The 72,089-nt window shown below is 41.2% G+C and overlaps 1 protein-coding gene, 2 long non-coding RNA genes and 1 other non-coding gene across 10 annotated transcripts; all 4 read right to left on the bottom strand.

Annotated features, from left to right (window-relative positions):
* Nucleotides 1-18,509: 18,509 nt before the first annotated feature.
* Nucleotides 18,510-45,624, bottom strand: LOC122045734. Of its 7 annotated transcripts, none has more exons than XR_006130085.1 (7): nt 45,500-45,624; nt 45,258-45,391; nt 20,347-20,434; nt 19,490-20,101; nt 19,205-19,352; nt 18,942-19,041; nt 18,510-18,818 (listed from the first exon to the last, which is right to left on the bottom strand). It is a non-coding gene; the product is annotated as an uncharacterized LOC122045734 (long non-coding RNA). The 7 variants fall into 7 exon arrangements; XR_006130088.1 differs by having other exon boundaries at nt 19,502-20,101; XR_006130089.1 differs by having other exon boundaries at nt 19,205-19,442; nt 19,522-20,101.
* A 508-nt stretch (nt 45,625-46,132) lies between these two features.
* Nucleotides 46,133-47,070, bottom strand: LOC122048311 (zinc finger BED domain-containing protein RICESLEEPER 2-like). Its single transcript, XM_042609898.1, has 2 exons — nt 46,442-47,070; nt 46,133-46,370 (listed from the first exon to the last, which is right to left on the bottom strand). The coding sequence occupies exons 1-2, from the start codon at nt 47,068-47,070 to the stop codon at nt 46,133-46,135; spliced, it is 867 nt and encodes a 288-aa protein (XP_042465832.1).
* A 5,168-nt stretch (nt 47,071-52,238) lies between these two features.
* On the bottom strand, nt 52,239-54,258 carry LOC122049150. Its single transcript, XR_006130854.1, has 3 exons — nt 54,135-54,258; nt 52,934-53,841; nt 52,239-52,859 (listed from the first exon to the last, which is right to left on the bottom strand). It is a non-coding gene; the product is annotated as an uncharacterized LOC122049150 (long non-coding RNA).
* Nucleotides 54,259-54,490: 232 nt separating this feature from the next.
* On the bottom strand, nt 54,491-54,563 carry TRNAV-AAC. The gene has a single exon. It is a non-coding gene; the product is annotated as a tRNA-Val (tRNA).
* Between the last annotated feature and the right edge of the window lie 17,526 nt (nt 54,564-72,089).

The following is a 72,089-nucleotide window of genomic DNA, read 5'->3' as shown; positions in this document are numbered from 1 at the left end:
TAATATTTTCTTTTGCTATCATTCTTAGTAAAGTCACACTGTTAGTTTAAACAACATAAATAACACAAACAGAAGTAAGTAAGAGACAAACAGAATTTTACTTGGTTACAACCAAGATGGTTATTAATCCAAGGTAAATGAAGTTCACTAAGATTCTCCTGTCGTTGTAGGCGGAGTAGCCTCTTACAGTCGTTAAAAGCATAAAAACAACTAACAGAATTCGTAGATGAAATACAAGCGTGTTGTTCTTTAATGAAAAAGATCAGGGATCTATTTATAACTCACTGGTCGAAACTAGTTGTTTGCTGACATGACATCTCCGAGAGCCTGGACCCTCTCTGGGCACCCCCAGCGAGGCAATCTTTATCTCCAACCAACGACTTCTAGATCGAATTTTTTCATATCCGAGTGCCTGAACTAGGGGTGTAAACAAATCGAATCGAGCCGAATATGCAGAAAAATTTAAGTCTCGAATTCGGCTCGAAATAGATATATTCGAGTTCGAGCTCAATTCGAAGCTCGAAAAATTCAAAATATTTGGTTCGAGTTCGGTTCGAATTAGGGCTCGAGTTCGAGTTCGGCTCGAAATATTAGAACATGTTCACGAACTATTCGAATTATTGCTCGAAAATAAGTTCGAAAGACTCAAAATTTATTTATTTAATATATATTTAAATTATATTAATAAATATTAAATCTCGCGAGTGGCTCGCGAGCGGCTCGAACAATATAATTTGAGCTCGAATTCGGCTCGAAAAAAAGTTCGAATATGTTCGAGTTCGGCTCGAATTTGGTAAATTCGAATACAAATCGAATATTTTTCGAGCCGGCTCGAAAAGCTCGCGAGCCGGCTCGATTCGTTTGCAGCCCTAGCCTGGACCATGTCCGGGCGCTCAGACCGTTGTTGATGTGGATCTGAATGTGATCCACAACAACGACACTACAACAAGGTGCCTATTAAGCACCTTGGTGGTTTGAGCGCCCATCTAGTCCGAGCGCCTGGACAGTCCATGGGCTCGGATCAGTCAACCATGCACTGACCATCCGACGCCTTCTCCGATTGTTAGCTTCTTCTCTGGTCACTTGGGTGATCCTCCGACCTTTTAGAGTTGAGCTCACCCGAACCCAACTTCAGCCTTCTCCTTGATCAATCTTCCACTCCAGCTTCTCATCCCTCAGAAGCAACACGCGCGTCCTTCTCGCTCCACACAGTGTACTCTTCCACAACTCCTCGTCTCTCGGATGTACCAAATCCGTCAACTCAATTCTCATGCTATCTTTCTCGTCCGCTGCGTCTTTCGCTCAACTTCTTGTGTTCCTAAATTTTTGCACACTTAGATACAAGGATCAAAACACCACAGAGCCTAACTTAACCCTGTTAGTCACATCAAAACTTATCCGGAGTACTTACGATCTCTTTTTTTTTTTATGTGCATTAATCATAGTTAAAGTTAAAGTAAAATAGACATAAAATTTATTTTTTAAAAAAATTGACATGAATTGATATGAATAAAGTAATTAAATTTTGCTTAAGAATTTGTAAATAAGTCCTAACTTTACCTCACTAATTTCTCCCCCTTTGATCACATTAAAAAAAAATAGGAGTGAACATTGAAATAAATTTGGAAAAAATTCTAAGGGATACATAAATACTTACTAACACATAGAAAAATTCTAGGAATTATTTTTTGAAAATATGATTTTTTTTACGAATTAAAAACCAATTAAAAAATATTTTTTAAAATTGATTTTATTCTTTGAAAAATTTTGAAATTTTTTTTCACTATCAAACACAATAATATAAAATAGTGATAAAATTTTCACGAATAATCATGATTCAAATAAGTAATAATAAATTAATTTATTTAGAGAGGTAAAAGTTTCAAAAAAAAAGGTTTAAAAATCTATTCCGAGCTCAAAAAATATCATAACTTTTTCTAAATATCAGAGAGAATATCTATAGAAAAAATAAAATGTTGAATATTGATCTTTTGATAATTTTTAATATTAAAAATTATTATTTGACCAAAATTTGTAGACAATTAATAAACGGTCAGAAAATTTTGAAAAAAAAATATTTTGACAGAGAACACAATATTTTATCAAAGACAAATAACTTTTTGAAAAAATAAATCTGTAAAATAATTTTAATTTTTAAAAATATAATTTTTGTTAAAAAATTCATAAAAAACAATATAGCTGGAAAAAAAATTAATTTTTTTTTTCTGTTAGTAGATAATATTTCCATTTTTTATAGATAAAATTTTAAACAGAAAATATGGCCAGAAAATTGACAAAATAATTGATTTTACTAAACAAGAATAAAACAAACAAATTAATTTTCTAACATGCATATGAAATTAATTAAAAGTAATGATATGCAAAGGGAAAAAATCTTGTAGAAAAACTAAGGATAGACACATAAATTCATGACACATCATATTCACTTTTTGTGGGCCTATCACTTTATGCGTCTATTCATGAGTTTTTCTCTGAGAATTTTTTCTTTTGCATATCATTTTTCATTAATTTATTGAGCTAAACATGATTTTGGTATTCAAAATAAATTATTTCCTAATAGATTAATTAAATATTTTTTGGGAATTAATTTTCTATCTACTTTTGTAATTTGGCCTATGTGGTTTCGTAAATACTAGTTAAACCTTTGATGATATTTAAAATTTATTTTTGGAGAAATTTGAGCATTAATTATCCTTTTTTAGCATTTCTATTTTATCTTTTAATTTTATATTTTCAACTATTAATTTCTTAAATTCTTCTTTTAGGCATGCATATTATTTCTTTGACTTTACATACTTTATTCTCTTTTTATATAAGGATCTACTTAGCATTTGCACAACTTTATATAATTGCTCTGGAGAAAGCTTATTTACTTGATATACCATATCACATTTATCGGTAGACGATTCCCCTTCATTGCTGCTTTCTTCTACAGTGTCTCCCCGTTCATTGATGTTTATTTCCGAGGTACTTTCGTTGTCTTCAGGTAAGTACTCAACAATTAGTACTGTTATGGTAATCTCCTTGGTCTCGGACTCTTCCAAAGATGAATCGGTATCCATAATAGAATCAAATTCTCCTTCCGTTGTCTGTTCGTAGAGCTCTAAAAACTTTTCCCAATGTTTTTTTGCACAATGATAGTTGCTAATTTTATCAAGTTCCTGAGCAGGCAGAACGCTCAGATGGTGGAACTCAACCCTACCATTTGCCATGAATTTGTCGTGCTACTTCTTAGTCCAAAGATGCTCTTCGAGTTCTTTTACATCTTTACTTTTGAGGACTTCAAAACCAAATTTAATAGAAAGCATTATATCAAAGTTAGTTCAAAAAAATATCTCCATTCTTCGTTTCCAGAACGTGAACTCTCCCTCGAATGTTGGTGCATAGGTGCTAGCTCTGGCCATCTCGTTGCTTCAGTTGTCGATTAGTCCTTCTGAGGTAGTTAGACTCTAATACTAATTGTTGGTTCCATATGGCCGATAAGAGGGGGATGAATTACCCTGTAATGAAATTTAAAACTTTCTTTTACTATCATTCTTAGTAAAGTCACACTATTAGCTTAAATAAAATAAATAACATAAAAATAAATAAGTAAGAGACAAATATAATTTTACTTGGTTATAACCAGGATAGTTGTTAATCCAAGGCAGAAGAAGCTCACTAAGATTCTCCTTTCGTTGTAGGCGGAGTAGCCTCTTACAGTTATTGAAAGCACAAAAACAACTAATAGAATTCGTAGATGAAATACAAGTGTGTTATTCTTTAATGAAGAAGACTATGACTCTATTTATAGTTCATTGGTCGAAACTAATCGCTTGCTGACGTGGCATCTCCAGGAGTTTGGACCTTCTCCGAGCACTCCTAGTGAGGCAAACTTTATCTCCATGTAATGACTTTGAGATTAAATTTTTCCATGTTCGGGCGCCCGGACTGTTGTTGAGGTGAACCCAAAGGTGATCCACAGCAATGACACTGCGACGAGGCACCTATTAGGCGCCTTGGTGGTCCGAGCGCCTAGACCATCTAGTTTGGGCTCCTGGATAGTCTGGGCGCCTGGATCAGTCAGCCATGTGTTGACCATTCAATGCCTTCTCTAGTTGCTGGCTTCTTCTCCGATAGATTGGGTGATCCTCCGATCTTCCATAGTTAAGCTCACCCGAACCCAACTCTAGACTTCTCCTCGAGTTGTCTTCCCTCTGACTTCTTGTCCCTCAGAAGCACCGCGCGTGTCCTTCTTGCTCCACCGGTGTACTCTTCCGTAGTTTCTCGTCCCTCCAATGCATCGAGCCCATCGACTTGATTCTCGTGATATCCTTCTCGTTCGCTGTGTCTTTCGCTCGACTTCTTGTATTCCTAAGTTCCTGCACACTTAAACACAAGGATCAAAATATCATAGGATCTAACTTAACCAGGTTGATCACATCAAAACTTACCCGGGATACTTACACTTCTTTCCTCATGGGCCTAACTTGCCATAATTGTGTGAGGAATCATAAACATACGTGACACAAGCCTATGATTTTAATTTGATAAGGTCAGGGTGCCTTCCTGCCCAAAGTTTGTATGGGGTGCTGACTACAGACTTCGTTGGAACATGGTTGAGGACGTAGGTTACAGTCAATAATGCATCTCTCCAATGGAAGATGAGTAAATTGGCTTGTACTATCATAGACCTCATCATCTCCAATACAGTCTGATATGGATATAACTTAGGGACATAGGAGGAATTTGGGCGGCTTGTGATGTGGTTATAGCTTAGGGACCTAGGAGGAATTAGAAGAAAAGTGAGGGACATTTTGGTCATTCTTCTAAGGGGAGGAAGAGGCACTGTTGCAAAGGGGGATGGGTCTTTGTTGGTTTGTTTTTTCATCGCCACCATGAATTAGGAGGGGAGCTTCTTCTCCCTCTCTCACCGCCACCCTCGAGCGATTGCTGCTGGCGACGGCCACCTCCGAGTCGTCTCCTTCCTTCCCCACGACAATGATGCAGGATTCCCACCTCCACTGCCGCCGAGAACACACGGTCGTCTCCCTTTCTATGTGCCGACGCTTTCGCAGCCAGCCCCTTTCCTCTTCCTCTCCGTCCCGACGACACCGATGCTACCTCTGTCTATCTCCTGCGAGACACCACCGCCTCGCTCTTGAGAACGCCACCTCCAACGCCGTTCGTCGTTGAGGCCTGTTGTCTTCGTGACAGGACCTCCTCTCTCCTCTCCCTCTCTTTCCCCGGAGGCCATCGCCGCATCCAGCGGCTACCATCTCATCCGGCCACCAGGATGCACCTTGTCACTGTCTTCCCTCACACAAGCAGCAACCCTCTTCTCCCTTAGCGTCACTCCCCTCACTGTCTCCACGCTGACGCGCCTCTCCCTCTCCTGAGCGTTTCTCCCACAACACTGCCCTATGACAGCCGTCCCTTAGCGCCATAGCAAGCCATCCCAACTCGCTCCAGCGCCTAGGGGTGCTGCAGTTGCCCACCACAACCGTGGCCTTCACGTCGCAACCACTACCGCCTTCACGTTATGGATGGTGGTCGCTATCTTTGAGAATCCGACATTTATCCGGTGTAGATTCCTCGTCGTCGTATGCCTCCGACTTGTGTTCCATTGTTGTGTTCCTGCCTTCGAGCTGATTTGTGTTTTCGGCTTTGAGTCGAGATTATTTTCCAGTCTTCACGTCGTCTTGGCCTACGTGCCGTTATTATATCCCAACCTGTGTGTCGTTATCATATCTTAACATACGTGTCAATATCCTATCCCAGTCTGCGCAACAATGTCATATCCTGGCATGTGTGTTGAGGTCGCATCTTGTTTCGTGCCATCGCCTCTAGCTTCACATCGTCAGATCCATCTCTCTAGCCTGTTCAGAGTCATCTACTCTTCCAGGTCACGACAACTCAACCAGCATCCCGACCAGCTCACCGATCCACCCGAGGGCGCCCTCGAGCATCGGGGTACTAGAGACCGGGGCGACCCGGTCGTTGGTTGCAGGTAGCGTTGACCAGAGGACTTCTGATGACTTAGTCAACATAAAAGACATCTCAATATACCCCCCCCTTTGGGACATCGCGATTCGGTCAACATTCCATCCACCTCACCCGACGGTTCATCTGACTCAGATTCCGGATAGGATCATAGTCATATTCCTTCTCTCGGCGACTCCATTTTACTATAGAGTAGCAGGAATAGTCAACTATAATTCCTCTCTCAAAAAATAGTTCTTTGAACTGTTGAGATAGATACTCACGCCCTCGATTGGTTCTAAGAGTTTTTGTAGATCCACAAAGGCCAGGAAGAGGAGAGTTGGATTGCCCTGAAAAGTAGTTAGCTAAAATCTCTTGGTAGAAACTTGACAAGGATACAAGATTAATAGAAGAAGTTGATTAACATAAAAAATAACAACTTAATGAAAAAGTAAGAAGGCTAAGTTTGTTACTTAGTTACAACCTAGGTGACTGTTAATTCAAAGAAGTTAAAAAAGTTCCACTAGAATGACTCCTTCGTTGAAAACGGAGTAACCTCTTACACTCTTTAAAAGCTCATAAAAAGACTAGGAATGAATTACATAATTTATTGTTCAAGTTGCGTTTAATTTCTAGCATCAGGGGATTTTTTATAGCCTCCTAGGATGGACTAACCGTTGCTTTTCGTCGCTCAGAGGCACCTCCAAGGAGGTTCAAGGCGTCTCCAAGAAGATAAACTTTATCCTCTAGAGATAAAGCTTTATTTTCTTCCAACGACATCCTAACAGCTATTGAATGCACCTCCAAAAGGCTTGAGGGTGCCTTCCATGAAGGCTTGAGGGCGCCTCCAACAAGGTTGTAGGCGCCTTCCACAAGGCAGCTCGCCCAGTTAACCATCAAAATTGGCTAACTCTTCCTCGCTTGCTTGGGTGATGCTCTGGTCATCCGGAGTTGAGCTCGCCCAAACCCAATTCCGACTTCTTCCTCGAGCAGACTTCTTCCTTGGCTTCTTGTCCCTCAGATATGTCGCGCTTGTCCTTCTCGTCCGCCGGTATACTCTTATGCAGCTTCTCATCCCTCGGACTCACCGAACTCGTCGACTCTCTTCCTATGTCATCCTTCTTGTCCGCTGAGTCTTTCACCCATTTTTTGTACTCCTAACTTCCTGTATACTTGGACACAAGACAACAAATACAACAGGACCTAACTTGACTTGATTTGACAGCATCAAACCCAATCCAAGGTACTTACCATCTCTTCCTTTTTGATGTGTATATATCCAAGTTAGGGGAAAAAATAATATTAAAATTTGTAATTTATTACAAGTAACAAATTTGAAATAAGTGTAATCATGATTTTACAAAAATCATGGAATTACCTCCCCTTAACTTATTCTCTCTCCCCCTTTGATCATATAAAAAAAACAAGGGTAATTAGTGAAAAGTTTTTAAAAAATATTCTAAGGTTGAATGAATCAGTAAACAAGTTAGAATATTTTTTAAAGATTTATTTTTTAAATATTCAAATTTTGGAGATTAAAATGTCAGTTTTTTAAAAATAATTTGAAAATTAATTTTAAGTTTGGGAAAATACTGATTTTTTTATTGTGAATAGAAAAAAAAAATTAGATTAGAGATTTTTTAAAAAATATATATTTTTTTATTTTGATCAAAATAAATAATTTAATTTAATATAATAATTTTTTAATTTAAATGCTTTAAAAATATATTTTAAATTTTAAAAATATTGCGGATTTTTTTTTAATGTTCAAAACATAATGGTAATCTCTAGAAAATTCAAAAATTTTAAAATTAATCTCCAAAAGAATTTTAAATTTTAAATTGTTTATTTAAAAATTCATAAAAAATTGGATAATTATAAAAAAAATCTCAAAAAAATTTAATCTAACCCAAAATGAATTTCATTATTAAATAAAAATATTTAAATAGAAAAAAAATGAATAGTAGGTATATGAAATAATTAATTTTCCTAATAATAATAAAATTAAACTAAGTTTTATTTTAGCATGTATACAAATTAATTAAATTAAACTAAACAAGATTCGGGCACCCAATATAAGTTTCGACCTATGGGATTAACAGTCCTTTGAAATGTAGTAGGAGTCGACAATTGATGTCCACTCCGGTATTCTTGGAAAGGCGTTGAGCGCGTATCGGAGAGAGAGAGAGTCTTGATTCGTTATGGTTTCTCTGAGGTTTGTCAGACTGGTGATCAGCTCCTTGATTCTTGCGTGTAGATGTGCTATCATTTCTTCCTTTTCCTTCTATAGGTTTGTCAGTTGATTCCGAAGTAGATCTCATTTCGCTAGCTTCACCTTCGAGGTTCCTTCGTGCAACTCTAGGAACTTCTTTCAGAGTTCTTTGGCTGCCTCATAGGCTTCAACCAGATTGACTTCCTAGGTTAGAAGTACATTCAGCAGGTGGAATTCAGCTCATCTATTCGCTACGAAGTCAACTTGTTCCTTTTTGGTCCATAAGTATTCTTCCTTTTCAGCTTCATGCTAATCTTTAGGTGCTACAAAATCATATTTAATTATTAATAATAAATTGAAATATATTTTTAAAAATACCTCCATTTTCTTTTTCCATGTAGCGAACTCCCTCTCAAACTTTGGCGGGTTGATACTTGGTCTAGCCATTGTCTCGTTGCTTCAGTTGGCAGTTAATCCTTCTGAGGCGGTTGGGCTCTGATACCAATTATAGGCCCGCGTATGCCGGCAAGAGGGAGGTGAATTGCCCTGAAAAGAAGTTAGTCAAAATCTCTTTCCAGGAACTTGGCAAGGATACAACATTAATAGAAGCAAGTGATTAATAAAAAAAATAACAACTTAATGAAAAAGTAAAAAGACTAAGTTTTTTACTTGGTTATAACTTAGGTGGTTGTTAATTTAAGGCGGTTGAAAAAGCTCCACTAGAATGACTCATTCATTGAAGGCGGAGTAGTCTCTTACACTCTTTGAAAGCTCAAAAAAGACTAAGAATGAATTATAGAAGTTGTTCAAATTATGTTTAATTCCTAACATCAGGGGGTTTTTATAGCCTTTTGGGATGAACTAGCCATTGCTTTTCATCGCTCGGAGGCGCCTCTAAGGATATAAACTTTACCCCCTAGAGATAAATCTTTATTTTCTTCTAATGGCAGCCTAATGACTATTGAAGACGCCTCCAAAAGGCTTGAGGGTGCCTTTTATAAAGGCTCGAGGGTGCCTCCAACAAGATTGGAGGCGCCTTCCATAAAAATGCGTGAGGGTGCCTTCAACCTTGTTGGAGGCGCCTTCCACAAGGCAGCTTGCCCAGTTAATGAAAATCTGGTTAACTCTTCCTTGCTTGCTTGAGTGATGCTCCGACCATCCTGAGTTGAGCTCACTCAAATACAACTCTGACCTCCTCTTTGAGCAGACCTCCTCCCCGGCTTTTCATCCCTCGGATATGCTGCGCATGCCCTTCTCATCTCTCAGTGTAATCTTTCATAGCTTCTTATCCCTCGAATGCACCGATCCCATCGACTCTCTTCCTGAGCCATCCTTCTCGTCCGCTGCATCTTCTGCCTGACTTCTTGTGCTCCTAAGCTCCTGGACACTTAGACACAAGGCATCAAACACAACAAGACTTAACTTGGTTTAACCACATCAAAATTAACTCAGAGTACTTATAGTTTTTACCCTCAAGCCTAACTAATTTTCAACCTCATTAATAAACCACTTGAAGCACTCTAGTGCCTCAGACTTGTACGAGATTAAGTAGACGTAACTGAAACGTGTGTTGTTGTTTATAAATGTAATGAAATATGTGACTCTGTTTCTAGCTCTTACATTCATAGGTCCGCAAATGCCAGAATAAACCAACTACAATTATGTCCCAGCTCTCATTATTTTTCTAAAAAGTTTTTTTTATTGCTTTGCCTACTAGGTAGTACTCACATAAGGGCAACTCGACCTTCATTAGCAGGCCTAATAGGCCACTTGTTGCTAACCTACTCATCCTCTCTTGCCCTATTCTGCCAAGTCTGTTATGTCATACATGTTGGTGCAATTTCTAGTAGGTCAAGGTTGACCTAGTTGACCAAGCGTAAACCTTGGTCATGGTTTCGATGTTTGACAATACAGAAAGATATGTAGACATGGACAATGCAGGTGCAGTTGTCCATGCGGAGAGATACTGATCAGGGTCTGATCAGGTTGGATGAAAAAGAGTCAAGTAGGTCAAGGTTGATCGGATACTTGACTGGGAAGTCCTAACTGGGATGTTAGGCAGTTCGGAAAGTCCTGGTGAGTGAAGTCAGGCAGTTCGGAAAGTCCTGGTGAGTGAAGTTAGGCAGTCGGGAAGTCCTGGTGAGTGAAGCCATGCAGTTGGAGAAAGTCCTGGTGAGTGAAGCTAGGCAATTGGGAAAGACCTGGTGAGAGAAGCCAGGCAGGGGAAAGACCTAGTGAGTGAAGCTAGGCAGTTCAGAAGTCCTGGTGAGTGAAGCCAGGCAAGGGGAATCCAGATGGGTCAAGGTTAACCAGACATCTGGTGAAAAGTCCAAGTATGGAGACTTGGCACGGGTAAAGTCCAAGTATGGAGATTTGGCACGGAAAAGTCCAAGCAGGGAGCTTGGCACGGGAAAAGCCCAAGTATGGAGACTTGGCACGGGAAAAGTCCAAGTATGGAAGCTTGGCATGCGAAGTCGAAGAGGGCTCGGTAGCTCGTTCTCTGGACCGGACGAAGTCGGAGAGGGCTCGGCAGCTCGTTCTCCAGACTAGGTCAGAGAGGGCTCGGTAGCTCGTTCTCTGGACCGGACGAAGTCGGAGAGGGCTCGGTAGCTCATTTTCAGGACCAAGTAGGGTTTAGGGCTGGGAGCTCTAAACCTGGATCGGTCTGGTGACCGATCCGGATACACTTATCGATCGGTCCGGTGACCGATCGGGCATGCTGAATTTGCTGTATTTCGACCAGATGATCGCTGATCGATCGAAGGAGATCACCGAGGAAGGTCCGATCGGTCATGGGACCGATCAGGAAAGGACCTGATCGGTCCACATGACCGATCGGGAAGGGCCTGATCGGTCTTGTGACCGATCAGGATTTGTGGACCGATCGTGATGAAGCTGATCGGTCACGTCCCAGCCGCGTAGCAACGGCTAGTTTCTTCTGTGTCTTCTTCGCAGGTTATAAAAAGGGTTGAGGAGCTACTGTTCCAGAGGTTACTTCTTCCTTCTTGCCCCTGCTTCTTGCTGCACTTGAGCTTTGCTGAGCTCTCTGATTCGTGAAGCTTTGTGTGAGCTTCCCCGGCTGGTCAGCTGCTTCTGTTCTTCCGTGAAGTTGCTGCTTCGACAACGGAAACCAGTCGAAGGCAAGCAAGGTGTTTTACATTCATATTGTTTAATTTGTAGTTCTTGCTGTATTTCTATCTTGTTGTTGCAAGTTATTGTGGCGAGGTTTCTCCACCTAGAAGGAGTTGTTATTAGCCGGTTTTCCGGGGTCTCATCCACCGACGGATTGATAGGCTTCGTCCACCTTACGGACACGCCGAGGAGTAGAAGTTTCATCTCCGAACCTCGTTACATCGACGAGTTTGAGGTTTGCTATTCTCCGCTTTCGTTTCTATTCGTTTTATTTCCGCTGCGCTAACCCTAATCGTAGGAAGAAATGAAGAATTTGGGTCGGCTATTCACACCCCCCTCTCTAGCCGCGATCATCGATCCTAACAAGTGGTATCAGAGCAAGGTCGCTCTTCGCCGGATTAACACCCGAGGGAGCACAAGCTAGAGATGGATCAACTCGGAGAAGACATCACCATTCCACCCTTCTACGATCGCGACGACTTCGCGTTTTGGAAGGTAAGAATGAAGTACTTTCTTATGACTAACCTTGAAAATTGGAGTTGTGTTCAATTAGGTTTCAAGCCTCCATTGGATAAAGAAGGAGAACTTTTGGAGAAGAAGAAGTGGACGAAGGAGCAAATCCACCAATCAACCATCAACGATGAGGTATTGAAAATTTTTGAATTTTCTTTACCTAATGATGTTTTGTGCAAGATAGGTGGATATAACGATGCCAAGGAGTTGTGGAACAACTTGGTAAAGTTCCATGAGGGGAACTCCACTTCAAGCCATGAAGAGGAGTCAAGTGAGTCAAGGAGTTCACTTCATGGAGAAATGGATTTAGAAGTTGAGGGCCACTCAACATCTAAAGAAGAAGAGGAGGAGAGTTCTTCTTCAAGTTCGGAGCAAGAAGAAGAAGCTTCTACCTCCGGAAGGGATGAAGGAGAGAGCGTTCATCCATCCTCAACCCTAGGTAACTCAAGCCATTTAATTTCTAGCAAATTACACATAATGTGCTTTGAGTGTAGGGAATTTGGACATTACAAGAGTAAATGTCCAAAGAGGGTTAGAAAGACCCCACCGGCGCCAAAGGTCAAGGAAGCCGGAGTCCCAACACGCAAGGGCAAGGAGCATGTGGTGTGCTTCCAATGCAAGCGAAGGGGACATTATCGGAGCCAATGTCCGAGGGGGAGGCAACCTCACAAGGACAAGAAGACGAGCACATCGATAGGGGGAGCTAAGGCAAACCCTAAGGTAATCTCTAAGGCACATTATTGCAATACTAGTAAGATGCATGCTAGTAGTTTGATTGCAATAGACAATAATGATAAGCATGATAATTTTAGAAATCGATACACATGCTTAGGTGCCAAACATGTGAGCCTAGATAAGGATAACACTAGGAAAGCCAACCCTAGGATCAACTCATCTAAGGTTAGGGAGAACCTAGGTAGAAATCCCAAATCAACTAGACACATGCCTAGGAATACCTCAAAGAAAAATGAAAAATGAAAAATTAAAAATTGAGGTATTAGAGAAGGAGAATCAAGTCTTGAGGTCAAGACTTGATACTTTGGAAAAAGCTCTTAAAAACTTGGAGAATTCATCTCTAGGGTTTAAGGGTCAAAAACCAATGTCCAAGGACAAGAAAGGTTTGCGTCACAAACCTAAGTCCCAAGTGGTCAAGCCCACTTATCATAATGTTCCATTCGATTATGGAACAAAATCTAGGGCAAGGAAGACCATCACCAAGGTCACAAGGGGAGTCACCCCTAGAGTTGATCTTGATGAGTCCCAAATGACCAAGGCTTCAAAGCCTAGGAGGGTCATTAGGAGAGTTGCTAGGGAAGTCATCCCTAGTGAATATTTAGTGAACCCAATGAGCTCAAATAGGTATTGGGTTCCTAGGAGCGTGATTTCATCACGCTAGATGAGTTAGGGTGTGCCAACCTTACTTGAATAGGTAGTTAACCTAATCATGGCAAAAGGTGGCACTTTAGGATTTTTCAAGGTATAATCAAGCCTTGAAAATGAAATTAAGAATTATTCCTAAGGTGATTAGAATGTGCCAATCAAATTTGAGGAGTTGTCTAGAGTCAATCTAATTGGCACATAGTGATCTAAACATCTTTGGTATATGATTTGAGGTCTATCACACTTAGGAATATAGAATTTATGGCAAAATGATCGAAATTATCAAAAATGGCAACTAAGGCTAGAATTAGGTATTTTCTATACCTTTACATGTTATTTGCCATATATTGTTTGCCATATGCCATGTCATGATATCATATTTATTTTATGATCATTTGAAATGTCATGATAATGCTTAGGTTAGTTAAATATCATGATTTATTTAAGTTTCATACTTTATGCCATGACATCATGACATTGGCACATGTTTTCATTTATGATATCATTATATGCCATGTCATCATCTCTTCTCTTGCATTTAGGATCAATGAAATTGATTTAAGGTTAAAAACACAATTTGATATGGAGATCAAATTGATGTTTAGAAAATGCATGAGACCTTAGTCTAAGATAACCTAAACCCATATCTCACATCAAAATTGACTTGAATGTGTTTGATACACCTTAGATGTGTGTGAGATATTAGGATTATGAGTTAGGATCAAGGTGCATAGTTCTTGTACCTAGATGAGCCTAATTCAAAATTGGGGATCATAGGGAAAGCTTATGTACAAGTCATGTACATTTAGCCCTAAGATTGGGGTCCTAAATTAAATGGTTTAAAATAATTTCAAAATTGATTTGAAAAACCTTGATGAAGCTTTTCTAGTAATAGCCTTCATCATTGAACAAGTTGATACAAAGATGACTTAACTTTGAGCTATTTCAAAGACTTGTGAACTTTATATCAAGATTGAAAATGGAAGCTATTTTCATAGAAAACTATTTTTCCTTGATAATATATGTTATGAGGAATGTATCCTCAAAGTTTTAGAATTTTTGGAATTTTCTGGAATTTTCTAGGAGTTTCTGAATTTCGGGAGGAAAATCAGAAATTCTGATATCAGACTTGTGGACCGATCAGAGACGATTCTGATCGGTCCAGGTCTGTGTGGATCGGTCACTGGACCGATCCAGAGGAAGCCTGATCGGTCCGGTGACCGATCAGGGCGTGCCAACTTGCTGAAATTCGACTGGTTGTCTGAAATTTCAGTTCGGGAAGTGGTGTTTTAGGTTTCTAAAGGTTTGGAACTCTCCAAGACATTGTTGGTGCAATGGTCAAGGGGGAGTTGATCTTTAGGGGGAGTTTTACCTATTGGTCAAGGGGAGTTGACCTTTAGGGGGAGTTGTCATGAGTGATATGGGATTATCACTAAATTGACTATTGACATTAGTATCAAGGGGGAAATTAAGGGTTTCAATGAAAGGTATGAGACTTTCATTAGGAAGAAACTCTTGACCTTGATATTCACTCTTTTTGATGTGTGTCAAAAAGGGGAAGAATGTCTAGAGAATGTTCAAGGAAGAACATTGGAGTTAGTGGGAGAGTTTGTTGATCACGACGAGTGAAGTTGTGAACAACGATAACTTACTCTTCAGGGGGAGAGTTTGTTGATGTGTGTCAATAGGGGGAGAATGAAGGGTTTAAGTTAGACCTTCTTTATCTAAGAAGGAGGTTGCCTTCTTAGAAGGAGAATGTAAGGTTGTAACTTATGTTTCATTACCTAGTGGCATGAGGAAAGTTGAGGCTATTGGATTAGCCTAACTTAAAGGTATTGTCAAACATCAAAAAGGGGGAGATTGTTGGTGCAATTTCCAGTAGGTCAAGGTTGACCTAGTTGACCAAGCGTAAACCTTGGTCATGGTTTCGATGTTTGACAATACAGAAAGATATGTAGACATGGACAATGCAGGTGCAGTTGTCCATGCGGAGAGATACTGATCAGGGTCTGATCAGGTTGGATGAAGAAGAGTCAAGTAGGTCAAGGTTGACCGGATACTTGACTGGGAAGTCCTAACTGGGATGTTAGGCAGTTCGGAAAGTCCTGGTGAGTGAAGCCAGGCAGTTCGGAAAGTCCTGGTGAGTGAAGCCAGGCAGTCGGGAAGTCCTGGTGAGTGAAGCCAGGCAGTTGGAGAAAGTCCTGGTGAGTGAAGCTAGGCAATTGGGAAAGACCTGGTGAGTGAAGCCAGGCAGGGGAAAGACCTAGTGAGTGAAGCTAGGCAGTTCGGAAGTCCTGGTGAGTGAAGCCAGGCAAGGGGAATCCAGATGGGTCAAGGTTGACCAGACATCTGGTGAAAAGTCCAAGTATGGAGACTTGGCACGGGTAAAGTCCAAGTATGGAGACTTGGCACGGAAAAGTCCAAGCAGGGAGCTTGGCACGGGAAAAGTCCAAGTATGGAGACTTGGCATGCGAAGTCGGAGAGGGCTCGGTAGCTCGTTCTCCGGACTAGGTCAGAGAGGGCTCGGTAGCTCGTTCTCTGGACCGGACGAAGTCGGAGAGGGCTCGGCAGCTCGTTCTCCGGACTAGGTCAGAGAGGGCTCGGTAGCTCGTTCTCTGGACCGGACGAAGTCGGAGAGGGCTCGGTAGCTCGTTCTCAGGACCAAGTAGGGTTTAGGGCTGGGAGCTCTAAACCTGGATCGGTCTGGTGACCGATCCAGTGATACGCTGGGTTATCTGATCGGTCTGGTGACCGATCAGTAACCAAACAGAAGCATTCTGTTGCGTATCTAATTGGTCAGCAGACCGATCAGTGATCGATCAGAAGGAGATCACCTTCGGGAGGGAAAGGTCCTGATCGGTCATGGGACCGATCAGGGAAGGACCTGATCAGTCCACATGACCGATCAGGGAAGGGCCTGATCGGTCTTGTGACCGATCAGGACCCTTGTGGAACGATCAGGATGAAGCCTGATCGGTCCACGTCCTAGCCGTTGCGTAGCAACGGCTAGTTTCTTCTGTGTCTTCTTCGCAGGTTATAAAAAGGGTTGAGGAGCTACTGTTCCAGAGGTTACTTCTTCCTTCTTGCTGCACTTGAGCTTTGCTGAGCTCTCTGATTCGTGAAGCTTCGTGTGAGCTTCCCCGGCTGGTCAGTTGCTGCTGTTCTTCCGTGAAGTTGCTGCTTCGACAACGGAAACCAGTTGAAGGCAAGCAAGGTGTTTTACATTCATATTGTTTGTAGTTCTTGCTGTATTTCTATCTTGTTGTTGCAAGTTATTGTGGTGAGGTTTCTCCACCCAGAAGGAGTTGTTATTAGCCGGTTTTCCGGGGTCTCATCCACCGACAGATTGATAGGTTTCGTCCACCTTACGGACACGCCGAGGAGTAGGAGTTTCATCTCCGAACCTCGTTACATCGACGAGTTTGAGGTTTGCTATTCTCCGCTTTCGTTTCTATTCGTTTTATTTCCGCTGCGCTAACCCTAATCGTAGGAAGAAACGAAGAATTTGGGTCGGCTATTCACACCCCCCTCTCTAGCCGCGATCATCGATCCTAACAATACAATCACATCATCTACTACACTATCAGAGACATAGACAATAGGAGAATAAGGATAAGCAAACGAAATCAAATTTAGTATATAAAGGTCCTCATGGACTAAACCGGAACAAACTAAAGAACTGTCATAACAAATAGAAACTACCGAGTTGTCTAACATCACACAGTATTCTAACTGATGTAGACATCGGACAAATATTAGATTCTGCCTAATCTTTGGAGTATATAAGACGCCATGAAGATATACGACTTGGTTGCTTTGCAGCAACAGCTTATAGGTCCCAATTCCTCTCACTACCACATATGATATGTTCCCTACATATAACCTCTTCATATAAGGACTCAAACGACGGAACTCCACAAATGCGCTCTTGTCATGAGCTACATGGTCTGTGGCTCCTGAGTGTATACTCCACAAAAGAGAAGAGTTAGCGAACATCACACTAGATGACACATAACTCACACCATGTAAAAAATAAGGATGTACCTTTCGCTCGCTACACTCGCGTGCAAAATGCCCAAGCTTAACATATACGAAGCATCGAACATTACTCTTATCAAGTTTCTTCTTGCATTTCTATCCTTTTTCATTGGTCTTCACAAATGACTTCCTCTTGCCATGGACGTTGGGTCTACTTCAAGTCATGCTTACATTACAAAGTTGAGTAAGGGCTCCCGAGGTACAAATCATAAGTGGCGCAAGCATGAGAGTTCTGATACCAATGTTGAATTTTATTCCAACATAACAGAATCATATAAGAGATTGCATATACTAAATGAGTTGGGTTCTTGATATACCTCAATCGACGTTGTTGTAAACTCCGGAAACAATGAACAACTCGTAGTCGGGATAATAGTCATGAGTATCGAACTATTATCACTGCCAACAACCTCTAGCAATCTCCCAATTTTTTCACACTTTTCCACCTCATGGGCGTCTCTCACAAACAGAGGCGCCTCTCCTCGTGAGAGGCGCCCATGTGCGTCGCTCATGAGTGTCGACTAGGATAAATCAAATTTCACGATGAACTATATATATATATATATAAAATTCGAGTTCATCGTGAAATTTAATTTAGAAATTTAGGATTAATTGGGTGAACAATTGATTACAATGATTAAATATATGATTTTTTTTTTAAATATATAGGCTTCTTCTTTAAACTTTAAAATGAGCCCTGGGTTAAAGCCTAGGTAGGCTAACACATACCTCAACCCTTGTTCACTCTTTCAAGTGCCCTGTGATATCGCGTTGATATAGTACCATTACTAGCATTGTGTTTTCGGTAAATTATCGAACCAAGTAAATTAAGTTTTGAAATAACTAAATCGCCTCTAAATTTTAAAATTATTAAATCACACACTCCATATCAATCTAAGACAATCCTAAGTAGCTTGATTATGATCGAAAGGAACAACACTTTCTCACATAGAATTATTGGGTAGGGAATTGATGAATTAGTTGAGCTTATAGACATAATGTCGAAGTAAGGTCCCCGTTGACGACTCTACCCTACTACTTCTTTATAGTACCATTAATTAGCATTGTGTGTTTCAAGCAAAATTTTATGATTCCACCTTCAAAATGAAGCGAAGGAATAAAAAGTAGAACGACATCGATCTAAGATAATCCTAAGTAGCTTGATTACGATTAAAACCAACAACAACACTTTCTTATGTAGAATGATTGAACTTGAGATAGATTTCTCAACTAACATTTCCAAGGTCCCCATCCCAACAACCAAATGAAAGTGTCCTTTGCACATGCTAAGCCTCAAACCAGTCCATAAGAGCTACTAAGCCTTTGCGGAGCCTTAACCTAATCGTGTTCGTGACCAAGTTTATCGCGTAATTAATGAACAACGAGCCAACTAACAGTGGTTTGTGTTATCAGATTCTTGGGTTAGAAGAGGATGACCAGGTGGTGACAAACTGACAACAATATTTTGTTTTATGTAAATTAGTGTTGGTGATAATAATTTAGGCATGGCCACCATGTTGGTGAAGGCATGCTCCACATGATGTTGGATTCTGCCATCCTCCTAAACACAAATTAAGAAGGGGAAGAAATGTTGTTAGCAAGATTTATTTTAAAGATATTAGCACTAATTACATGAGAAAAGTAAGAGCTAAGGACCATAAGTTTTTCAATTATTAAGACGCACCTTGTTACTCATGTCAACTAGTTTCTGTGGTGCTTTTGGCTACCATGACTCATTTGGTTGACGGCACCATACAAGAAATCCAGGACTTCAACAGCAACTTCTGAGATATTTAGTGACTCGATAAGTTTACCACCTTCGACTAAGATTTCAGAACCAAAGTAACAAGTTTAGTTCCTATACAAATCTATAAAAAAAAACGAAGGATTGAGCATTCATAGAGCTATTGAAACAATTATATTTTCTTTGCTCCATAAGTTTCTTACAGTCAAGTTCCTCTCCCTCCTCAAGAGCCATGTTCTGAATACCTTCTCTATTGCCAACTCCATTTCTGCTCCTCTGTTTTCTTAGTCCAACTGACAAGATTTCCAGTACATTCTCATTGAACATGCCCTTACTGAATGATCTTCCCATCTGAATATCTGAAACAATTAGCTATTGAAGGAAAAGGGGTGACAATAGTGTAGAGTGGAAGGGTATTATAGCCGTAGGGGAGCTGTATCCCTGGAGAATAGCGAGAATTGAATTAGAGTTAACCTGATGAAGTATACCTGATTACTAACCTTGGTACAATGAAGCATACTTTTTTCCCCTTGATGCACAGATCAAATGCGTTGGTTGTCTGAAATCACCGAAACAGGAATTTTACTTTATCATTCATTAGCATACTATAAATGTTATTCTATACCGAATCGAGGGTTTGTTGTCAACCAAGATTTACTAATGCAAGTACACAATATCAGTTTTCAAATGTCTTGTAAGCAATTTGGCACGCAGATCTTGCATTCGCTTGTGGCGAGACTATATGATTCATGTGATACATTCTGCTAGTTACCAATATCCAGAAAAAAGGTGGAATCTCATAGGCATAGGATGAAGTGGATAAAAGCGAAGACAACTCTTGGTCAGTTACATCAATCGAGGCACTCGGAGGGTATAACAATCAAGTCGCCATCTTCCATGGTGGAAAATTTTCTGGGCAACTTCTAGTATGGTGTGAATGGCGCTACATGATGATCAAAACATAGTCAAACTTCGATAAGATCTTCTAAAACATACGAAGTTGGGCATAGTTTTCTTGCTCATCAGCTCTAATTTATTCAACTTTGTCTATATACTTTCAATTAGTGGTACAAATGATATCCAGAAATATGCATTCCAACCTGCAAACAGGAAGAAAAAGAAAATATGAGATGAAGCATAATCTTGTCAAATCTGAATTGATGAGGGAGTTTTAGAGGATTTGATTTTTATATTTCTACTAAATTGTTTTAGAGGATTTGATTTTTATATTTCGAACCCAGACCTCAGGATGACAACACCTCATGCGCTAGCCACTAGACCCATCCGAGGGGACAAATAAACTCATGTACGATATGATACTTGTTCTAATTGATTCATTGAGTACCTTATGCCAACCACCTTTCTGAAATCAGATTCAAGGACTCTATCATATTACTGTAAAAGTGAAATTTAGGGTTTCCATTGCAGTGAGTCTGCAATAAGAAGATTTAGATTAAAAGAAGTCATAAGAATGAAAATATTAGGTTTTCTAAATGCACCCAACAATTTATTGGATAATTGCTTAAAAAAAGAATGTTGAAATAAACAAATTTTGTAATACATACTGATGAACTTTTCATTATCATGTTTGAACACAAATAAAGGCGATACAATACATACCACCTGACCCGGTGGTAAGGTGGGGCCCTGCCCTGTAAAGTCCGAAAATTCTCAAAACTGTTTTAGAAATATAGCATGATTTTTCTGAATTTTTAGATATTTTTCCGGAATTTTCCGAGTAGCGGAAGTAGCAAAAATAATTAGAACCGTAAAATAGCTTAGGCGGGAATCGAACCCGAGACCTATGGTTTACGGGTAAGTTTAGTAACCGGTGAACTCAGCAGAGCCGTGCTGAAAGAAAGAGGAATCAATTATATTTATATTAGAATTGGGCCTAGTTACCCACTTAATATAAATAAGAACTTAAGTTGGGGTTTGGTTTATTTTGAAGTTGGTTCGGCAATTCCTCCTCACGAAAACCTCACGCCACTTTCCCTCTCCAAACCCTCAACGCCGAACACCCCTTCTCCTCTTCCTCTCTCGGCGCCCAAGTCCCAAGGGCTCTCGGATCACTTTCCGGCGACGACTCCAACACGAAAGAGGTTCTTCTCCGCGAGAGGAACGCGAAGACGTGATCGGATCGTCGAGAGGATCATCTCCACCGGAACTCTAGCGAATAGAATCGTAAGAAATTACGATCAAGAGGTAAGAAACCCCTCACCTGCAGTATAATAGCTCCGTTTGGATTTTCTATGCATTAGATTAGTAATATGCAGAGTTTGTTGACATGTAGGGTGTTTTAACCCTCCTCTCAGATTTAGGGATTTAGTTGAGCACCTTTAGATGGGCCGGACACGCTTACCCTCTTCAGTTGGGGTTGTAGACGTTGTCGGGTGCCTAAAGGTGATCTCCCTAATAAAGAGGAGAGTTGGGGCACACTAAGTGTTCGACAAAATAACTAGACCAGTAAAAATACAACTTAGGCATTTTAATAGTACAGTTAAATGCATTAGAAGCGTTTAAAACAGTAAATCAGTTTATGTTAGCTATATGGGACTACGGTCCAATGGGTGGGCTCCCACAGTCGTCTCTAGGTTCAGATAACCTAGCTCTAGGTTCAGATAACCTAGAAACAGCAAGTTAAAACAGTTATCTATATTCAGTATTTTATTTTCAGTGGCACTGTACTGGATCAGATATCCATTGGGTTGGACTCCCACAGTCGTCCCTAGGTTTAGATAACCTAGTTAACCCTACTAGATTCGGGACTTGCAAACCCGGGTCTAGTTAGGGATGCGCGCACAGCAAGTACAGTTGCCGGGCCCAAACAGCATGATTAAGTATTTTCACTTATTATGTATTAGATTTCAAAACTCAAAATCAATTATGCTAGTTGAGTTTGTTTCCAATTACAGATTTAGTTTCAGTTAGTTTAGCCTATATTCAGTTCAGTGTTTATTTGGTTGCTTTGCCATGATTCAGTGCTTATGCCATGCTTATATGTTATGCCTTACGATTTCAGTATACCATGTCTTAGCAAGTTCAGCGCATATTTTCAAATAGCATGATTTAAAAGCATATTGCATCGAATGCATGATTTTGTGAGGTAGATGGTTTCTTACTAAGCTTTAAGCTTACAGATTCTACTTTTCCTTATACTGCAGATAAAGGTAAAGGAAAGATGGACTAACAGAGGAAGCTGGAGGGCAATGCAAAGATGGTGTGTGTGGCAGGAATCGGAATCAAAGGTCCTTAGGGGACTTAGCAAGTTTAACCAATGAGAACTCTAGCAAAATTTTTATCTTCATACACTTTCAATTGTTAAATGTGTTTAGTGACTTAAAATGCCATGAACCGGTGAACCTTACTCTAGCTTAAGTCTAAAATTGTTATTACATGTTGTTAGAATAGCTATCATGCATGGGATAGTTGATAGCGGAGTCTTGGCACAACCTGTGGGTGAAATCGAGTTCGATTCGAATCGAACTCGATCGGTCTCCGCACCGATCAGTACTCGAACATCGGATCGGCCACCGACCGATCCGATGACATACAAGATGTTATCAGATTCTCGTGGATCGGTCACCGACCGATCCGAGGCTAACGAGACATGGAGGTGAACTGATCGGCTCATCGACCGATCAGGTGCTCCCGGATCGGTCAGACCGATCCAGCTACGCCAGCAGCAGACGACGGCTCACCGATCGGTCAGTCCGACCGATCGGTGAGGTCCTGGATCGGTCAGGTGCGTACAGAAGCGAAAGAAGAGAAAGCTTTTGGATCGGTCCGCCGACCGATCCAGAGACTTCTACAGTGCCAGTATCAAGCTGGATCGATCCCGTGATCGATCCGACAGCCCAATCGATCTGTGGATCGATTGAAATGCCTGATTACAGCTAGCAGGTCATCCGGGAGGCATAGGTTGTCTCCCCTAGCAAGTGTACAACTCCTAGGTACACCCAGAGCATTAAGTTTTGATCAGTTTGGTAGAAAAAATTTAATTAGCCTAGCTTTCCGCACAGTATAGTTTAGCAATAATTGTAGCGATTCGCCTTACAGCCTAGTACCCAGAAGGTGGGTCGTTACAGAGTGGTATCAGAGCAGTGTTCCATACTTCCTACACACACATCAGCATTGTACCTGCAGCTTCCAAGTAAGAACACCTCTACTTTATTTATGTTTCTGGTTTATTATTACAGTTCATGTTTATATACCTACTGCTTGTTAGTATGTGATAGTTTAAACATGATATCAGTAGTTAGATAACTGTGATAGTGTTAGTTATACCTATGTTCTCTATGTCTTTAGAAATGGCACGAGGACGCCCAACTAGAAGGGCACTAGCTACTGAGCCCCAGCAAGAGGCAGGCAGTTCAGTGAGTGGCTCACTTACAGCAGCAACTAGCTGAACAGCAAAAGGAGATAGCCACCTTAAAGGCTAATCAGCAGAATACCCCCACAGTCACCCGGAACCGAACCGACGACTCCAGAAGTCTTAGAGGTTCCACCACACACACAACACCAAGACAAAGCACCAGTAGTCCCAGCAGATGAGCCAAGAAAGGAAGCCTATCGATCCAATGGCGGTGAGTCAAGCCGAGAACTTCTCAGCACTAGTGAACCATGGGATGCACAAGCATGGTTCAAAACACTGGATGGAGCTTGAGATTGGCCCGAACACGAGAAGGTGAAGTGTGCCTTCGCTCGACAGAGACGACGCATGTGGTGGGAAAGAATCGAACGGCGCCAAAGGAACCGTATGACATGGGCTGACTTTAGAAGGAATTCTTTGAGGAGTTCTTTCATACGCGGTTACAAACCGCCACTATGACGAGTTCATCGAGTTTCGGCAACCTTTCAGTTGAGGAAGCCGTGAAGAAATTCAACAGGTTGGCTCGTCTATGCCCAGAGCTAGTCAGCACAGAGAAGGAACGAATCCGGTTGATGCTCAAGATGCTGAGGCCAGAGATAGCAGTGAACGTGGCTGGTGGCATACATAGGCCACAAACCACAGAGGAGTTAGTGAGCAGTGCCTTGACCACAGAGCATTACCAGAACAGCATAAAGCAGCAGAAGCAAGTCCCCTCAGAGTCCAAAGGCCAAGGAAACTCTCACACTCAAAAACAGCAAGGCCACAGCTCCAACTGGAAAGGGAACTCCAACAACAAGCGCAAATCAGGGAGTGACTCAAAAGGAGGACCATCTAGCAAGCGACCCAGTTATCCAAAGTGTGCCACTTGTGGGAAATTCCACCCAGGGGTTTGTCGCAAGGGCACACGAGGATGCTTTGAATGTGGACAAGAAGGGCACATGGCCAAGCAGTGCCCGAACAAGACCGGTCTTCCTCACCACAGAGATCCAAGATGCAGCCACCACCGCTTACATCGACGCAGCCGCCTAGAAGGTCCACTTATCGCCAGGGCAATTAGAAGCCCTCTAGCTATGGCGAACGCGAGGATCTACTCCCTCACCAGAGGACGTAGCAAATGCCTCGGCAGCGTCACAGTCGATTAGCATTTTCAAAGATACTGCTCTATTTGACATCGGGGCAACCCATTCATATATAGCCGTGGTGTTCTCCGAGAAATTAGAAATACCCCGAGGTACTCGGTGGTCTCACGGCACTACCTTCAGGAGAGGTCATGGCATCCACGCATCGCTCGAGCAAAGGCTACCATTATAGCAGCATGTGAACCTTCTCGTGATCCGATCCTCGTCAGAATGACGGACTACGACGTCATCCTTGGGATGGACTTTCCGATCAAATACGGTGCTTCCATAGACCGTAAACGAAAGTCGTATTCCAACCCGAAGCGAAGCACAGCTCGAGTACATCGGAGAACCAAAGAGAAAAGCGAAAAATTTCTCTCACCATGAAGGCACAAAAGTTGATGGATTCGGGATGTACGGGGTACCTAGCACATGTAGTCAATACCATCGAGGACCAGCTAGCAGAGGTCCGAGTTGTATGTGACTACCCAGGTCTTCCACGAAGAGTTACCAGGCAGACAGTGAGATTGAATTTGAGATAGAGTTCTTCCCGGCACCAATCCTATTTCCAAAGCGCCCTACCGCATGGCTCCAGCAGAATGGAACTTCATGAGCAGCTACAGGAGCTACTTGACAAGGGCTTCATACGCCCTAGTCACTCACCATGGGAGCGCCTGTATATTCGTGAAGAAGAAGGATGGAAGCATGCGGCTATGTATAGACTACGAGCACCGAATCAGTCACGATCAAGAATGTATCCTCTTCCCGTAATAGATGACCGCTCACCGCTAAAGGGAGCAGGTGTTCTCAAAATTGACCTCGATCGTGATATCACCAAGTCGAGTCAAGGAGGGTGATATACCAAAGACAGATCAGGACCGATACGGACATTATGAGTTCGTAGTCATGCCTTTCGGCGACAAATGCTCCAGCTACATTCATGGATCTCATGAATAGGGTATGGAGTATTTAGATAAGTTTGTTATTGTGTTTATCGATGACATTCTTATCTACTCAGAACTCAGGAAGAACACTCGAGCACCGAAACTAGTATTGCATCAACAGAACCAGCTATACGCCAAGTTCACGAAATGTGAGTTTTGGCTAAATCAGGTGTCCTTCACGGGTCACGTCATCTCAAAGGATGGTATTATGGTAGATCCCAACAAGATAGACCCAAGAACGCCAGTGAGATCAGAAGCTTTCTGGGATTTGCAGCCTATTATAGAAAATTTGTAGAGGACTTCTCCAGGATAGCCTCCCCACTGACAGCTCTTACCAGAAAGAATAGGAAGTTTCAGTGGACAGAGGACTGTGAGAACAGCTTCAACGAACTCAAAGGGAGATTGACCAGTGCTCCTATTCTAGCTTTACCAGAAATTACAGACAGCTTCGACATTTACAGTGATGCCTCCAAGTTGGGACTAGGAGCAGTGTTGATGCAAGATGGCAAGGTGATCGCCTATGCCTCCAGACAACTCAAGGATTATGAGAGGAATTATCCTACCCATGACCTTGAGCTTGCAGCAGTAGTGTTCGCTCTAAGAATTTGGAGACATTACTTGTATGGAGCTCAGTGCAGAGTGTATACAGATCATCAGAGTCTGAAGTACTTCTTCACTCAGAAGGATCTGAATATGCGACAGCGCAGATGGCTAGAGCTGGTCAAAGACTACGATATAGACATCCTCTACCACCCAGGAAAAGCAAATAGGGTAGCAGATGCACTTAGCAGAAAATCCAGCGCTACCTTATTATCTCTAGCAGCCATGTCACCACCCCTACAGAAGGAGATCGCGGATTTTGGTCTCGAACTCATCGTGGGACAGCTCTCTACTATGACCTTAGAGTCTACCTTGCTTGGTGACATTCAGACAGCTCGGGACAGGACCCTGAAATTGAAAAAATCAAGCAAGGGCTAGCAGAATTAGAAAGTAGAGAATTGAGTGTCCGATAGCGGGGTGTTGTATTTTGGTGATAGACTCCGTGTTCCAGATCGAGGAGCTACGAGACAGATTTTAGATGAAGCTCACAGGACTCCCTATGCGATGCATCCAGGCTCCACCAAAATGTATCAAGACCTGAAGAAACGTTTTTGGTGGCCCGGGATGAAGCGAGACATCGCCAGATATGTTAGCATCCGCCTCACCTGTCAGAGGGTCAAGGCATAACATCCAGGAGGAGTTCTGCAGCCTATCAGATTCCAGAATGGAAGTGGGAGGATATCTCGATGGACTTCATAGTGGGGCTACCAACCACGAATGATTTTGATGTCATCCGGGTAATAGTCGACGGGTTGACTAAATCAGCCCACTTTTAGCTATTAAGATATCCTACTCCATGGAGAAGCTAGCTCGGTAGTATCTCCGGAGATCGTCGGACCACATGGAGTCCCACGAACCATCATTTCGGATAGACAGCAGATTCACATCACACTTCCGGGAGTGTGTACAGAGCATTGGGCACCAAATTGAAATTCAAAGATGCCCTTCCATCCTCGCATGATGGTCGACGAGCGAGTAAATCGTGCACTCAAGATATGCTCCGTGCCCTAGACTTCAAGGAAGTTGGTGCAAATATCCGAGTTTAGCAGAATTTGCATACACAACAGCTATCGAGCCACTATCGGCATGGCACCTTATGAGGCACTCTATGGGCGGAGGTGAAGATCACCAATCTGCTGGTATGAGAGTGGTGAACAGAAAGAGCTTCAGATGGATCTAGTGGCGGATACCACAGCAGCCATACAGCAGATTCGCCAGAGGATAGAGACAAGACAGAGCCGAAAAGCTATCGATACACGACGCACCCCTAGAATTTTCATTGGGATACAGCTTTTCCTCGAGTAGCTCCCATGAAGGAGTCATGCTTGGGAAGAAGGCAAGCTAGCTCCCGGATATGTGGGATCATACCTTATCACGAAGAGAGTGGGCAAGGTAGCATATGAGCTAGAGCTACCTCGGAGATGTCACCGTCCACAACGATTTCATGTCTCCATGTCAAGAAGCATATTCCGACGCCACCCAGTGATTGAGCCCCCTGTACAAGTCCGAGACGATCTCAGCTATGACATTCGGCCTAGACCGAAAGAAAGAAATTACTAACAAGGAACTACCATTAGTCAAAGTCAGTTGGCAAAATCACACAGCAGCAGAGGCGACTTGGGAGACAGAGGCCAGCAAGAGACAGAAGTACCCAGAATTGTTTTAAGTTCGGGGATGAACTTTTATAAGGTATGGGGATTGTAAAGCCTGAAAATTCTCAAAACTGTTTTAGAAATATAGTATGATTTTTCTGGAATTTTTAGATATTTTTCCGGAATTTTCCGAGTAGCGGAAGTAGCAAAAATAATTAGAACCGTAAAATAGCTTAGGCGGGAATCGAACCCGAGACCTATGGTTTACGGGTAAGTTTAGTAACCGGTGAACCCAGCAGGGCCGTGCTGAAAGAAAGAGGAATCAATTATATTTATATTAGAGTTGGGCCTAGTTACCCACTTAATATAAATAAGAACTTAAGTTGGGGTTTGGTTTATTTTCAAGTTGGTTCGGCAATTCCTCCTCACGAAAACCTCACGCCACTTTCCCTCTCCAAACCCTCAACGCCGAACACCCCTTCTCCTCTTCCTCTCTTGGCGCCCAAGTCCCAAGGGCTCTCGGATCATTTTCCGGCGACGACTCCAACACGAAAGAGGTTCTTCTCCGCGAGAGGAACGCGAAGACGTGATCGGATCGTCGAGAGGATCATCTCCACCGGAACTCTAGCGAATAGAATCGTAAGAAATTACGATCAAGAGGTAAGAAACCCCTCACCTGCAGTATAATAGCTCCGTTTGGATTTTCTATGCATTAGATTAGTAATATGCAGATTTTATTGACATGTAGGGTGTTTTAACCCTCCTCTCAGATTTAGGGATTTAGTTGAGCACCTTTAGATGGGCCGAACACGCTTACCTCTTGAGTTGGGGTTGATAGGCGTTGTCGGGTGCCTAAAGGTGATCTCCTAATAAAGAGGAGAGTTGGGGCACACTAAGTGTTCGACAAAATAACTAGACCAAAAAATGCAACTTAGGCATTTTAATAGTACAGATTAAATGCATTAGAAGCGTTTAAAACAGTAAATCAGTTTATGTTAGCTATATGGGACTACGGTCCAATGGGTGGGCTCCACAGTCGTCTCTAGGTTCGGATAACCTAGCTCTAGGTTCGATAACCTAGAAACAAAGAAGTTAAAACGATTATCTATATTCATGATTTTATTTTCAGCACTGCATCGGATCGATATCCATTGGGTTGACTCCACACCGTCCCTAGGTTTAGATAACCTAGTTAACCCTACTAGATTCGGACTTGCAAACCCGTGTCTAGTTAGGGATGCGCGAAGTACAGTTGCTGGGCCCAAACAGCATGATTATGTATTTTCACTTATTATGTATTAGATTTCAAAACTCAAAATCAATTATGCTAGTTGAGTTTGTTTCCAGTTACAGATTTAGTTTCAGTTAGTTTAGCCTATATTCAGTTCAGTGTTTATTTGGTTGCTTTGCCATGATTCAGTGCTTATGCCATGCTTATATGTTATGCCTTACGATTTCAGTATACCATGTCTTAGCAAGTTCAGCGCATATTTTCAAATAGCATGATTTAAAAGCATATTGCATCGAATGCATGATTTTGTGAGGTAGATGGTTTCTTACTAAGCTTTAAGCTTACAGATTCTACTTTTCCTTATACTGCAGATAAAGGTAAAGGAAAGATGGACTAACAGAGGAAGCTGGAGGGCAATGCAAAGATGGTGTGTGTGGCAGGAACTGGAATCAAAGGTCCTTAGGGGACTTAGCAAGTTTAACCAATTAGAACTCTAGCAATTTTTACTTTCATACACTTTCAATTGTTAAATGTGTTTAGTGACTTAAAATGCCATGAACCAGTGAACCTTACTCTAGCTTAAGTCTAAAATTGTTATTACATGTTGTTAGAATAGTTATCATGCACGGGATAGTTGATAGGTGAGTCTTGCACAACCTGTGGTGAAATCGAGTTCGATTCGAATCGAACTCGATCGGTTCCGCACCGATCGTGGCTCAGAACATCGATCGGTCACCGACCGATCCGCAGACATATGATGTTATCAGATTCTCGTGGATCGGTCACCGACCGATCCGAGGCTAACAGAGACATGGAGGTGAACCGATCGGTCATCGACCGATCGGGGTGCCCGGATCGGCCCAGACCGATCCAATACCAACGGCCGAAGCACGGAGGCTCACCGATCGGTCCCGACCGATCGAGTGGTCCTGGATCGGTCGGCAGACCGATCCAGCCGCATGGCCGAAGAGAGCTTTTGATCGGTCCGCCGACCGATCCAGAGACTTCTACCGTGCAGATGCTCTGGATCGATCCCGTGATCGATCCGACAGCCCAATCGATCTGTGGATCGATTGAAATGCCTGATTACAGCTAGCAGGTCATCCGGGAGGCATAGGTTGTCTCCCCTAGCAAGTGTACAACTCCTAGGTACACCCAGAGCATTAAGTTTTGATCAGTTTGGTAGAAAAATTTAAATTAGCCTAGCTTTCCGCACAGTATAGTTTAGCGATAACTGTAGCGATTCGCCTTACAGCCTAGTACCCAGAAAGTGGGTCGTTACATGCCCTGCAGGGGGTCAACGCCACGTGGAGGGTCAAAGTCAAGGCGGTCAACGCCCCCAGGCTAGCGTTCGATCTGGCGACCCCATCAGCCGATTGGACTAAGGAATGACTGGTCCAACGTTACTACAGCTCGATCTCGCACCGAGCTTCCGACGCTCAAAGACCCAATATCACCAAGGAAGGCGCCGACCAGTGGGACATGTGCCAGGCGGACATCCCGATCGGCCAAAGATCATATCACAGCCAACAAAACGGAAACACGACCCAACAAGCCTAGATAGTAGAAGTAGCCGAGCAGCCGACCCGCTCAACCCAGACAACGAAAGTAGCCGAGTTGCCTCCCCACTCGGCCCAGACAGCAGAACTAGTCGAGCGACCCACCCACTCGGCCCACTAGTAGACAATAGTAGGCTCGACTGATATCCTCCTCGAGACCCGTGATGCAAACAAACAGCATGGTCGGCGGCATGATCAGGCAAAGAATCGTACGACGAAAACTTCCATTGTCTTGTCAGGATATGCTCGGACTGTTGAGATATGGTGTCAGGTACACTTTTCTGACACATCCTATCAGACAAAGCTTTGAGATACGTGCATGCCTCGAGGAGCGTGCACGCGCACCCCTGAGAGCCCTATATAAAGGACCCCAAGCTTCGACGAAGGTATGCTCATTCTACTGTAGCTACAGTTATGCTGTCACTTTCGTTTCTTTGCTTGCTTGCTGCTTTCGCCGGAGATCTGACTTGAGCGTCGGAGGGTCATCGCCGGAGAACCACTCCCTGGCTCGGTTTGACGCTTTTGTGCTTGCAGGCTAGTCTCATCGAAGGTCCACGCACGGTCAACAGGAGCACCACATCCCCAGCGTCGGTTACCTCGACTCTCGAACAGGATCAAATTTGGCGTCGTCTATGGGAACACATCTACATCCGAGCCGAGAGGATGGAAGAGCGACCGGAGCAATTGTCCAGGAAATGAAGTCCAGGATGTGCATATTGCCATGACGGAACAGAAACAGCAGAGCCATATGAATTCTATGTGGCCCCTACACCAGGATATATTGACGACCGGGAATATATTGAGTATACTCCCATACAACAGAAACAGAAGCAAACAGTTGATGACATATTCAATGAATATCAACAATTTCAACAAGAATCTGGCTCAGGAGGAGAGCCATGACACCTGAAGATGATCCTATGGAAGTAGCTATTTCCGACACAAGACGGATCCTCCGAAGGTCTAAAGATTGCTTCAGCAGCAGCTTGACAACCTTCCCTCATCATCCTCTTCATCTAACTATTTTTGTATGGTTATCACTAATACTGATGATGATGATGATGATTATATAAGCTATCTACAATATTTAGCATTACAGGATTCCCCTTTCATTACTCCAGAAGAATTTACAAATCCTTTTGCGAAAGCGGGTGGGGAAGAAGAAGCTGAGGCGGACGACGAAACCAAACATTAGGTTACTGACTATCCAATGCATATTATTGCAGCAGGGGGAGCAGAGGAAGAATGGGTAAATGACTACCCAAATCTTAAGGCTCTAACAGAACAAATATACTCCACAGAAGCCGTATCACAGTATCGACCTCCTATGGACACAACAATGAACCCTGTGGGATACCCTCCAACAGGGAGAACAAAGGTAGAGCCGGTCAGCATAGTGCCCCCTAGGGGTGATCGCGGATCGGGTTGGTTCGGTTATTGGGATAAAAAACTATCCGGCTCTACTAGATCGGATAATGTAATATCATGATCCTACATCCGACCCTATATTCGGCGGTTATTATGTATTAAATATCCGACGGGTTGTCAGTTATTTGGATATCCGACCCTATATCCAAAGAAATATAAAATAATAAAAAATAAAATATTTTAAAATGATAATAGACATTACTCATTACACGTTGTAGTAGTTAATCGTCAATAGCTGCTACAACGTGTAACAACTTATTGGCAGTAGCTACTACAACGTGTAGCAGCTTATCCGCAGTAACTAATATAACGTGTAACAACTTATCGGCAGTAGTTGCTACAAGTAGGGGTGATCGCGGATCGGGTTGGTTCGGTTATTGGGATAAAAAACTATCCGGCCCTACTAGATCGGATAATGTAATATCATGACCCTATATCCGGCCCTATATCCGGCGGATTTTGTTTTTTCGGTTCGGTTCGGGTCGGTATAAGCGGGTTGGTCGGTTTGGCGGGTTGACTGCTCACCCCTAGTGCCCCCAATTGAACCAGGAAAAGGAAAGGCCTTTAAAGGACGAGATACATCTGAATGGTGGAACTTACCATCTGCACATCAACAAACTGGCGCCATTCTAACTTTACCAACGCAACTGGGTAAAATAGAAGATGTATTTCTACGCTGGGAAGGTATAACTAAGAATATAGTTGCCTTGCAGAATTTTACAGATAATCAAGACAAGACTGACTTCATTGAAAACCTCCTGGGGAAGCAGAAAGACTGACATGGATCCAATGACGAATGGCCTACCCCGAAGAATATCAAGAGTTAGTAAACTCAACAGAGGGAAGGAATGGTACTCAGAATATCTTATCCCAGATACGAAGGGTATTTATATTAGAAGATCCTTTTCAAGGTTCCACTGACATGCAGGATAATGCTTACAGAGACCTTGAACGAATAACATGTTCTAATATTAAAGATATTCTTCCTTTCATGAATGACTATATGAATTTGGCAGCAAAAACGGGGAGATTATTCACAGGAGCAGAATTATCTGAAAAGTTCTGGCTCAAACTACCAGGAGATGTGGGAAGAAGAATTAAAGCAGCATTTGAAGAAAAGTATCAAGGGAATATAATAGGAGTTCACCCAAGGCTTCTCTTTGCATATAAATATTTGGAAGAAGAATGCAAGAAGGCAGCCTTCAACAGATCACTAAAAGACCTATCTTTCTGCAACCAAATACCTATACCAGGATATTATCAGAAGAAAGGAAGGTTTGGTGCAAGAAAGTCTACTACTTATAAAGGTAAACCCCACAACTCTCATGCTAGAATAGAAAAGAAGAAACGCCTTATACGAAACAAGAAATGTAAATGCTTCTTATGCGGAGAGGAGGGACATTTTGCAAGAGACTGCCCAAAAGAATACAGAAACACAAAACGGGTAGCCATGTTTGAAGGACTAGAACTCCCAAAAGATTATGAAATTATGTCTGTCCAAGAGGGAGATGAACCCTCTGTCGCTATCTATAGCATATCTGAAGGAGAAGATCACCAGGTATTGCTAAATCTCAATGAATCCCTGTTTGTTTTTATAGAAGAAAAGAATTGCTATATGATAGGAAAGGACAGTGGGTGGCAACCTATGGTTCGTGTAACCAGAACCCAGCATGATTGCAATCACGTATGGATGCTTAATGATGAAATCCCATACCCTTATGAAAGGTGTTACTGCTGTAAGAGAATGACTACGCAGAAGCACAGAATGCATTGCGGAACCTGCAAAATAACCTCATGTGGTATGTGTTCGAAACATTATTTCAATATCTCAATTCCTATTCAGCAGAAGGTACCTGTACCTTACAATCCCAGTAGCATTGTCCAAGAACAACAAGCCTATATTAATTGGGCCGAAGTAGAAATGGCAAGACTCAAACAAGAAGTCGAGGCTGCTAAAGCACTTGCAGTTCTTCAAATTGAGCAGCTGAAAAAGGAATTCCAAATCAAAGAAGAAACACTGATAAGAGAAGCTTCTGCAGACAAGCTTGAAATAGACACAGAGAATGAAGAACTACGCTTGAAGGTAGATCTCCTTGAGTTAGAAAACTCTGACCTTAAAAAGCAAATATTAAAAATACAGGATGAGGAGAACCATGAAGAAGAAGAAGCTTATATGTTTATTACTGAAGGAAGGGAAAAGGAACTCTCAAACTCAGAGGTAATTTCTTCCATCAAAAAGACAAATGGGCTGTTTAATCTAACAGTGGAACTTAGTATTCTAGGAGTAAAAGTTTTTAAAGTTAATGCGATACTGGATACTGGAGCTACAACTTGTTATATAGACCAGGCAGCAATACCACCTGAAGCTATGGAAGAAAATACATTTGTAGTTAACTTTAGTGGCATCAATTCAAAAACAACGACCAACAAGAAGTTAAAGTATGGTAGTATGAAGATTGGGGAGCATACATTCAGAATACCCTATACATATGCTTTTCCCCTAACTATTGGAATTGGAGGCAACATCATGATGATAATAGGGTGTAACTTCATCCGGTCACTATATGGAGGAATTCGAATCGAAGGCGATGAGGTAACCTTTTATAAAAACATTACTACCATAAAGACTCAGCAAACTGTCACTGCAGCACCCTCTCTAGAAGAACTGGAGCTTGAAGAGGAAGAGTACCATCAAATTCAGGAGCAAATTTGCACGTGACAATCAGGTACTCTGTTACAAGATCTTATTAGAGAGCTAACTGATACCGGATATATTGGGGATAACCCAACAAAACATTGGGCCAAGAATAAAATTACATGCAAATTAGAAATTAAAAATCCGGGCATGACTATTGAAGATAGACCGTTGAAGCATGTAACTCCCCAAATGCAAAAATCCTTTAGTGCACACATTCAAGCTCTCTTGAAGTTGAAGGTAATCCAGCCTAGCACAAGTAGACACCGTACTACTGCAATAATTGTTTATTCAAGAACAACAGTTGATCCAGCAACTGGGCGAGAAACAATAGGGAAGGAACGCATGGTTTTCAATTACAAGCGCCTAAATGACAACACTCACAAGGACCAGTATAGCCTTCCCGGCATTAACACTATTATCCATAAGGTAGGCCGAAACAAAATTTATTCAAAATTTGATCTCAAAAGCGGATTTTATCAGGTCTCGATGGATCCAGAATCTATTCCCTGGACAACATTCTGGTTCCAGATGGGCTTTATGAATGGCTTGTGATGTCATTCGGATTAAAAAATGCTCCAGCGGTATTTCAGAGAAAAATGGATAATTGCTTTAAAAGTACGGAGGACTTCATTGCAGTATATATTGATGACATTTTAGTCTTTTCTGAAACAGAACAAGAGCATAGAAGTCACTTAAAGGTCTTACTAGACATTTGCAAGAAGAATGGGTTAATCTTAAGCCCAACAAAAATGAAGCTTGGGAGTCCTACTATAGAATTTCTGGGGGCTACTATAGGAGAATCAAAGATTAAACTACAAGCCCATATTATCACAAAGATAGCTGACTTCAGTGATCAGGAATTACAAACCACCAAAGGGCTGCGATCTTGGCTGGGCCTTCTCAATTATGCAAGATCATATATCCCAAATCTGGGAAAAATTCTGGGCCCATTATATGCAAAAACAAGCCCAAATGGTGAAAAGAAAATGAATTCACAGGACTGGGCTTTGGTCAAGAAAGTCAAATCAATAATCAAAACATTGCCTGACTTAACCATACCACCCGTCAAATGCTATATGCTTATTGAAACTGATGGTTGTATGGAAGGATGGGGCGGTATATGTAAATGGAAGCTGCAGAAACATGATTCAAAGTTAGATGAAAAAAATCTGCGCTTATGCCAGTGGCAAATTCTCTCCACCAAAATCCACAATCGATGCGGAGATTTATGTAGTTATGAACAGTCTGAACAGCTTCAAAATTTATTACTTAGACAAGGAGGAACTATTAATCAGAACAGACTGCCAGGCTATTATTAGTTTCTTCAATAAATCGACACAAAACAAGCCTTCCCGTGTTAGATGGATAGCTTTTACAGATTTTATCACTGGTCTTGGCATCCCTGTCCATTTTCAGCACAGTGAAGGTAAAGATAACCTCATAGCTGACGCATTATCCCGATTACTCTGTGTTATTACAGGCCCATGGATCCCTACGGAGAAGGATTTTCTCATCTTGAATCAGATGGAAGAGACCTGGAAGCAACGCAACTGCAAGCCAAATACAGCAGCATCCCATCACCTTACGGGCCTTATCATCTCCTGGAGCAATACGAAGAATTGGCCCGATCCAGCAAAAACAGAATCCTCCATCCAGAGGAACACCAAAAAAGAGCCCATATGGAGGACATCGAGTGGACAGCAACAAGGAACGTCATCAACAGTATCAGAGAGCTGGAGCTTATCTGCAGGGTTAAAGAAAATGACTTTAAACTCAGGAGTGCACAAAAACAAGGACTCTACTTCAAAGATGTCATTCCAGCTGTAACCAATGCTCGGATTGAATTATTGGAAGCTTTCCTGAAGATGCAAAGCACCCTCCAGCGCATTAAAGATGTACCACCATAAAAAGGAAGCATGTGGTGAGCCCAGTAAATCCAAAAGCACTTTATTCTCTGATGGATTGAGCCTCGGGGAGCCGTCCATCTGTCCTTAAGGATAAGTATGCTGAGTCAGTATGCCCTATAAAGAAGTAGATGCTGAGTCAGTATATCCTATAAAGTAGCTAATAATGCATGCTTTAGTGGTAGTGGGGAAAAAGAGATATAATCGACTGAATGTTGATGGGGCCAATGAGCACCCAGTTCTCTGATCAAACCTCTATATAACCCACAGCTCTTCTCATTGCAAGACACACAGCATATTTTGCTACAAGTCTTACTCTGAGAAAGCTTCACTTATTAAGTTTGTAAGTCTTTTCAAAATCTTAACTTGTTGTCTTGTATTTTCTAGTTCTTGTACACTATCTTCGAGTTAAGGTTTTATTTCATTTCCTTCATTTCCTGGACTTCCGCATTTTGGTATCAAGGATCACACCTTGATGCATCAAGGATCCTGCGGCGGGCACCCGAGCGGCCGCTCATTAGCAAGGAAGATCCTCCTGGCCGGATACTTCTGGCCGACCCTCCAGGAGGACGTCGCCCGGACAGTCGCCACTTGCTTGTCCTGTCAGAAGTATCACACCTTCTCGCATCGGCCGACCGAGGAAATGAAAGCGTCTACTGTTTCTTGCCCGTTCAACCAATGGGGCATGGATATCGTGTGACCCTTCCCAATGGCGACAGGTCAACGGAAGTTCCTACTTGTCGCGGTTGACTATTTCTCCAAGTGGGTTGAAGCCGAACCGCTGGTCAGGATAACCGAACAGATGGTTAAGAAGTTCATCTGGCAGCACATCATTTGCCGATTCTGCATCCCTCGCCGGCTCGTCTCGGACAACGGGAGACAGTTCGTTGGTCAAGAACTCAGGGAATGGTGCGAGGGGTATGACATCCAACAGGTCTTCACCTCGGTAGCATATCCTCAGAGTAATGGGCAGGCAGAAGTCGCCAATCAGGAGATATTGCGGATCCTACGCGCGCGGCTCGACCATATGGGAGGGAGCAGGGTGGACGAACTCCCCAGCGTGCTGTGGGCGATCCACACGACCCCCAAAGAAGGAACGGGAGCAACCCCTTTCACTTGGTGTATGGCGGCGAAGCGGTCGTCCCCGTTGAAGTTGGAGTAGAGTCCAACCGGATACAACACTATGACGAGGACAATGCTGAGCGGAGACTCCTAGAGCTGGACTTGGTGGATGAGGCACGTGCTAAAGCCGCCGTCCGGCTGATGGCCTACCGACAGAGGATAAGGCAGAACTACAATCGAAGGGTGATCCCAAGATCATTTCAGGTCGGCGACTTTGTGTGGAAGAAGGTAAAGCCGGTCGGCGACGTCACTAAGTTGGAAGCTCCATGGGCTGGACCCTTCAGGATCGTGGAAAAGCTCCGCTCGGGCGCCTACTACCTAGAGGATGAGGATGGATGGCGATTAGAACGTCCGTGGAGCGCGAACCATCTCTAGCCATACCGAGCCGGATGAGAGGTACGCTGAAGTAATCAATGTATTTTCTTTATCCTTGCGCCCTTTGAGTGTAGGACTGAAATCAAAAGCAAAAGGTTGCCAAATTTCGTGCCGAACGACAAGTCAAATCATCGAGCGACGACGTTAAACTCAGGTCCCCACCGACGGTCGTGCGGTGACCTTAAACCCGAGTCTTCATCGAATCGTCGAGCGGCAACATTAAACCCAGGTCTCCACCGACGGTCGAGCGACGACCTTAAACCCGAGACTTCATCAAATCGTCGAGCGGCGACGTTAAACCCACGTCTCCACCGACGGTCAAGCGGCGACCTTAAACCCGAGTATTCATCAAATCGTCGAGCGGCGATGTTAAACCCAGGTCTCCATCAGCGGTCGAGCGGCGACCTTAAACTCCGGCCTTCACCAAATCGTCGAGCGACGACATTAAACCCTAGAGTCGAGAGGCAACTATAAACCCTAGGGTCAAGCGGCGACCTTAAAATCCAGAGATATGACCTTGATGAATTTATCAATGATTGAAATGCGAGCATGACGCCCGTTCGGTGCTATATAGTCAAAAGTTGTGTGATAGACAAGCAAACATATGAGGAAGAACTGTAAAATGACTTAATTGATAACAAACCAAAAGTTGTCGAGCGGCAGTTAAACATTCAAAGGTTACAAGATCCCTCCTCACTCGAGATAGTCGAAGACTTCGTCCGGCATTGAGTCGTTCAGCTGAACCCGGTCGATGACGCCATCAGTCAAAGAGCCGGAGATATGCCCGTTCGCTTGCAACTAGTTCAACGTCCCAGTTATGGCAAGCTCGAAACTCTGGACGACTCAATTAACAACTTTGTAGTAAATTTCTCCGAGCGGAGGTATTCTTGCTTCATGGTCTCGAAGCGGTTCGGTTCGACGTCTTGGTAGGTCTTCAAGGCAGCGCGGGAGGACTCCAGAACACCTTCAAGGGTCCTCACTTGCCCTTGAAGATCGGCCTCCCTAGAGGAACGATTGTCCCGTTTGATGATCAACAAGTTCTCCGCCTCCTTGAGCTTCTCGGCTAACTTCCGAGCCTCCTGGTTCTTCAACTCCAGGTCAGCTATGGCTCGGTTCTTCCTGTTGATAGCCTGCTCGATCTTCTTATCGTAGGTTTTCACCTGAGTCTCGAGCCGACCCAGCATGATGGCTTGATCGGCAGACTTCTTCCGCTCGGCCTCCAGGAGTTTATTGGCCTTCTCCAGATCGGCTTGCAATGGGGCAATGGATGGCCCCTGGGAGGAAGAGGCTCCCCCAGATATCTTGAGCTTCTTCAGCTCATCCTCCACAAATGTCAGGCGGTTGCACATCGTCACGTTCTCCACCCAGTACTTCAAGCGACCAGATGGGTGTAAGCGCCGATCGGAGGTAATTGGTAAATTAATTTCTAAAGTTTAAATACATACTCCGGTGGACATCTCCAGATGACTGTTGGCGAGCGCCCCCGGAGGCATCATCGCCGCTCGCGCACAGGCCTTCCTCCAAAATATGAGTGAGCCGTCCGCGGATGAAGATTTGATGTTCAGGAGAGGACAGCTGCCCGCTCGGATCAAGGAGATCTTCGGTCGGCAGGCGGAGGATCGCCGTTACGGAGCGTTGACCGGTTGGTTCTGACTGGGAAGAAGCCGCATGGCCGGAAGCTTGGGAGGTCGGGGCCAGAAGAATGCCGGATCGCAGGATCCTCCGTCGAGCTGGAGGGAGAGACGCGATCGGCTGGGCAACAATCGGGTCCGACGACAGATCGGCCAACAAAGGGGTCCGATCGAAAGAAATGACTTCCACTGTCTCGGGAGCTACCATTGAGGAAGTGCCTCCTCGCTCGGAAGAACGCACCGCCGAGGGAGCAGAACGAGACGAGGTGGTCATGCGACGTCTCTTGTGCTCGGAGAGGGGACTTCATCGCTAGAGGACCCCGAGCCTTCGGCTGGGGCGGCAGGCTGCGTCTCAAAAGGGACTGGGTTTGCCGTCAGTTCAGTGTGGGGCGTCCGATCGGCGACGCCTCCTCCTTCAATTGGCGTTGCCTCGCTCTCGCCCTCATGAGAGCCGATCGGAGTCAGGCCGAGGCTCGCCATCTCCTTTGCCGCTGCCGCCTCTATCTCGACGTTCTTCAGCTTCATCAGACCAGCTGCCCGAGCGCGCATCATCATGTCAACTGCAAAAGAAAGAAAGAATCAGTTAGACTCAAGAGAAGAAGGTCGAGAAATTTCGTACCTAGACTGCTCAGGAGCTTCGTTCGGATGAGGCTCAACCCGAACATATACATCACCCCCTCTAGCAGCAGCTTGTGAATGTCGAACTTTTGACCGGCCAGCAGGTTAGCCGCGTGAAGGTAGTCCGGCGGGCCCCGATACCTTTTCAGGTCCGGTTGAGGCGGATGTCCGACTTGCCACTTGGTGCGGAAGCACGGCCGCTCGGGGAGTCTGATGTGCGCAAATATTATGATCATTTACGCATGTTTTAGCGCACATTCACATACTTTATTCATATATATTTGTTGCATGATTGCCTCTTTCGTCTTGTATTCATTATATATATTCTTTTGTTCAGATATCTGCTCTTTGTTTGGTTTTGTGTTTGACAGGGACAACTTTCGGAGCAAAAACGACGATTATCTACGCACCGAAACAAGCCAAAGAACACAGTCGTGCAACACACGCCCGTGTGACCAGACAGAAGGAAGCAGTGCACGACCGTGCACCCTTGCACGACCGTGCGGCCATGGCAGAGGCGAAGCAGTGCATGGCCGTGCACGGCCGTGCGGCCATGGCAGAGGCAAAGCAGCACACGGCCGTGCATCATTGCACGGTCGTGCCACCCCAGGCCGAGACAAAGGAATGCCCGGCCGTGCCTCAGGGATCAGAAGCCAGAGACCACACGGACGTGTCGATTGGCGTGGTCGTGCCAACCTTGCACGGTCGTGCCACGGGTCGTGCGGCGCCCATACCCTAGCTTATAAAAGGGTCAAGAAACCTATTCTTGGATTCATCTTTGGTTCGGGGCTTCGTCCCTCCCCTCGAGGAAAGCCATCGAGCTTCATCCACCGCTGTCTCTTCACGATCCGTCCATCTCCGGAGCAAGGAAGCATCCCCAAGACATCGGAATCATCAAGCATCAATTCTTCATTTTCTTCTAGGGTTGTAAGTATGCTTTTCTTTATGTTCTGGGGTTGTTCTTCCCCCACAATGGAGTAGACGCCCTCTTCTAGGATTAGGGAGTATTTGTAATGCGATGGAGATGTAGAACTATGTAGATTCACCTTGTTTCTATTCGATGACTTGTCAGTGTCTTGTTCATGCTCGTGTGATATGTTTATATTTCTATTCTTTGATTGATTGATGTGGAGGATTGTTGATCCCGCAAAGGGGATACCTTAGAGCGTATTGACCAAGGTACCCTAGTGACAGGGGTAACCCTTTCCGGACGTCTAAGACGTTCCCTCAAAAGGAGAGACAATCCCTTAGGAACTGCTGCTCTCGTAATGAGAGTGCTCTAGATCGTATACCCGAGGGGCCCTAGTGACAAAGGTAACCCGTTCACGGACGTGGACATTCTCTTGAAAGGAGAGACAATTCCTCCATAAGGAAGTAGGTAACCGTACCGAGCCTCTACCCTTATCCTTATTGTTCTTTACTAGATATGTATCCCAGTGATCTACCGAGGCGCCCTCGTGACAGGGGGGTTAACCGTTACAGGATTTCACATGGAACGTCTCTACGTGATACTTAGGGATACTGGCCAATCTAACTTCCTACAAGAACATTGACATAGAGGATGAAAACTAAGCAATCTATATAGTATCTCCTAGTATTATAATGAAACCGAAATCCTAGAATCCATCTCCCGAAGCTCATTCCATCCAAGATCAGTTCTTTCTCTCATCCTTCTCTTTCCCTTTTCAATCACCCTCGTTAGTTTGCAAACGCTTTAGACCGTCTAGATAACTTACCTTACGACAACTCTAGTGCTTAATCAACAGTCCCTGTGGATTCGATATTCTTATTACTGACGACGAAACCGTACACTTGCGGTTGCGTAACAGAGTCACATATAGAAAAAGTAATCTTTCCAATGTTTATTGGAAGATGTCATTTTGTCGAAAAAGACCAAACCGACCCGAGGTTGGAAGAGGTAGGTGCCCAGCTCAGATTGTTTGGGATAATAAAAGTAATAGAATACCTGAGGTGTTAGGGGAATACTGTGCACTTTGAACAGAACGACCACGCCGCACAAGAGGCGAAAGGAATTGGGGACGAGCTGTGCTAAAGGGACGCGGAAGTAGTTACAGACCTCAGTTATGAAAGGATGGATGGGGAATCGAAGACCGTCCGTGAATTGGTCTCGGAAAAAACAAACAGTACCGGTCGACGGGTCATGAGGCCGATCGGACGGGGAGGCCAGGACTATCTCTTACTCAGAGGGAAGGTCAAAAGCATTTATGAGGCTCGCAGCATCGTCTGCGTCGAACCTGGTCTCCATAGTGGTGTACCAGAGTCTGGGAGCAATGTCCGACGACAGCGATGAACTGGCCATTGCAAGAGAAACTCGTCCAAGAAAACAAAAAGCGCAACGGACAAAAGGAAAAACGCAGAACATACGCCGGAACAGTGGCGTGGCGGAAGAAGAACAGTGGAAGATCACCAATAGAAAGGTTTGGAGAAGCTTACAAGAAAAAGAAAGGGAGCCGTAGAGAGCAGTGGACCGCCGTCGAGGAGCACTGGTCGCACGCAGAGGATCACCGACAATTATCGCAGGAAGCGCAAGAGGAAGAAGACGCGGTGGCTTTATAAAGATCGGCTCGGCCGACCGGAGCCGTCTGATCTAGTCACAGGAATCGAAGCACAAATCCAGCCGTCGAATTCAAACCGCCAAACGTCACATCAATAGCTGTCACCTCGGATGTGCGGCAACTACGGCGGTGACACGTGGCATACTCCTATAGGACCGCTTAATGGGCGTCATTATTAGGCATAGGTGTGTACTCGGCCTTAATGGAGGGGATTTACACGAATTTCGAGGAGATTCGAGTGACGTCAGCATTTGACCGCGCGACCCGTGCCCATCCAAAGACGCCGAAGGAGAAACCTTAGTACAAAAAATCAGATCGCCGAGCGGCCCAGAAGATCAGTCCTGCACGGACCAGCCGGGGTCCAACTAGCCTCATGGCCGATCGGCCAACCGATCTCCAAACTACTTGTCCAGTCAGTCAGACTTGCAGCCTCCTTCGACTAGACTTAAGGGGCAGACAAGTGATCCGGTGGTAAGGTAGGGCCCCGCCCTGCAGGAGGTCAGTGCCACGTGGAGGGTCAAAGTCAAGGCGGTCAACGCCCCCAGGCTAGCGTCCGATCGGGCGGTCCCATCAGCCGATCAGACTAAGGAATGGCTGGTCCGACATTACTACAGCTCGGTCTCGCACCGAGCTTTCGACGCTCAAAGGCCCAGTATCACCAAGGCAGGCGCCAACCGGCGGGACATGTGCCAGGCGGGCATCCCGATCGACCAAAGATCAGATCACAACCAACGAAACAGGAACACGACCCAACAAGCCTAAACAATGGAAGTAGCAAAGCGGTCGACCCGCTTGCCCCAGACAGCGTTAGTAGCCGAGCGACCTCCCCGCTCGGCCTAGATAGTAGAATTAGCCGAGCTGCCCACCAGTTCGGCCCACTAGCAGACAAAGGCAGGATCGACTGATATCCTCCTCGAGACCCGTGCTGCAGACAGATAACATGGTCGGCGACATGATTAGGCAGAGAATCGTACGACGGAAGCTTTCATTGTCTTGTCAGGATATGCTCGGGCTGTTGAGGTATGGTGTCAGGTACACTTTTCTGACACATGTCCTATCAGGAAAAGCTTTGAGATGCGTGCACGCCTCGAGGAGCATGCACGCGCACCCCTGGGAGCCCTATATAAAAGACCCCAAGGTTCGACGAAGGTATGCTCATTCTACTGTAGTTACAATTATGCTGCCACTTTCGTTTCTTTCCTTGCTTGCTGCTTTCGCCGGAAATCTGACTTGAGCGTTGGAGGGCCATCGTCGGAGAACCACTTCCTGGCTCGGCACTGACGCTTTTGTGCTTGCAGGCTAGTCTTATCGGAGGTCCACGCACGATCAACAGGAGCGCCACATCCCCAGCGTCCGTCACTTCGACTCTCGGACAGGATCACCATCCAACTTAATATGCATGAATTCATTCCACAACTCTTGGAGCGCTTCTCAATGAATTCAGCTTGCTGCACATAGTGGTTTCTGAGTGAGCTGCAAATTACAATAAATTGATGCTTGGTGAGAACTTTTGTTCCTTCTCTTTTCACAAGTATAGATAACAAGAATTCATACCATTTTCTTCTCAATCTTGAACTGAATCCCCCCACTTTTGGGTTCTGAAGAGTGAAAAATAAGTATTTGGGTTGAAACATAACAAAGGGAACTGTATGAAAGCAGCATGACTAGGCAAGATAAACATATATAGCTAATGGACTGATAGCAATGGAACTTTTCCCTGAATGAAAATAGATATGAAACAAATAGAGATTCAGGAATTCATTTGAAGAACAAATCATCTAGAAATGTTTGTGTTTCCCTCTTAAATTTATGATGGAGATAAATTAAATCCCAAGGAAAGTAATTTGCGTGTTTTTATTGCTATGTTCTATGTTCAATGTTCAAATGAGCTAGACCCACTAGATAAAAGTAGCACGCAGTCCCCTTCCAGGTTAATTGTGTGCAGGTATTCTTCACACGCACATGAATTCTAAAGTGGAGTGCGCACAATCCTTAAGGCAGACCTTTCTAAATTTTCAACCAACTCCAATGTACTACCAACTAATTTTGAAAGGCCTACCAATTAGTTATTCAAAGTGTCACCGAGACAACTTTCCTTGAACTGATTGGTGTCACCTTAGATAATTGTTTGGCAACACCTTTGAAAATTGATTAGTGACACATTAAACAATTCTTTAGAGGCAACTTGGGGCTATGAACCACAAAATATTTAAAAATTTTCTGAACTTATCGGTGACACCTTCAATAACAATCTCACACCTTTGGTAATTGATATAGGTCACATCTTTCATAACTATTTAGTAGCACTTAACCTCTGTGAATACAAGAAATTGAAAATTTTCTTAGATGTTAAGTGGAACTTCGGAGCTGTAATCTCAAAGAGGATCAACCTTACACGCTAGTTTATTCAGATCCACCAACTAGAAACCTAGAACCAACAAAACCGCCCTAAAACCCAACTAAAATTGCAGGAAGGAAGACCTCTCACCTTGTCCTGGCCGTAACTCGAATAGCCTCCGCCGGCCAATAGCCGGCGCGCTCCGGCACCGATTCTACCAGGGGAGCCAACGCTGCATCCTTACACGTGAAGCTCGCATTGACGCAGATGCGTTGGATGGACCCCTGGAACACCAGTAGCAACAGCGAGATAAACCCTAACAACATCAACTCTGTCTCCAGAAAATCAACAAAACAAAATTGAATCTTTCAGAATGGAATTGAAGAACTAACCTTCTTCAATTTTCAAGACGGTTTCGAAGATTGACTTCTGGATTTTCTTCTCGAGAACCTGCAAGAGCTGATTTTTACGAGCTCGGTTCAAAACAGGTAATTATCTCATATTTATTATGCAAATATGGCATTTCCCATCAAATTTTCTTTAAGCTAAAGAAATTTTCTCAAATTAAATGCATATGAGAATTCCTCAAACTAATTGGATTTTTTTCTGAATAAGTTGCGTTTAAAATCTTACTAAAGGGTGTTTTGGAAATTACTAAAAACTAAGGGTGTGATTCAAATATGCAGCCCAATTATACCATTACAAGACAAACTAATTTACTAGAACCCAAAGAACTAATTATATTAAGACACTAAATCCTAATCAATTAAGAAGAATAAAATTGCAACAATATTATATTAAGATAGGAAGAAAATCATCACATCTACATCATATAACATGAGGAAGAAAGCCTTATATGTTACAACAATTCAGAAATTCCAATGGAATAACTATACATGAATTTAAACTCTGAAGAATAACATAATTGAACATTAATTGTTCAAAGAATATATAGCAATATAATGGAAACTACAGGTTTTGGATCCTTCAAAAGAGATGTTCATTGAAGAATACCATCCTCGTAGTTAGAAGTCTGTTTGAACAATTGCTGTTGATGGTAGCTCCGACAAAGTGGATAAATATTGAAGCCAGTCCTTTGCGCAAAACAAAGCCTCCACTGTTTCTGGACACAGGGAACTTCGATAATCATCAAGCATTCTACTTCCAGTCCCCGCATCAAAGATGGAGTAGCCAGGATTTACCATGGACACAGGAATGGCCAAGACATCTCTAGCCACGGTGGATAGACAAGGATACTTGATGCTATTGAGTTTCCACCAATTCAGGATATCAAAGCTTTGGATCCGTGTGGGACAAGAGACTCTTCCAAGTACTGGTCTAACTCAGATTTTGCTGACTGATTTGCTGACATCGAGACATACATATCAAAGTCTAGAAGATCATCTCCCGCGGGATGTGAAGTTGAAGGTTGAATGTCCTCATTCCCATTCACAAGATTGGCCTCCCCGTGATCCACATAAGTAGTCATCGATGTTACTTGCTGATCAGTATACTCTTTATATAATTTCTGAATACTATCATTAACTACTTTAACGTATTTAGTAGAATCTTCACCATAAATCTTGGAAAAACAAAACTCAACAAGCTTCAGCTTAAAGCGCGGGTCCACAACCACAGCAATTGCCAAAACAAGGCTGCAATCTTTCCAATACTTGTCAAACGTTTCATGTATCTTCTTAGCTATGCTGCTCACAATTGTGTCCTCGCTTGAAATTCCATTAGTCAACTCTAGCTGGATTTTCCACGCTTCATGGAAAAATATATTTGCAGTTTGATCTAATGTTGTCATGACAGTGTTTGCAGAGTCATACAAAAGTTTCAGGAATGTGCACACGACAGTTTCCTTTTTCCAGTCATCATCTGTTAGTGCTTCATTGTAGTTGTCATCACAGGTCTCTAAGAAAGTGAATGCATGTCTGTACTCCAACGAAGCAACTACCATATGGTAAGTGTTGTCACGTGAGAGTACTAACACAGTAATATATTTGTATCAAAATAACAAGCATGCAATAAACAGGTAAATAAAAGAATAAAGTTCAGAATTATTATCCTCTGGTTGAAGCGTCAGCGTGCCGACTATCTTTAGAGAATATATTGTCGCCCACGGTGCAGAGGCTCTCCGGCAAAATTCTCCCCAGATCTGACAACCACTCGCGTCGTCCGTAGGTGCACTCCAAGACGAACGTCGCACTCCGAACCCAACCTCAGATCGCGGAACACCAAGCCTCAGGACAAAGAAAACTCTCGGAAAAGAAGGCAGCACACGCACAGAGAGGGAAGGGAAGGAGGAGAAAGCAAACTGCTTGAGTACGCGAACCATGAATGGAGGCGCAGCATTTATTCACTTCGAAGCACTGCTTCGCCAGCAAATCAAAGCGTCGGTCGGTTCCCTCACACGCGAGATAGAACCAACCCAAACCAGGCCGCCTGCAAGCGTGAGGCCCACGAGCTGGGGATTTGCACCCCCCTTGCGTGCGATGATCGAGTGCGTCGTGCCCGATTTATGGATTTCCGGCTCGAACCCCTGAAACTACCTGATTTGGGCTCGGCCCGCGCATGCGTGTAGGTCCCCTTAACTTTGCTAAGCAAGGATGGAAGGGCTCCATATATAAGATCTTCCAATCTTCTTAGCTTAGCAATGTGGGACTAAATGCATACACATATACATTACCAGAACAACAACATAAAATAAGAAAAATAGTTTGAATTAAAACACAAAACTCAACAATCCCTCACTAATTCAAATTATTTTGGTCGAAAACAAAGATATATTCTGAGGCTTGGTTTCAATGAGCTTTTAGTGAAAATACCTTCCGGTTTGAATTTTCACCTAAGTACATCAATCTTATTCACATAGGTTTGAAGAGAACTCAGTCTTGAACTTAAACCTTTTATATGTGAAAATCAATTGGTAACAACTCATCACGGGCGACAGTTGAATCCTTCTGGGTTGGTGCATTACGGCCATGCCACCGAATTTTGTTTCATAAGTGCTAAGGAGAGTTGTCTAGACCCCCCACACTGCGACCTCACAGTTACACTTACATAGGTGAGTTCTCCAAGGATGTACTGCGAGCATTCTGTCATTAAGAACTTGAACTCATTAAGAGCTCATAAACTCATCCTTATTAGCAGTCAAACATCTATCCAGGGAAGAGACTATGAGATTACATCTTAATCAATTTGATGCTTACGGTTCACCCTTATAACTTGTTTATACCACATTGAACCTACTTCTTGGGATCTCCAATCAGATAGGTTGGGTTGCCGCTATAGATGAAACCAGGATAGGTCTCAGTCTCATTCCCTTACTGGATCTCTTGATTTTCTCAGAATCAAGTCCTTTAGTAAGTAGATCAGCAATATTGTCCTTTGAACTTACAAAGTCCAATGACACCACTCCAAGAGACACTAGCTCACGAATAGACTTCAATCTTATTCGTACATGTCTCTTTTGTTTCTGGTTATACTTGGAACTTCTAATCTGAGCTATTGTTGTTTGATTATCACAGTGTACTGAAATAGAAGGTATTGACTTCATCATCAAGGGAATTTCAGAAAGAAGACTCTTAAACCAATCAGCTTCAGTTACTGTGGTATCCAAAGCACACAATTCTGCCTCAGATGTAGAACGGGTTATAATCGTCTGTTTAACAGACCTCCAAGCAACTGCACCGCCTCCAAGTGTAAAGACATAACCAGTAACGCCTTTACACTAAGCAGTGTCAGCTATCTAACTAGCATCACTATATCCCTCCAGGACTGCAGGGAATCTCCCATACCACAAGCCCAAGGATATAGTGCCTCTTAGGTATCTGAGTACTCTGTCTAATGCATCCCAATGCGTTCTGTCCGGACAGCTGGTAAACCTGCTCAATTTCATTATTGCAAAAGAAATATCAGGTCTAGAACAATTTGCTAAATACATTAGACTACTTATTATTTGTGAGTATCTTAATTGAGACAATGTCACACCACTCTTATTCTTGTGGAGAGTTTTTAAAGGATCATAGGGTGTAATGACATATTTAACTTGGCTATAGCCATATTTCTCTAATACTCTCTCAACATAGAGTGACTGAGAAATTGCTATTCCATCAGTTGAACGAGTCAACTTCAGCCCTAAAATCATATCGGAATAACTCATATCATTCATATCAAACTTACCACTTAAGAGGGTCTTAGTCTCATTAATAATATAAAGGTTAGAACCAAAAAGTAGGATATCATCTACATATAAACATAAGATAATACAATTATCACCTTTCATTTTAGCATACACACATTTATCAGAGTCATTCATTTCAAAGTCAAACGATAGCATAGCTCTATCAAATTTTTCGTGCCACTGCTTTGGGACTTACTTCAAACCGTAAAGAGATTTGACTAACCTACATACTTTATTCTCATTTCCAGAAACTACATGTCCCTCAGGCTGATCCATATATATCTCTTCTTCAAGATCTCCATTAAGGAATGCCGTTTTGACATCCATTTGATGAACCTCAAGATGATATATGGATGCCAATGCTATTAACACTCGGATTGTAGTAATTCTAGTAACAGGAGAATAAGTGTCAAAATAGTCAATCCCTTCTTTCTGTTTGAATCCCTTAGCAACTAGGCGGGCTTTGAATTTATCTACTGACCCATCAGATTTTAGTTTTCTCTTAAACACTCATTTACATCCTATAGTGGTACACCCAGGAGGTAAATCTACCAACTTCCAAGTGACATTAGAGATAATAGAGTCCATTTCACTTTTAATGGTCTCTTTCCGGTGCTTAGCTTCAGGAGAAGTCATAGCATCTCTATATGTCACAGGGTCACCTTCTATATTATAGGTGATAAAGTCCTGGCCTAAATCCGTAGACACACGTTGCCTCTTGCTCCTTCTCAATTCTGTATACTCACTAGATTCATCTAGTCTAGAGTGACTTGAGGAAGGTGTACCTACTACGGATAATAGGACCTCTACGGAAGCAGACTTATCTCTAGTAGGAATACCAGATATAGACTGAGGTGTTCTCGTCTTCATAAGAAATATATCCTCAAAAAATATAGCATCGCGAAGTTCTACAATAGTATTTGCATCTATTCCAGAAATTTCTGATTTAATAATCAGAAACCTATATGCAATACTATTTTGAGCATATCCAAGAAGATACCATCTACGGTCTTTGGACCAAGTTTTTTTCTTCTGTGTTCAGGTACTAGTACCTTTGCAAGGCACCCCCATACTTTAAGGTATTTCAAACTTGTCCTCCGGCCTTTCTAAAGTTCATATGGATTTTTATCCCTTAACTTCATGGGGACTCTATTTAACACATGACATGCAGTGTATAGAGCCTCCCCCCACATGAAGTTGGGTAACTCAGAACTGCCTAACATGGAGTTAATCATATCTTCAAGGGTTCGATTTTTTCGTTCTGCTATACCGTTGGATTGAGGACTATATGGAGCAGTTACCTCGTGAATTATACCTGTATCTTGACAAAATTTTTGAAACAGGTTCGAGGTAAACTCTCCACCCCTATCAGACTTTAACCTCTTAATAGATTTATTTGTTTGATTCTCAGCTTCAGATTTAAAAACCATAAATTTATCTAAAACTTCATCCTTAGTTTTCAGCAAATAAACATAACAATAACGAGAGTGATCATCAATGAAGGTAATGAAATACCTTTTATGATCTCTCATTATTATATCGTTAAACTCACAACAGTCAGTATGAATCAATTCTAAAATATCAGAATTTCTATGAACTGATTTGAAGGGTTTACGGGGTTGTTTATATTGCACACAAACTTCACATTTTTTCTTATCATTTATAGCATGCTTAGGAATCATGTCTAAATTCATCATCCTTTTTACGGTATTAAAATTGACATGTCCTAATCTGTCATGCCATATATCATAAGACTCAATGTTATATGAACAATCAATATCAGTAGATTTATTTAAGGTAGCATTTCTACATTAAGTTTAAATAAACCTTCATTAAGGTAACATTTTCCAATAAATGTTCCTAAATGTAATATTACAAATTAATTACATTTAAAATTCAACTCATAACTAGCGCAGACTAACTTTGACCCGCTAATCAAATTTCGAAGGACCGTTGGAACATGATGCACCTCATGCAGTGACAGGACTTTTCCAGAGGTGAACCTCAGGTCAACTTCTCCTATCCCAAACACCCTGGCTGCAGTATGGTTCCCTATGGTCACGGAAGTGCTTTTAATTACCTGATAAGTAAGGAAGGCAAAGCGATCAGCACAACAGTGCACATTAGCACATGTATCAACTAACCATTCATTGGGTTGATAGATCAAGTTTAGTTCGAGTTTGAAGGTAACAAACCTATTGCTGGTGTCGTCACTAGCAATCACAACATTTGCTTGTGCCTTGGTGTTGGACGTATTGCTTTAGTTTTTCTTCTTGTCCTTTTGCTTAGGGTAGAATTTGACATAATGTCCAACTTGTCCACATGCCCAGCACGGCTTGGTTCCATTTTTCTTTTGAACCTTTGGTTTGGGTTTCATCTTGTTCTTCATTTTCTGATTTTTGAATTTATTCTTGTCAGATGAGACTACTACGTTTGCCTTTGGAATAAAATCCATAGGCATTCTTTGATCATCATCTTTATGTTGCTTCCGATGTTCTTCTTCGATATTTAAGGCAATCATCAAATCTTCTAGAGAGATTTGACCTCTCCTATGTTTAAGAGTCATGCCAAAATCTTCCCAACTCGAAGGCAATTTTTCGATGATAGACAAGACTTGAAATTTTTCGGGTAATGACATATCTCCTTCAGCAAGACCATGAATTTGAACTTGGAATTCATGTGTCTGCTCAACTACAGATTTCCCTTCAACCATTTTGAAGTTTAGGAATTTTGCCACAGTGTACTTTTCTAAACCAGAATCTTCGGAGTTGTATTTTTTATCCAAAGATTTTCACAGCTCTTTAGCCAAAGACGTTGAGCAGTATACATTAAATAGTGCGTCTGAGAGGGCAGACAGGATCCTCCCATGACAGAGATAATCCCTTTGCTTAAACCTCTATAAGGCAACACTATGTGCAAGTTCCTCTTCATCAGGTGAAGGAGGATTTGTTTCTATAACGGAGAATAACCCTAGCGTAGTAAGCCAAAATTTCATCCGTTGTTGCCAACGTCTGAAGTTTTGCCCGAAAAATCTCTTGGGTCTGGCGCTAGCCTCATCAGACCCCGTTACCCTATCATTCATCATGTCTATCGATGCTGGCACTATATTCTCTAAAATTGTTGTTGCATGAGAGCACCAACACAGTAATATATTTGCACCAAAATAGCAAGCATGCAATAAACAGGTAAATAAAAGAGTAAGGTCCAGAAATTGTTATCCTCTAGTTGAAGCGGCCGACTGTCTTTAGAGAATATATTAGCCACGGTACAGAGGAAGGATGGAAGGGCTCCATATATAAGGTCTTCCAACCTTCTTAGCTTAGCAATGTGGGACTAAATGCATACACATATGTATTACCAGAACAACAATAAAAAAACAAGAAAAATAATTTGAATTAAAACACAGAACTCAACAGTAAGTTGTGTTCCACAGAGTTGTAACATCAAGAGAAAGAACCTTTGCGATAGGAATTCCAGTTTGCGAGGCAATTTCATCAATTTTTTTCCGTCCATTGAGAAACTTTAATCAATTTCACACTCTCCCGAATATTGTATGCAATTTCCTGAATTGAAGTAATCAGATCCTTTGCAACAACATTCAGGATATTTGCATAACACCGAACAACAAAGAACTGACCTTTCAGCATAAGGGCATTCTTGTTAGAAAGATGATCTCTGAGATTAACACCGTAGATGTCATGCAACGAACAGTCATTGTCTAAAGTGATGTTGAACAACTTACTCTTCATATTCCAATCTGAAAGACTAATACTAATTGCCACACTCAGGGCATTTTGAGAATGAGGCGAGGATACCATAAAGAAATTAAGCATTCTTCTATGCAACTTCCACTCACTGTCAATGAATTGGCCACTGAGGCAAATATAACCAAGAGTCTGACTGGTTGTCCACAGTCCTACAGTTAGACTGATCCTCCCGGGCATGATCTGGAAGGTATGCATGAGACTTTGTTTTTCTTTGCAGTATATAGATAAGATTTCACCTTCCATCGTATTAGCATCAAAAATGTTAAGTTGTGATTGCAGACTCTGAACAAAGGACACAAATGCGGAGTTTTCAACCATATGTAGTGGGTACTCATGTAATATGTCATCTTTGCAAGGCATGTGCAACTATGTTCCTGATCAAAAGCATTGAGCATGCTAGATGTTCTATAGCGTCTTTTGGGCGGTTCAGTTGTATCACCCTCAATTTTTGTGGCGGAAGTTAATGGAAGTTTTTGCCTTTCATTCCTAATCTTAGGACAGGAACCCAGTGAAACGTGCCTCTTAAGATAGCTAGTACCTGCTACCTTAGAACCCTTACTGTATGCAAAGGTTTGCTTGCATAATTTGCAGCGAGCTTTAGTATGTCCACCAGATACAACTTCAACAGTGAACTGTTCCCAGACCATTGATTTCTTTCTCCTGCGTCTTGTAGTTATTGGTGATGTTTCTGCATCCATTGCCTCTGTGCTCACAAGCTCCAAGTTCACTGGAATGTTAACCAGTCCAACATTCATAGGCTCCATATGCATTTCAGAGTCTGCATAATGTAACAAAATAAGGCATTTTTTACTCGAGGAGCTTTCGCCGATGATATCTATTTATGGCAAAAGGGGTTTGATGACTGTTATTACTACAAGATCGAAAGAAAACTTCTAAATGGCATTCGCTACCTCTTTTCAACGACAAAACAACATCTGAAAGTTCAAGACAGAGTTAAATCGACTAAAAGAGTAATACACTCGAACCTTGACGGTAACAACCGATGAACTTGACAACAAATGAGGAGTTTACTACAAAGGAACGCAGGAGAAGCAGTGAAAGGGAGTGTACCTCCAGGATCCGCGGGATATCTATTTGGAGGCTCCGGTGTGGGAAGGCTGAGGGGTGGATGGCCTCAGTCGACGACCACGGTGACTCGAGGCCAAGATCCGGTGCCCTGGGCCAAAATCGGGGCGAGATGGGCGCCGCGGAGGTTTAGGGTTTGTTCGAGTTGAATACCCATGGGCCAAATCCGTGGGCCATATTTATATTGCCCAGTTCGGTTCCCATGGTCATCCGTGAAAATTAACATTACGAGATCTGACACGTGGGATTTTTTTAGAATATAAAAGTTAAAAAAAAATAAAAATATTATTAGAAAATAAATTCAGAGCATAGTCTATTAAGGGAAAAAAAACATGGAAAATTGGCGTCGCCCGGACTCGAACCGGAACCTTCAGTGTGTTAGACTGACGTGATAACCAACTACACCACGACACCATATGATACAAATAGTCAGATTATTTAAATTCTATCTTTAATTGTTCTTTATTACCTCACGTTCCCACTCGTCTTCCCAAGTCCCACATTATATGGCTTCCTCTGCCATCGGATTTACTCCGCTGGTGGAGTCTCCAGCCGTAGATGATGACCGAGAAGCGGCATCGCCTCCGGATAATTCCTCTTTCCTTAGATGAGTTTTTGACCTTGAGTGACTCTTTCTCCGTTGGTGGAGTCTTAGCGTCGGTAGTTTCGAATAATCTTGGTCTTAGTTTTTAGCTCAGATCAAGTGGTGAGTTGATGTCGACCGAAGAATCTTCACTATCGAAGAATGGTCTACTCGTCGAGCTATTCTCTCAGTGTGCCGTCATTCTAATGCCGCATCAAGAAGTTTATCATCAAGTATCTTACTAATATTGATTAATTCTCGGTCCGACTTCACTAAAGTTTGTCATCTGTAATTAATGAGATATGCTTTTCGACAAATTTGAGTTCTTTTATTCATATACTTTTCTCTCATGATTTTAGGGTAGGGCTACTAGGGCTCTTGCTTATGGCCCAAAAATTTTTTAAGGTTAAAATAAAAAATACAACCCTATTTCTCTCTTTTTTATTTTCCTCGTACGCAGTCTTCCCTTCTTTCCGTTGTTTTCCTGGCCACTATCCTAGTTTTTCTCCTCCTTCCGGCCACTACAACAATCACATTCTCCCATTTTGTGCTCTCCTTGTATTGCTACAAGAGCCATTGGATCGCGTCAAAGCTAACTAAGGTTGTTAATTCTAACGAAGAAGGTAAAGTTTTCTTCTTCTTCTCTCATTCACAATAGTAATTTCCTCATCCTCTTCTTTTTCGCTGGTCAAGTGTAGCAAGGAATAATCGCCTTCTTTTATAAGACTTTATTTCCGCAGTTGCACGCCTCTCCTCTTCTCTTTTGCTCCTTGTTTTTTAGGGTTTTTGTTTGCCTCATAAGACCAACTCTGTGTTGCCTATCCTTATTGGTTTTTTTTGGATGTCATGGTCGAGCTCACCGGAGCTAGCTAAGGATTTCAAGCGAAGATGGTAAAAAATTTCTTTCTTTCTCTCCTCTTCTTTTGTCAGAGCAACAACATCTTCCCTTTATTTTCCTAATCCTAAAGATCAACCCTTCATGAGCGTTCCTTTTTCCCCTTTGTCCAACCACAACAATAAAAGGAGTAAGTTTTCATTTATTTCAAGCAATATTAGCCTTGGTTATCTCCTACGTACAAGGGCGGAGCCACATTTATGGCTACCCGAGCTATAGCCTAGGGCTTAATGGGGATGAGAAAGAGATTTATGTGGGAGGAAGGAAAAATAGCACGGGAAAGAGAAGGCTAGCCTGGGTCAACATCGACAGAAAGAGGAGGCCAACTCGGGTGATGACATCGACATCGGTGAAAAGAGGAGGCTAGCTCATAATAATGACATCATCATCGATGCTCAAGGCTCACAGTTCAGGTAGATCACCCAAGCTGGCTATGTCATTGCCTACGTAGGCAATTTTGTTTCATTAATCAATAAAGAGTTGATTTACTTGTGTCTTTTAATTTCACAAATAAGGTCCTAAATAGTTGAATTATTATGTTATTTTTATAAATTTGTAGGACATTTATGTAAGGTATTATATAAGTGGATTTTGAATTGAAGAAAAATTCTCCTTATCAAAAAGGTAGATCCGCTACCTTAGCGGCCCCCCTAGTGTCGGCCCCACGGATATGGAGGGAGGTTCATGCAGGTACACAGGTCATAGGCGCATGGCGGGGTAAACCCCAGGTCGTCAGTTCCTGAGAATCGACCCCTGGCCATTACGCTAGAGATATCATGCGCCCACCGTATGTGCTACGCCCTGGGGGAAAAAAAAAATTCTCATTATCAAATTTTATTGTTCTTTGCTTATTACTTATTGTATTTGTCCATAATTACCTATCATTATGAAACAACTTTTTGGATATCAAAATATATATAAAAAAAAAAGTAGAGATAGCCCGAAGTTTAAGATGTTCATTTAATAAATATTTTAGTAAAAAAATCATATGACACGAAGGAAAGTCTAGTTCAGATTTTAACTAATGAATAAAATACAAATGAAGATTTTGTTGATAATAAGAATGATAAAAATAAAGAATTTGTGAGAAACAAAACTGGTGAGATTGAAAATTTTATAGAAAATGAGAATGAAGATAATACAAATTTTAATGATTTGGATGAAATTAAAATTGGCAAAACTAAATGATCTTGTCCGAAAGTCGATGAGATGGATGTTGGGGATGTGGCGCTCCTATTGACTTCGTTTCGGCCTGCAATACAAGTAGCGTCAGTACCGAGCTAGGGAAGGGGTCCCCGGCGATGGCCCTTCGACGCTTAAGTCAGTCTCCAGCGAAGAAGAAGCAAAGAGTGGAGCAAGAAGAAAATTGTAACGCAACAGTAGAAATCGCATACAACGCCTACCTCTGTCGATGCTTAGACCCCCTTTATATAGAGCTCCTATAGCGCGCGTGCATGCTTCCCAAGGTGAGCACACGCTTCAAAACTTTCCCTGAAAAGACGTGTCAGTAAAGTGTCTCTAACACAGTACCTTAATGGTCCGAGCATATCTCTGAAGTGACAGTGAAAGCTTCCGTCGTACGATCCTTTGTCTGGATATGTCGTTTGTCAGCGACACTAGCTCCCAAAAGGATATCAAAAGATAGCCTACTATGTCTGTTGCTTGGCCGAACGGAATAGCCGCTCGGTCGGAATTCTACTATCCACGTGCTGTTTGCTGTCGGCCCAAGTAGGATAGCCGCTCGACCAAAAGTCAACTGTCCAAGTTTTGTCTATTGTCGGGCCGAGCGGGAAAGCCGCTCGACCGGAAGTCCACTACCTCATTCTCTGTTACTGAGCCGAGCAGGATAGCCACTCGGCTGGAAGTCCACTATCTGCGTTCTCAGCTGATATCGATTTTGTTGTCAGGCCGAGCGGGGTAGCCGCTCGCCCGAAGTCAAACACTATCGATGTCATGCTTTGCTGTCTAGCCGAGCGAGGTGGCCGCTCGACCGAAGTTAAACTCTTAATGTCATGCTGAGCGGGGCAGCCGCTCGGCTCGGCTTCTGCGCACCATCTCCTTTGAGCATCAGCTGTTTGATTGCTCCCCGTGTCGAAGATGGTGGGTCGGAGCATGATTCGCCCGATTGGCCGATATCACCCGTTAACCATCTTGACTTTGATCTCCTTTGACCTCCACCGTGACAACGGGGAGGGGCCCCTCATCATCACCGCATCACTAAATATATTAGTAATTGTTGTGATGATGAGCATACAAACGAATATTAATGTTCAACACCTAGATATGATTTAAACATATTGATGGAAGAGTTTGAGAAAATCTTGATAGAAAAATGAGTAATTTGTTGGAGCAATCAGTATACCCTTAGGTTTTGATATTTGGAAAAATGTCTAATTTAGGATTTGCATGTGTATTTAATATGCACTATTAAGTGTACAGGTGATAGGTACAAAGGAAAGTCCAAGTGTGATCTTGGAAAAGGTGAAGTCGAAGCATGGGAGTCTTAGCGGTGTAAGTCGAAGCTTGAAGTTTGGCTGTGTAAGTCTAAGTGTGACTTGGTAAAGGAAGACCTGACAACAAGGACAAGGTCGAAAGAAGCTTTTGAAGACAAGGTGTGAAAGATGGGGAAGCATCGGAGGGACGCAAGGTTGATGGAAGAGGTTAGAAGGCAAGATCAAGGTTGTGCTGGCAAAGGAAGATTCGACAATAAGGACAAGGTCGAAGGAAGCTCTTGAAGGCAAAGCGTGAAGGATTGGGAAACATCTGAGGGACGTAGGACTGATGGAAGAGGCTAGAAGGCAAGGCCAAAGTTGTGTGGGCGAGTACGAGTACATGAATGATTGTACTAGAGGGTAAAATTCTAAGTTAGGGTTTATCAGTCGACTGGTATATGTTTCAGTCGACTAGTTGTTGAGAACCAGCAAATCTGGAATGAAATTCTAGGATTTATAGTTCTAGGATTACCAGTCAACTGGTCTAATCGACTGGGCAGTCGACTAGGAGCGAACAGAATGTTTCTGTTCGCTCAATCCATGAAGACCAGTTGATTGACCCATAGTGAGCAGTCGACTAGAATCGAGCCGTTAGATTGTAACGATCAAATTCCACAGAGGCCAATCGACTGGTAAGTCTGATAGTCGATTGGTGGTGGAAACACAGCTTGGGTGTTTCCTTCCAAGCTTTATATAATAGAACTTGGATTGACCAGCTTCGATGACGAAATTAGAGGTGGTTAACCCCTAATAGAGTCACCAAAGCTTAGAGTAATCCAAGAGTTCTTGATAGAGTTTGTGGTGAGATTTCTCCATTGATAAGAAGGATTACACTAGCCAGAGTTTCGGGGACTAATCTACCTACGAATTGAGGGATCGTCCACCTTATGAACATCCGTGGAGTAGGAGCATTATCTCTGAACCATGTACACAAATGTGTTAAGGTTTGTTTTCTTTCTTTTTATCTCTAGGGTTAACTTCATATTTATTTAGTTGTATTTCTGTTACGCTAACAATTATAGGAAAGCGAATGAAGTGAGTGACTATCTATTCTCCCCCTCTAGATGGTGATTAAGGTCCCAACAAGATTTACTTATGGAAAGAGATCCTAAAAGAGAAAATATTCTCAAGTTTCCTTTAAATAAAGAATCTTGACACTTTTCTTATACTTACTATGTTCAAATGTTACCAAATGGTGAGGCTCATGATCGAAAATTGTTAGTGTACTTGAAGGAGTTGAACAAAGTATTTTGTATTTGTTGTAAGTTGTTTAAAGTAATACAAACTAAAAGTAATTTAGCAAAAGAGGAGTTAATGACTGGAAATAATTATGTGACAAGCTTAAACAACATGAAAATAGTGCTAAATACCTCACTAATCTAAGAGCTTTTGTTGAACTACAAATGAGATTAAAGAAAAAATTGACAATTGACAAGGAATTGTAAGAATAAATTAAAAAGGACACAAAACATTGGAAACACGTTATGCTAAGAATAGTTGTTGTTGTCAAATATCTTGCTATATATAATTTGGCATTTCATGGTACATATGACAAAATTTATGAAGATGATAATGGTAATTTTTTAGGTCTACTTGAAATGATTGTAGATTTTGATATAATAATGCAAAAGCATTTTTGACTCATTCAAGATAAAAAAAAAATTCATTATCATTATCTTAGTTATAAAATTCAAAATAAGTTAATATATATTCTAGCCTCCAAAGTCAGGAATGCAATAATTTAAAAAGTAAAAGAGATAAAATTGTTGGAACCCCAAGGTTGTTTTGGTGTGATCAACAAGTTAAGTTAGGTCCGGTGTATTTTTAACCTTGTGTCTAAGTGTGCAGGAGTTTAGGAGCACAGGTAGTCGAGCGGAAGACGCAGCTAGCGAGAAGGACGGCACGCGGTGTGTCCGAGGGATGAGGCGCTGCGGAAGAGTACACCGGCGGACGAGAAGGAAGCATACGGTGGTTCCGAGGGACGAGAAGCCGGAGCAGAAGACTGCTCGGGGAGCAAGAGATGCAGCTAGTGAGAAAGTCGGCACGGGGTGCGACTGAGGGACAAAGACTGCGGATGAGTGCACTGTTGGACGAGAAGGAAGCACACGACGATTTGGAGGGACGAGAAGCCGAAGCGGAAGCCTGCTCAAGAAGACCGGAAGATAGGTTCGGGTGAGCCCTATTCCGGATGGCTGAAGCGGAGTCGGAGCGGAAGACCCGGACCGAAGCAAGCAGCACCGGAGCAGAGGGTTCGGACCAGAAAGTCAACTTGGTTGACTTAGTGATCCGGGCGCCCGAAGTTGGACTTTATCCAGATCGTGATCAAACCATGATCCGTGCGTAGGGGATAAAATTTTATCCCCCCAGGGCGCCTGGAACCCTTCGGAGCGCCCCGACCAAGGCTATAAATACAGTGTTGGTCCAGAAGCTTAATATCAACTCAGAAACTGTGTAATCTAACACTTGTGCGCCTCATTTTTAGTTAGCTTCTTTCTTTTTGCACTTCATTACTGTAAGAGGCTTTTCTGCCTGAAGAAGAGAGTTAGTGCGACATATTCCTTGGATTAACAACCTCCTTGGTTGTAACCAAGTAAAACATCCTTTGCCTCTTCTTTCTGTTTATTGCCTTCATTTATTTTGCAAGTGTCAGTTTAAGAAAAGTCGAGAAAGGTTTCGTTTTATTATTTTTCAGGCTATTCAACCCCCCTTCTAGCCGGTCCCCAGCGGCCCAACAAAAATATTTTTCTAGTAGTTCTTAATTGTACACCGGATGCAAGTCACAAAGAACAAATGACTCTCATGTTAAGATATGTAGATGTTTCAGACAATCCAATTAAAATAAAAGACTACTTCTTAGAATTTTTAAATGTAGAAGATACAACTGGTTTATGTCTTTTCAATGAATTGTAAGTTGTTTTACAATTTTTAGAACTTAATATTGATAATGTGATCAAGCAAGGTTATGATAATGGATCTAATATGAAAGGTAAAAATCAAGGTGTGCAAAGGAGATTACTTGACATTAATCCTAGAGCATTTTATATGTCATATGGTTCTCATTCTCTTAACTTAGTTGTTTGTGACATAGCAAATTCTTGTGCTAAAACAAAATTATTTTTTTGAACATGTCAATGTATGTATATTGTGGTCTCTAATTCAACAAAAAGATAAAATGTTTTGCTTGAATATATTAATGAATTAACTTTAAAATCATTGTCAGCTACAAGATGGAAAAGTCATATTGAAATAGTCAAAGCAAATTAGCAGAAATAAGTGAAGACAATAAATTAAGTAGAGATGTTGAAACTTTAGCATCTTGTGAACTTTTAAGTTTTGAATTTATATTAAGCCTTATTATTTGGCATGATATTTTTCATTAAATGAACTTAGCAAAAAATTACAGTCAAAGGATATGCATCTTGATATTGATATAAAATAATTATCTGGTTTGGTTTCCATTTTGAAAAAAAAATATTGAGAAAATAGTTTTGCTTCTACTATGGTTGATGCAAAAAAAAAAAAACATCTGATATGGAAATTGAGCATATATTTCTTACAAAACTTAAAATTTGTAGAAAGAGACATTTTAATAAGATTGCTAATATTGAAAGGGAAAATTGATTACCAAATGAATCTTTTTAAATATATTATTTTATCATAGTGGTCAATATTGCTCTTGGATAATTGAAGAGTAGGTTTAAACTATTGCAATATTTTAAATCTATATTTGGGTTCTTGTATAATGTTGCAAAATTAGTTTTATTGGATGATGATGAATTGATAAATTCATGTGTGAGTCTTGAAAATACTTTAATGACACTTCTGATATTGATGTAAAGTATATATATTCGAGATTACAAGTTTTGCAAGTAATGTTACTAAGTGAATCTTATAAAACAAATAAAAAATGGTCTTTCATTCAAATATTATAGTTTTAAAAACAATGGATATGATGAAACCTTTGCACCAGTTACGATGCTCAAGTCTATTCAGATTATGTTTGTTATTGCAGCTTACTATGATTATAAGATCTGACAGATGGATATCAAAACTATATTTCTTAATGGAAATCTACTCAAGGATGTGTACATGACACAACCTGAGGGTTTTGTCGATCCAAAGTATGCTAGAAAGGTGTGTAAGTTGCAATGATTCATTTATGGATTGAAGCAAGCTTCTAGAAGCTGGAATCTTCTATTCGACAATGCAATTAAAGCGTTTGGTTTCATCAAGAATGAAAATGAACCTTGTGTCTACAAGAAGCTTAGTGGGAGCACAGTCATCTTTCTCATATTGTATGTAGATTGCATACTTCTCATTGAAAATAATATCCCTACTCTTCAGTCAGTGAAGACTTGGCTTGAGAATTGTTTCTCAATAAAGGACTTAGGTGAAGCAGCCTACATTTTAGGCATCAAGATCTATAGAGATAGATCTAAGAGATTGCTTGGTCTAAGTCAGAGTATATATATTGACAAGGTGTTTAAACGTTTTGCCATGCAGGATTCTAAGAAGGGATTCTTGCTAATGTCACATGGTGGGAGTCTTTTGAAGACCCAATGCCCCTCTTCTAAGGAAGAAAGGGACCGCATGGATCATATTTCTTATACATCTGCTATAGGGTCTATCATTTATGTCATGCTTTGTACTCACCCAGATGTCTCGTATACGTTAAGCATGACAAGCAGATGCCAGTCAGATCCAGGTGAAGGTCATTGGACAATAGTCAAGAATATTCTAAAGTACTTGAGAAGAACTCAATATTATTTTTGATCTTTAGAGGCGATGAAGAGCTTGCTGTAAAGCATTATAACGATGCTAGCTTCCAAACTGACAAGGATGATTACAAATCGTAGTTAGGGTATGTATTTTGTTTAAATGGTGGTGCTGGAAAAGTTCAAAGCAAGACATAATCACTGATTCTACAACAAATGTCGAGTACATTGCCACTTCAGCTACAGCTAAAGAGGCTGTTTGGATCAAGAAGTTCATTACAGAGGTTGGTGTTGTTCCTAGTATAGCGAACCCAATAGACCTCTATTGTGATAACAATGGAGCTATTGCATAGGCTAAGGAACCTCGCTCTCATCAGAGATCCAAACATAACTATGGCAATTCCATCTTATTCGAGAGATCATCGATAGAGGAGATGTGAGCATATGCAGAGTACAGACTGATGCTAACATTACGGATCCTTTGATCAAGACTTTGGCACTGAGGAAGCATGATGGTCACACTAGGTCAATGGGTATTCAATATCTCAGTAATTGGCACTAGTGATAGTGGGAGATTGTTAGTATTAGCCCTAATACCAATTATGAGATAATTGTAAAGGGATCCTTTTGTATCATATTTCATTATTAATAAAAGACAAAATTGGTTATTATATTTATTTCGGTATAGTGTCAAATGAATAAGTATAATAATGTGCTAGGGTAGTAGGTTCTAGTCTACAGCATATCAATTGGTTGAATTGATAGTGGGAGCATATAGATATATATAGACACCACTCTTAACTATTCCTAGTCAAGCGTTAATATGCAAGGATAATATTAATGCGCTGAGACTAGCATGTAGGTCAACGGATGACTTAATCTCATAAGTCATGAATATGAGATATTAGGTTGACACATGGGTATATATTGGAGAATATATACTAAATGACCTGCCATTAGAATGTTTCATGGATCGTTATATGAGTGTCATAAATATTCTTATGTGATTATTGGTATGAATAGTTCTTAGACCTGAAGTTACTATGATTTCCTATATAAGGAGTTGTGTACTTTGGTATTATCAAACGTCTCTTATAACAGAGTGGACTATAAAGTTGATCACTGGGTATACAATGAGTTATGCGGAGGAATGTGAGTGATGTAGATGGGATCTATCCCTTCCATATGACGAAAGTGATATATGTGGACCCCTTGATTAGTAAGACACAAGAAAGCATGACCAAGCTCAAATGAGTCAATATGAGATATTGAGCTTATTTGATTGAGTGCGTCTACTTAGAGATCAAGAAACATAAAGATTGATAAGAGGATGATACGGTCTATGCCTCATTGATCAATCTAGATATCAAGGATAGAAGGATTGAGTTATATAAGATAATAGTTATAGATAGATTAAGTCGGATCTTGACATTCTCGTCACTTGAGTAGCAATGATGTCTTCCTAGATGTCACTCCTTGTTTATGTATCTAAAATATTGATTTGGATATATTGCCAACGTTATTGTTGGTTGGTCATAGGAAGATCGTACCGGCTCCACTGTACAAAAATTTTGTACAAATATCGAACCTTTCCTAAACAACCTATTGTGTTCTTTAGAAATTAAATTCGGAATCACAAACGAAACTTAACATTATTGATTCCAAATTTAACTTATCTGTTCTTAATGGTTTAGACTTAGATCGCAAACGAAACTTAACACTATTGATCCAAGTCCGACCTATGTTACAAAGTTGATTAAATATTTATTTCTAAAATTGGCTCCCAGGTCAAACATGGCGAGGCACTAGGCCTTCTTGGGTATAAGATCATTCACCACTGCCTCGACAAAGCCTTTTATAAAAATTCAATATTTGATTTCCTAAAATAACATTAGGTTTAACAAAAAAGAACAATCGAATCACAAATTTGAAAAAAAAAAAAAACACAAACTCGAATCACAAATTTGAAACTCTAGAATCATATGCCTCTTGTGTTTGGAATTCATACAAAGAAAAACTAGTATGATGCAGAAAATAATTACTAGTTATACCTATACCTTTCTTTGTAAGCAAATAACCTCTTGATCTTCTACCGTATTCCTCTTCTAATCTCGGACGTTGTGTGGGCAACGATCTTCCGAGACAAGAACCACCAAGCTCCTTCTTCTCCAAGCTAGATTCGGCCACCACCAATTCTCTAAGAGATGTAGAGGTTAGGCCACCACCACCAAGCTCCAAGGGATGCTAGAAACAAAGCCTCCTTTCTCTCCTTCTTCTCCTATCTAGAACTAGCCACCAAGGACTCCTCTTGTGTTGATGCCGCTGGCCACAAAGGAGGAAGAGAAAAGGAGAAGAGCTAGAAGCAATAGGGCCGGCCACCACCAAGGAAGAGAGAAAAGGAAATAGAATAGAGTTGTTAGCCATGAAGACACCTCTACCCTCTCTTTTATAATCCTTGGTCTTGGCAAATAAGAAAATTTAAATAAAAACTTCCTTAATTCCTTTTGCCATGAAAAGGAAAATTTAATTGATTAAAAACCAATTTCTTTTTCTTTATCTACATGGCCGGCCACCTACAAGCTCCAAACAAGGAAAGTTTTAATACAAAAATTAAAACTTCCTAATTTGTTTCCGGAAATTTTTAATAAAAATTTCTCTAATAATTTATCCCTTCATGGTTGGTTATAAAAGGAAATTTCTTTAAATTAAAATCTCTCTTTTAAAACATGTGGATGATTTCCAAAAAGGAAAGTTATCTCTAAAATTAAAATCTCCTTTCAATCTACAAATAAGGAAAGATATCTAATCTTTTCTTAATCTTTTGTAGAAACTTATAAAAGGAAATATTTAATTTTAAAACTCTCTTTTTAAATGATGAACATGGTTACAAAAAAGGAAAGTTTTATCAAAATTAAAATCTTCCTATCAATCTACAAATAAGGAAAGATATCAAATCTCTTCTTAATCTTTTGTAGAAAGCTATAAAAGGAAATTTTTAAATTTTAAATTTTCTTTTAAAACCATGGAATCCACATAATAAAAATTTTAAAATAAAAATCATTTTAATATGATGTGGTCGGCCACACCAAGCTTGGGTTCAAGCTAGGGCCGGCCACACCATCTTACTCATCCTAATTGCTTTGGCCGACCCAAACTTGGGTTCCAAGCTTGCTTGGTCGGCCCCATTAGGATGGGTATAAGGTGGGTATGTGGTGGGTATAATTCTCTATATACAAGAGGCTACGATAAGGACCGAGAGGAGGAATTAGTTTTGGTCTCCCGATGAAATTAAGCTTCCCGTGTTCGCCCCGAACACCCAACTTAATTTCATCAATAATAATTCATTCCACTAAAGAATTATTATTGAACTATCGCACCAATCCCAAATTATATTTTGGGCTCCTTCTTATTATGAGTGTGTTAGTCTTCCTGTGTTTAAGATGTCGAATGTCCACTAATTAATTGAGTTACTGACAACTCATTTTAATTAATATCTCAGTCCAAGAGTAGTACCACTCAACCTTATCGTCATGTCGGACTAAGTCCACCTGCAGGGTTTAACATGACAATCCTTTATGAGCTCTTCTTGGGGGCATTATCAACCTAGATTACTAGGACACAGTTTCCTTCTATAATCAACAACACACACTATAAGTAATATCATTTCCCAACTTATCGAGCCTTTTGATTTATCGAGCTAAATCTCACCCTTTGACAAGTCAAAGAAATAAATATTAAATATATGTGCTTGTTATTATATTAGGATTAAGAGCACACACTTCCCTAATAACTAAGGTCTTGTTCTTTTATTAAGTCAGTATAAAAAGAACTTACCTTAAATGGTCTTACTCAATACACTTAGAGTATACTAGTGTAATTTATTAGTCAAGATAAATTAATATCTAATTACACTATGACTATTCCAACGGTTTGTTCTTTTCCATCTTAGTCGTGAGCAATTGTTTATAATTTATAAAGAACTGATAACATGATCTTCTATGAATGACACCACTCGTCATGTTATCTACAATATAAATTAATTGAACAACTACACTTAGCAAATAAATGTAGACATATGACCAATGTGATTCTTTTATTTCAAAATAGATGTTTACAAAAAGCTAGGCTTTTAGTATACACTCTAACAACAAGAACCTATTGAGTCACACACAAAGAACAAATTGATTTGGAGATGGGTTCATATGATAGATCATTGGATTAAATCTAATCCAAATTAGACTCATTGAATTAGACTCAATTGGATCAAATTGTTGGATTGAGTCTAATTTGAATTAGATTCATGGAGTCAATTTAGATTGATGTTCATGGAGTTAATTGGATTGATAAGGTTCAATGAGTTAGACTCATTGGGTGAACTCGAGTTCATCAAAGAAGATGAATGATCAATTTTGAACCATTGGATTGAATGATCAATTTTGAACCATTAGATTGAAGAGAGGAAGACCAAAGGGGAAAACCCTTTGGCATTCCTTAGATGGATATAAATATGATTTATGAATGAAATTTTCATGAGATAAAAACTTGTTGCATCCATTGAGATTCCTCTTCTTCTTCTTTCTTATCTTGGTCGAACCACCTCTCTTGGTTGCTAGCACAACCTTAGGTGGTTTCCTTCTCCACTTTGTGAGTTTGTGAGACAAACAAAGGTTTATTCGTGTGGATACCGTAGAGGCACGGACACGTGATCTCCTGAGATCCTAGTTGTCGGAAGATCGAGTGCATGCACCAAAGGTATAACCCTTTAATCAAACTTAGTATATGATAGTTTTTCCTTCGCATGGATCTTATAGAGAGGATCTAGTAAATTTTCCGCTGCGCTTTTCACATGTTAGCGCATTAGATCCCTACAAAAAATAGTGTTAATATTATTAATAATTAGCTGGTCTGGTCGATTGAAACCAGTCGGTCACATATTACCTAGGGTTACCTCCCCTTAGGGTTGCCTAGCTTCACTCACTAGGACTTCCATTACCTGACTTTACTCACTAGGACTTCTACCACCTATCTTCACTCACTAGGGCCTAGCTTCACTCACCAGAACTTCCACTACCTAGCTTCACTCACTAGGGCCCTATTTCACTTTCCAGAACTTCCACTACCTAGCTTCACTCACTAGAGCCTAACTTCACTCACCAGGACTTCTACTACCTAACTTCACTCAGTAGGGCATGACTTTACTCGCCAGGACTTTGCCTTATCTAACCTCCAATTAGGACTAGTCACTCAGTAGACTACTAACCTGTCTATCCTTCGGTAGGAATTACCCTTGCTAGTCATCTAGTCTTGACTAGACTTCTCTTTTCCAAATATCAAGTTTTATTTGGATCAACCCTTAGTCAAACTGACCAGACTTAGGTACATTGTCAAAAATCGAAACCCTAGAGTCTATTGCACAAACAATCTCCTCATTTTTTTATGTTTGACAATTTTCTTAAGTTAAACTTGAGCCTTTAATGGTTAATTCTCAAAGTTTGAGAGATTCAAAAAGTTGGGAGGTTAGAAATATTTTATCTCAAAGTTTAGGAGATATTAGAAATATTCTTCACTTTTCTAACTTAAGATCACTCTCACCCTTTAACACACATCAAAAAGATATAACTTTAAGGTTACTCTCCATTAGGTTTTACACCAATAATATTTGAAAGACATAATTAAGTGTTTCAAAACATAATTTTTAAAATGTAATTTTTAGAGTAATTGTTAAAGGAGACTTTTAAAATAATTTTTCAGAGTGGTATTGCAGACTAATTTTTTAAAGTTGGTTTTCAAGACAACTTTTTAAGCACCTTTTGATAGTTTAATTTTCAAAACATTTAAAAAAAAATTTCTAGTATTTTTCAAAAACATGTTGCACACAATTTTCAAACATAAAATTTTATAATAATTTTATAAAATATTTTTTAAGATGTTTTCAAAGCAATATTTCAAATAATTTTAAGACCTAAGAATTTTGAAAAGGAGTAAAAGATTTTTAAAGTAATTTTTAAAATATTTTTTTTAAAATGGAGTTATAAAGATTTATAAAACTAATTTTAAAATAATTTTAAAAATTATATTTAATCTTTCAATCAGAACTCCCTTCAATTTGATACACCCTTAGGAATCCTTGTTAACTGCAAGGAAAACTTCCTATGTGTCTAGGGGGTTGATCCAAATCAAAAGAATACCTAAGCTATCTTTAGAATATTTTCAAAAAGGTATTTCCAAATAATTTCAAAAGTTTGAAAAAAATATTTTTAAAACATTTTTGTTAAAGAATTTTCAAAGTAATTTTTCAAAAACAATTTTCACAAAGATTTTGAAAAAATTATGTTTAAACTATTTTATCAAAAGTTTGAAGATAAATTATCAAAATATTTTTTAAAGTATGTGATTAAATTTGTCTTTCAAATAAGTCTTCCCCTTAACTTAAAATTTCTCAGGAAACTCTTATTAACCACTTATGTGTTTGGGGGTCTACAAGTTTATGGTTGACCTTAAAGGATCTAGATACTTAGTGTTGGTTAACAATTATTTTAAAGAGTGTACACTTTAGAAACCTATATAAGTAATTGTAGTCATGACTTAGTTTCCTTTTTCTAGCATCTTAACCATTCTAGATTTTCAAACATGATAATCTTATGTGTTAGAGAGATGCTTAACATGTATTGTATAAGGTAGACATAATTTGATTTTTAATTTATTTTAGATTAAAAATTCTAACTTAAATAATCTAAAATTAATCATGAATTAAGTTTAATTAATTAAAGTCTTGAATCATTAATTAATCATGGATTACTTAATTATTCTAAATTTTGAAATAAAATTTTAAATTAATCTTGGATTGTATCTAAGTTAAGTTAAGATTATTTTTATATTAAGTGTTTTAGTCAAATTAATTTTAGAGTAATTGAATCAATCAAATGTTAATAGTTGAATTTGTTATTAACTTATCAACTAAGATTGACTATAATTTCATATAATTTAATCTTAATTTGAATTAACAAATAAGTTACAATTATTTTTGGATTAATAGTAAATATTGAATTAATTATTAAAAGTAATTAATTTTATTCAGTTAATTAATTTACACTAGTATTGATTTGATTGATTGATTAAATTTATATTATTAAATGAATTATTAAATTAGGATTAATTAATTAAAATTTGAGTTAATTGATTATTACTTGAATTTAATTAAATTTAGATAGCTTAATAAATTTTTGATATAATTAACTAAGATAAATAAATATTGAACTTCAAATTTATGTTTGAATTTATATTCTATTTAATTAAGTTTTAATTTTTTATTTTAGGTTTTAGTTAATTTAATTTAAATTATTTTTTAAAAAATTTAATTTAATTTAATTTTAATTTTAATTTATTTTATTTTTAAATTAAAATTTTTAATTTAATTTAATATAATTTTAATTTAATTTAATTTAATCTTTATTTATCTCACTCGATTTATATTTTCAATCAGGGAATCCTATAATTTTGTAAGATGAGTTACGTTTGAATTTTAGGGTTTGGTTTAACTTGTGTTAGATTCAAGTTTAGTTTTGGGTTTAACGAACATGCATTTTTTGGATAAACGTCTAAGCTAGGTGAGTCATCTGGATATCATTAGAGTAACCATACCTTCAAAATTTTTCAAAATAGTCCTGCCTACTGAACTTAGTACAAAACTTTGGTCTAACAAGTTAAGATTAGTAAGGAGTAGTTTTAGTTAGTTCTGTTGGTGCAATATTCCCCAGGTCAAGGTTGACCGTGTTGACTGAGCTTGAATTGAGTCAAGCTCGAGTTTTTATGTTGTGATTTCGATGTTTGACAATACAAGTAGTCAATACATGAAGATTGCAGGTGCAATTGCTCATGTGTAAAGGAGAGTCAAGTAGGTCAAGGTTGACTGGATACTTGACGGGAAAATCCTGGTGAGTGGAGCCAGGTGAAAGTCCTAATTGGGAAGTTAGGCAATGGGAAATCCTGGTGAGTGAAGCCAGGCGAAAGTCCTAATTGGGAAGTTAGGCAATGGGAAATCCTGGTGAGTGAAGCCAGGTGAAAGTCCTAATTGGGAAGTTAGGCAGTTGGAAATCCTGGTGAGTGAAGCTAGGTGAAAGACCTAGTGAGTGAAGCTAGGCAGTTGGAAGTCCTGGTGAGTGAAGCCAGGCACGAGGAAATCCAGATGGATCAAGGCTGATCGGACATCTGGTGTTGGAAAGACCAAGTAGGTCAAAGGGATTGACCGGATACTTGGCACGAGAAGGAAAGTCCAAGTAAGTCAAAGGGATTGACCGGATACTTGGCACGAGGAGAAAAGTCCAAGTGGGCCAAAGGGATTGACCGGACACTTGGTGAGGGTGTCCTAGCAGGTCAAGGGGAACCGGATGCTAGGCACGATGAACCAACATGTCATGGTTGACCAGATGTTGGTTTAGGAGGCTTTAGACTTGATTTTAGGGAGAAATCATGAGCTGGATCGATCAGCCGATCGATTGGCTCATGCCCAATCGATCGGCCGATCGAATAGGCGAGTCTTTGCGACTAGCCTCCTCCTAATTGATCAGTGGATCGATTGGGACGAGTGCGCGATCGCACAGAACAGCACTGGATCGATCGGTCGATCGATCCAGAGCCCCCAATCAATCAATGGATCGATTGGGAGCTGCGATTTCGCGCAATAAGCCCAGGATTGATCGGTCGATCGATCCAGGTAATTCCCGAGAGCACAGAGGCACTCTAGATCGATCAGCCGATCGATCCAAAGCCTCCCCAATCGATTGGGAGCAATCCAACCGATCGGGATCCCATCGTTGGCGCTAGATAAAGTCGTTGGTGTGCGATTCCTTCAGCAGCGCTTGCACTGTTCACTCCCGATCTTCACAGCAGCTTCTCCACAGCATTCACCACTCTCACCGCCAGTTCTTGAAGGATCTTGGAGAGACATTCAAGTCAAGAGGCGTGACTACAATAGGAGGAAGAAGCTAGGGTTAGGGTTTTCACTACATATCTTCTAAGATATTTCTTGTATTTGTCTTCCCTTGCTTTCTTGTTGTATTGAGAGTATTGTAGGGCTTCTCCGCATTTGGTAGTAACCATAAAGGAGTGTTATTCATAGTGGAGGGTGTGTGAGTGCGTAGATCCTTGGATTAGTCACCTCTTGTGTGGTGGATACCAAGTAAATCCTTAGTGTTAGCGTTGTGGTTGTTTTCTTTGTATTTTCCGCTGCACATCTTTGAAGAAACAAGCAACGAA

Source organism: Zingiber officinale, chromosome 2B (assembly GCF_018446385.1).
Source record: "Zingiber officinale cultivar Zhangliang chromosome 2B, Zo_v1.1, whole genome shotgun sequence".
Lineage (NCBI taxonomy): Eukaryota > Viridiplantae > Streptophyta > Magnoliopsida > Zingiberales > Zingiberaceae > Zingiber > Zingiber officinale.
This window is presented reverse-complemented; position numbering and strand designations above follow the sequence as displayed.

Bases quoted from the DNA above. Each gene is read 5' to 3' on its own strand.
- LOC122048311 (XM_042609898.1), bottom strand. From the start codon at position 47,070: ATGGTAGTTGCTTCGTTGGAGTACAGACATGCATTCACTTTCTTAGAG. The intron at 46,371-46,441 runs GTACTTGGAAGA...GAAACTCAATAG, and splicing joins GCAAAATCTGAGTTAGACCA to CATCAAGTATCCTTGTCTAT.